The sequence below is a fragment of the Lutjanus erythropterus genome, chromosome 16 (genome assembly GCF_056507025.1).
Source record: "Lutjanus erythropterus isolate fLutEry1 chromosome 16, fLutEry1.hap2, whole genome shotgun sequence".
In the NCBI taxonomy this organism is placed as follows: Eukaryota; Metazoa; Chordata; class Actinopteri; order Lutjaniformes; family Lutjanidae; genus Lutjanus; species Lutjanus erythropterus.
The window spans coordinates 37,557,735-37,629,823 of NC_139332.1; the positions used below are offsets into that span (position 1 = coordinate 37,557,735).

Here is a 72,089-nt window from a genome sequence, read left to right on the forward strand (position 1 = left end):
TAAGAACAGATGAAAGAGTGAACTGTGCAGGTTGTTTTAATCAGATGGAGCTTTAAAGTTAAATTTAAAGGCACATCACTCAGTTTCTTTAAGAATTCTAGCTCAGATCTCAGATCAGTGTTTCCCAAACTTTTAACATCCAGCTGAGAACAACCTCCCCCATCAACTCTAATATATACATTCAAACATGTGTATATGATTGTCAGGCTCCTCCACACATACAGAGCATCTCTACATGAAGTCTGTGTCTGTTCATGTAGGAGCCTCAGATAATCAGAGAGCAGTGAACTCTGACCTCTGAGGCAGAATCTGAACTTCATCAACACTGAAATCATTCTGTTCCTGCCGACTGAAACAGTTCACAGAACTAAATATTTTATTATTATTAATGAGTCAATATTGTGTCTGAGACCCAGAGACCCAGTGGTGTCTGATCTTAGACATTAACTGACCTTCGTTTGACTTCCAGTCTGTTTCATGATTTTATAATTGATGGAGATATTTTAAGTTTCAGGTAAAATAGACCAGTTTGTTCCTCTAACAAGCCACAGGAGGGAAAACAAACACGAAGCTCTGTGAGCTCTGACATGCAGTCTGTAGTTTACTGGAGTCTCCAAAATCCACTGTTGATAAATTTTAAATTATTATTACTTTTATTGTTTTGTGTAACAAAGTTGATTCAGTTTCACTTTATCTTCATTTCAGACACATAATCAGTATAAAGGCAATTAAATACAAGAACAAAAACACAGAAATACAATAAGTTCAGTCCACAATAATTAAAACGTGCAGACATTTGTGCCAAAGTTTCCAAAAGTAAAATGAGGACAGTGTGTCAGTTTGACTCAGTTCAAACCACAGTGAAACGTTATGCAGCATACTGACACCAAGTATCTCACCGTGTTCACCACATCACCTGTTCACCGACCTGAAACGTTGGTACTGGACCTTCTGATGCGTTTACGAACGGCTCGGACAAACCCTCCTGACTGTACCTTTAAGTTTATGAAGGACAGGACACTTATATGATAACCTGTATGGAATTAAAAACTGTTTTTGAGTAAAAAGGAAATTCAGGTGTTAAAACTACAAACAAGGAAATTATTATTGGCCAAAAATGTCTGTTTTGAGAGTAAAGGCTGCAGACTCCTGCACCAGAGGGTTGAAAGTTTTCCTCTAAGTTCATTAAAATATCATTATTTTTCCAGAGTCTTTTTCTTTCTGACAATCATGATGAAGCACACAATCCAGAATCCTGTGTTCCTGCAGATATTTCTCTGAGAAAAGACTCCAAAAGTAAAATAAAATACCAGAAAGTTAATGACAGACAGACCAATGTTGGTCAGCCTGCAGAGTTTGTGGAAAATATTCCTCGTCTTCATCATTTTCTGAAGTTCAGACTGAACGAAGCTGCAGTGAGGAGTGTGAGTTTGTTAGTGAAGGACTCTGGAGGATTTTTATTTTAATCTGAAGGACAGTTGGACGCTGCAGGTCTTCATCAGAGGATCAGGTCAGCAGAACGTCTTTGATATGCAGATGTTTGGTTTGTTCTGCTGACGAGAGAATTCAGTCACCTTCAACTCATGAAGCTGATCAGGATCAGCGCAGATTAATAAATCAGAACCACTTCAGTCTGTTTTTATCACGTAAACACCAGATATTAGACATCAGAGTTTTACTTTTACACAGAAATGAATGAGTTGGTAATGACTTTGTTAAAGTTTTTAGTAAATTTTCCTCATTTAAAAAAAAACTTGTGATAAAAACATTTTTCTCACCCTGACGTGACTGCAAATAAAATAAATGTAATGAAGATTTAGATCAATATTACAGTAATTATAAGCTTGTACTTATCCATCTCTTGTTGAAGATCATGTCAATAATTTAGAAAAATATTAAAAACAAAGAAAAATCTTTGACCTCATTGGCTGAATATCCTTTAGTGTTTGAGATCAGATTTATTTCCTGCAGCTGAATCGGAGGCTAAATGAAAATGATTGTTCAGGGTCATCAGATTATTTTTGTCTCGTCTGTTAAATGTTGTGTTGTATCACAGAGACAGTGAGCAGATCTCAGCTGATAAATCAGAGATAAACCACATGAACAAACACAAACAGCTCAGCTCCTTATCTCCACTTTTAAATATTAAATTAGACGACAGTAACAGACAGAAACAGATTATCAGGCTGAATGTCACCGGACAGAAATATTCAGATCTCTGTTTTCTCTTTGTTTCATGAACTCATCTTCATCTTCTTCTTTTATCAGCTGTTAGTTTGTGTTTGTGTCTCTAAGACAGACAGAAAAGGAGCCGTCTCAGCTTCAACATCAATTTTTAAAAGTTATATTTAAAAGTGACTTTCAGAAAATGTTAGAACACTTTAAAGTTCTGTGTTCTTTGTTCTAATAGATGAAGATTTCACCTCCTGTGTCTTTTAATTGAACAGATTCTTCTCACTGATGAGGTGAAAAGAGGACAGCTGCCCTCTGATTGGCTGGAATCAACTTTATCACACACACACACACACACACACACACACACACACACACACACACACACACACACACACACACACCTGCCCCCCTGCATGCTAACGAAGCAGCAGCTCACAGGTGAAGCTAAATCTGGTGTTAATGAAGCTCTCCTCCTCCTCCTCCTCCTCCTCCTCCTCCTCCTCCTCCTCCTCACATTAACTCTCTCTGTCAGATGATCATCAGTGATGAAGATCGGCCTCATTTCTCTCCTGCCGTCCTCAGTGATCACTCGTTCAGTCTGCACAGCAACAGACAGTGTGTGTGTTCATGGAGCAGTGGTGTGTGTGTGTGTGTGTGTGAGTACATGCATGTGTGTGTGTGTTCTCAGCTTGGAAACCTTCCTTCTGGTCAAAAAGAAGAGTGTGAAGATCTTATCAGCTGTGGAGGACAGATGTTTACTGTCAGTCGTCTCTCTGTGTGGACACTGGACTGACTGTGTGGACACTGGACTGTCTCTCTGTGGACACTGGACTGTCTCTGTGTGGACACTGGACTGACTGTGTGGACACTGGACTGTCTCTGTGTGGACACTGGACTGACTGTGTGGACACTGGACTGTCTCTGTGTGGACACTGGATTATCTCTCTGTGGACACTGGACTGACTGTGTGGACACTGGGCTGTCTCTGTGTGGACACTGGACTGACTGTGTGGACACTGGACTGACTGTGTGGACACTGGACTGTCTCTGTGTGGACATTGGACTGACTGTGTGGACACTGGACTGTCTCTCTGTGGACACTGGATATCTCTCTGTGGACACTGGACTGACTGTGTGGACACTGGACTGTCTCTATGTGGACACTGGATTATCTCTCTGTGGACACTGGACTGTCTCTGTGTGGACACTGGACTGACTGTGTGGACACTGGACTGTCTCTGTGTGGACACTGAATTATCTCTCTGTGGACACTGGACTGACTGTGTGGACACTGGACTGTCTCTCTGTGGACACTGGAGTATCTCTCTGTGGACACTGGACTGTCTCTCTGTGTGGACACTGGATTATCTCTGTGTGGACACTGGACTGACTGTGTGGACACTGGATTATCTCTCTGTGGACACTGGACTGTCTCTGTGGACACTGGACTGTCTCTGTGTGGACACTGGACTGTCTCTGTGTGGACACTGGACTGTCTCTGTGTGGACACTGGACTGTCTCTGTGAGCTGTAGATAACTTATTTACTCAAGTGTGTTTCAGACAAAATGGGGTTTGGTTTAGGAAAATGTGGTTAAGTGTCCTCTGAAGTGGCCTTCTAGTGGACAAAATGTGGAAAGTGACCTTTTGAGTGTCTCTCCAGTGGACAAAGTGTAATAAAATGCCCTTCCAGTGGAGAAAAAGTGCTGAAGTGTCCTCTGGAGTGGCCAAGTGTCCAAGACAAATGATGAAGCACCCTGTATGGTGTCCTTCCTGTAGACAAAGGTCAACTTTAAGCTGTTATCAAGCTGCTAATGTAAAAGACATGTTGGCTCAGAGTGTAACACAGAGACAGAGACAGAGACAGAGACAGAGACAGAGACACTGCAGGGGCTCTGAATCATTTTTTATCAGTTACAGCTCCAGTTATTGTTAATGCTTGATAATAATTGTGGTGTGGACGTGTGCAAACTGTGTTTGGCTTCTGAAGGAGGACAGAAACAGTTCTGGAGCCGCTGCTCCAACATCAGTCAGTCTTTATTTGTGTGAACGTGACCCCTGCTGACCCGTCTGTTAGGGTTTCACCGACCCCTCTGGACCCTGAACTCTGAGTCCTGATGGGAAAACAGGACTTCTTCAAACTCCAGCTGTTGATCCTCTGCAGCTGCTGGAGGTCAGTTTGTTCTTCTGTCATCCAGAGTTCACACACGAACCAAACGTCCACTCAGTCTGTTTCTGTAGAACAAGTTCAGAGACGCCCAAATAAACTGTCAACTGTTTCCACTATCATGTTTTTATGAACAGTTTGAAGAATCACAGGTTGATTGAAATTACATAAAAACTTCCTTAACTTTGCTAAAAAAAGTTTTAAAGTTTTTTTTTCTTTCTCTAAAAAGAGTTGATGGTCTTAATGGGAGATCAGATCAGTTTTTAACTAATGGAGGAGACTCAGATCTTAATAATTATAGACTGATCTCAGTTATTTGTACAATAGTTAAAATATTCGAGAAGCAACTGTTTTATTATATATTAATGATCTAAATATTTTATCCCTGCTGCAGTCTCTTCCAGTTTTTCCATTACTGCTGCTCTTGTAAAATTTTCTAATGATGTGTTCTCATCTTTTGATAAAAGTCAGTCTGGTCTGATCTTTATTGATTATCTTCTTCTTGATAAACTGTATTCTATTAGTGTTTGTTATGTGTCTAATTCTCACCTTCATAACTGTCGTCACTGAGTTTCTTTCATCACAATCAATCAGATTATTTAACTGCTGAAAACTCTTTACCACACAGATCTATTTTAGAGACGTTACTTTTCTTGATTTGCCTTTAATTTGTTCTGATCAGTAATATGATGATGTCACAGTCATTTACACCTCAGATTATGATAATATGAAAACTCAGAACTCTGCAGCTCCAATGTTCTCATATTAAACAAACTGAAGTCTTGCAGAACGTTGTTTAGTTCTGGGTATAATCATAATAATTCATCACCTGTCTGCAAAAGAAAACAAAGTCCAGTTTTAGAACATCATATCATTCAAATAATTAATTTATTCTCCAAATAAGAGACCAGATTGTTCAACAGCTTTTATTTCCTGTTATTGATTATGTTGATATTATAAACCAGAACAGCTCTGAAACATGTGTTCACTCTTCAGTCCTCGCTGGATAATTTAATTTATCATTTCTATCATTTATGTATTATGTATTAGTTTTTTATTAAATGTTTGTTGATGCTCACATTTTGTTCTTTGAAAATGAGATGCTGCGTCTTGAGAGGTTTATTCTCTCATTAAAGTAATGAAATGATCTAAAGTTTCACACCTTCCCTCTCAGCTATAGAATTTATGAAAATGACTTGTGATCTGGATCAGGTGACTATGATTCCTCCTGACTCTGACTGGACTGTTCTTCTGATTATTTGTAGAATATTTAGGCTTCATGTGAGACTCAGACTAAAGACAGGCTTTAGGTCAGTAACAGAACTTTATACTTCCTCTAACAAGAAGAGAATTGGTCAGTTTTGTTGTGTGATGTAATTCAGATTCAGTGATGGACTCTTTTCTCTGCACATCAAACTCAGTTTTATAATCAAGTTTTTGCAGATTTGTGACCTAGAAACAACATGATCTGTGGTTCGATGTTTTCCCGTCTGTGTTGATCTCTCTGTTTACTGACTGATTCCCTCCCGTCTCACCCCGACACCTCTGACCCTGTCAAATCCCTCCGATCCGGCTGCTGGAAGTGTTTATATCTTTGGTTCTCAGGGAAGTGGATGTGGGTGTTGGCAGACGGCCACGACCTTTTTTCCCTCTAAGTTGTTTGTTTGTTCTCAGAGGAGGAATTTAACTGTCGACACGATGAGCCGATCTGAAAACGCAACTGAGAAAAGTTTCCAAACAGATAAAAAACTCAACTGAACCTCTTTTATCATAAAGAATAAAATGAGAACGCTGTGATACATCCAGATATTTAGAAATACACTTTATCTGAGCAGTGAAGAGGCTACAGCTTTGTTCAACAATGTCATACAGTCACCCTGACTTTCTAGATACATCCTGACTTTTTCATAGAAAGTTCAAATATATGTTCCCACTTTGTAAAACTGTCCTCAGTCTCCTCACTTTTAACCAAATGTCTAAACATTCAAGACAAAAAGTCCTATACTTTCCATAAAAAAACTAAATTAATGAAAAAAAAATCCACAAATGTTTATACTTTTGAAGAATGTTCTGACTTTCCTGAGACTTCTTGTCTTTTCAAAAAAAACCAAAACTAAATCCTTGCTTTCTGAAACAGTACCCTCTTTCAAAATATGTCTTAATTCTTTCAAACAATATCTCACAGTAAGATGTTCTTAATTTTAAAAGTTGTTCCCACTTTCCAAAAAAAGCCAAAACTTCCTAAAAATTATCTTCACCTAAAATGTCTTCCTTTTCCAAACAGCTTCCAAATTTACAACAAAATTAAAACATTTAAAAAAAACATTCAAGCCTTGTTGCAGATACTGTTGTCCACAGTCTGACAGCACAGACACAGTGTGGGGTCCAAAATGTTTGTGTTTTGTTTTTCAGGTAATTGAACCAAAAATTATTTAATTAATAAACAGCAAAGACAGCTTATTATCAGCGCTGAATAATGGTTAAACAGGTTTATTGTAAATGCAGCGACAATATCCATAATACTCAGAGACTCAAGTTTACAGCAGATGATCAGTAATACATCATCTAACCCACTTTTTCTGTTTGCATATCAAATATGCTAATGTTAAGCTAAACATTTAGCCATGCTTATACTAAGTACAGTGATTAGCTGCTAAGCTAGGTAGTGGGGAGCTTGTCATATCTGCAGATGGCTGAAACGGGTGTTTATGAAAAGGTAAGTTATGCTACATTAATATTAAGTTAGCAGTGAATTATCACGGTGCTTCTTAATGATTTATTTTCTTGTTAGTAACAGAAGTAGTTTCATTTTCAAACAGTTAAAAGAGTAAATGCTAGCAAGGTAAAGTTAGCTAATTAATTGTCTAACAGTGTGGTAGCTGCTGCGGGAACCTTAAAAACAGTGGTTGGACAGTTTGGTTTGACAGAGTGAGACAGGGACGCTTGTTTATTTGAGCTGAGGGTTTGTGGCCTGAAGTGATGTGAGGGACAAGAAACAAAACCAGGTATTAGATGGGTAATTTGTTTAAGATTGTAGTATTGATAAGCTCGGACATTACTGTTCCGCCACGTTTTTAAGGATTAAATAGTAGAGAATAATTTAGAGTAACATCAGACTGTAACTGTGATCATTTGTTAGTAATATGAAGATGAGTGACAGATTGTGAGGGACATATGAAGCTCAGTGTCCCGCCTGTTACACACAGCTGACCCGTGTCTCACAGTCAGTTCAAACGTCTTTTCAGCAGCAACGTTGACATCAAGCAGGAAGAACATTTGTATCAGATATTTTCATCATTAATTCCTCCTACAGCGGGCTGCTAGTGATGCACAGAGCAGGTTTTTATTTTGAAGACTTTGTCCTCTAGTTTGACCAGTCGGCCCTTTGACTCTGATCTCCTCATATTAATATTAGAATTGACACTTTAACTGTCCATCAAATCAGCCGACCAATCAACACGCAGCCTGAGACTGAACAGCTGTTTGTGTCCTCAGAGGATCCAGCTGTGGCTCCTCCCCTCCACCTGTTAAAGTGGGTGGAGCATCCTGGAGGATGGAGGAGCTCAGCTGATCTCTGGTCAGCGGCTGGACGACGGAGGAGCGACGACGGGAGGAAGCAGAATGATCGACTGGAATCAATAGTAATCAATAGTGAGTGTGTGGACTGTGTGTGAGAGTCAGCAGGAGGAGTCAGAGTGAAGAAGAAGCTGACAAAGTGTCCTCCTGTCTTCATCCGTCCTCCATCAGCTCCTTCATCTTCATTATCTCTCTGATCCAAAGTCAGATCAGATCAATAATCAAAGATCAAGCAACAGACCAATCAGACTGATTGATCAGCCATCAGAGGAGTTGGATCAGTGGAGCTGCTTCTGTTCCTGATGTCCACTGTTTCATCTTTGATCTGAGTTTTCTCTGCAGAGGAGACAGAGGACAGACAGAGACAACCAATCAGAGACAAGACACCAACCAATCAGAGACAAGACACCAACCAATCAGAGACAAGAGACCAACCAATCAGAGACAAGACACCAACCAATCAGAGACAAGAGACCAACCAATCAGAGACAAGAGACCAACCAGTCAGAGACAAGAGACCAACCAATCAGAGACAAGAGACCAACCAATCAGAGACAAGAGACCAACCAATCAGAGACAAACACAGCTGTATCTTCAAACTGACCTTTTACTTTGAGCTTCACTGTTTTCAGTCTCCAGATGAACCAGATGTTTCCCTCCCTGCTGGAGACGTCACACCAGTACTCTCCTGTGTCTGTCTCTTTGGGGGATTTCAGGATCAGACTGACGTCTCCAGTTCTCAGCAGGTCGTCCTTCATCTCTGTTCGGTCTCTGAAAAACTCGTCCTGTTCTTCAGGTCTGTCAGAGCCGTTCTTATACATGTGGACCATCATTACAGGTTTGGGTTCCGAGCGTTCCCACTTCACTTTAGTGTCCTCAGGCAGGTCACCTACAGTCTTGAAGGGCAGCAGGACAGACTCCTCCCCCTCGTCCACCTCCACCTGACAGACTGAGAGGACAACAAACCATCAGCTGGACAGACAGCAGCAGCAGTTTTGAATAACTTTATTGAATTGTTCCAAAGTTGTAGAGAAAGTTGAAGGACAGAAGCAGATGAGAGCAGCAGGTAACAGGGGACAGAACTACAGGAAGTAAAGCAGGTTGTCCAGGTGTTGGACATGATCAGAGTGTTGATGGAGCTGTGATGTTTCTGTCCATGTCCTGCTTCACAGTAATGTCTCATGTCAGTGTTGAGCTGCTGTGTGTCTCTTTGTCTCTTTGACATTTCTGGATGTAGAGTTGAACATTGAAGAGAAGATTTGACATGAAAACATGTTTGTTTTCATCTCTGTTCTGTAAATGAATCTCAGCTCCACACAGCATTTCAAACACATGTCCAACATCAGTCCTCAACACTTGGACACACAAACATTCATCAAACAAATGTCTCATTGTTTCTGTATCAACGTCACTGAATCCTCAGGATTCACTTCGCTCACTTCTACATTTCTGTCAACGTTGATCTGTTGGACAAATAAAGTTCATCTGTTCATCTACAGCACTGACCTTTGACCCAGAGCTCCACTCGTTTCTTCATCAGTGTCCGTCCCTCCCTGCTGCAGACGGTGCAGGTGAAGATGCCTCTGTCTATGTCTGTGGGGTATTTCAGGGTCAGACTGACGTCTCCAGTTCTCAGGTTTCTCTTCATCTCTGTTCGACCTCTGAAATCACAGTACTGTTCTTCAGGCTGATCAGAACTGTTCTGATACACGTGGACCTTCTCTCCGTATCTGTCCGTCCACTTCACTGAGACGTCCTCAGGCAGGTGAACTGTGGTTTTGCAGGGCAGCTGGACAGACTCCACCCCTGAATCCACCTCCACCCTGTAGACTGAGAGGACAACAAACCACAACATCAGCTGGACAGACAGGAGCAACTCTGATGGAAACAAGACCTCACTGTCCTGATTAAAGATGATAACCATTGGCATGATGGGTAGTGTAGTAGTAGTGACGTACCTGACATGAAATACTGACGAAAATGAAACAAAAGACCCCCAGAAACAACAAGAACAACAACCAGAAGAACCAGGAGAACCAGGAGAACTTTGGCCCAGTACGGAAATCGTTCTGTGGGAACAGAAACATAAAGAACATGACCTCTGACCTCTGACCTTTGACCTGTATCTACAGTAGGTTTTAGTGTTTGTTTCTGACCTTTGACCTGCAGCTGGACGTCTCTCACTGTCCGTTGTCTCCATCCAAACACTCTGACGGTGCAGGTGTAGGTGCCGCTGTCAGAGAGGCGGAGTTTCGTCAGATTGAGGCTGAGGTCTCCAGTTTCCAGAGCGTCAGTCATCATGGATGTTCGGCCGCTGTAAAGCTGGTTTTGGTCTTTAAGTTCATCACCTTCCTGCTGACGCTGGTGGACGGTTGAAGGACGGAGATCATCTCGTCTCCACACCACTGTGGGGTCGTCCATGTCAAAGGTGGGAAACTCACAGGGCAGCAGGACAAACTCCTCCCCCTCATACAGCTCCACAGCTGAGGCATGCTGGGAAACTGTGAGGTCACACAGACAGAGGGGTTCAGTCACAGCAGCTTTATTTCATGACTTTAGATCAGAAAATGATCCAAACATTTTGTCTTTTATTTTCAGCATTAATGTCCTGAAAATGAGTTGAGAATGAAGTGAGTTCCAGTTGATTTTGTAGTGAAGTCTGCGTCTCTCATTAGTTTACTAGCAGACCTTGAAGGCTCGAATATGGCGACTGCACAGACACAGAGAGATCGTGGTGAAGAGAACAAAACAGGGATTTATTGATCTGCTCTGGTGTCCAACTTTAGTGGATCACAACATATCAGCTGTGGAATTAATCTGCAGATGCTCCGCTTTAAGATGAGGACAAACTTTTCTATGGATGTCAGTTTTTGAGCCACAACAAAGACCAAAATGTGTCCTTCAACAGACGAGCTGCTCCTTGTTTTTAGCCTAGCAGTTGTTGAGGACTTGTGGCTCCGAGCGGCCGGTTAAGAGGAGCGAGGAGTCGCTCTAAAACAGAGCAGGAGATAAAACAGGTTCTCAAGGATTTTTCTTTTTAAATTGTGAATCAACCATGAGAGCTCCTCCAGCATACAGTCAGAAATGTGCAGAAAAAATACTGTAGATCAGCTGCAGGCGGCTTCTGATTGGCTGGAACTTGTTGCTGTGGTTTGGGTTGTTAGGTTGAGACATGAAGAGTGATTGGTTAGAGTTAGAGTAAGAATATCAGGGTCAGCCAATCAGAGACAGAGTAGGCGGGTCATGTCTTTGGTATCTGTAGCTCTATGTGAAACAGCCGTAGTTCAGTGTCTAATAAATGTCTTTTTTCCACATCAAAGGTCCTTTTATTGTGATCAGTCCAAACACACCTGATCAATAATCCCGCTGTTCAATCAGCGTCTCTATAGGCCACACCTGTCAGGTGGGCGGAGCATCTTGGCAAAGGAGAAGTGCTCACTAACACAGATTTGAAGACATTTGACAGAAATAAACAGAAGAAGTCTGAGATCTTTGACTTTAACTCATGAAAAATGGGAGCAAAAACAAAAGAGTTGATATTTTTGTAGAGTGTAAATAACAGGTGAGACATTTTGAAGCATTTGAAAGTGTAAATGTTCCATATTGTAGCTGTAAGACTTGAGATGATAAATGTGTGTAAAACGTCCCCTGAAGAGCAGAACTGAGGACAGTCTGACTGGACAGTCTTCTACATTCATCATGATTTACAGAAAGATTGAAAATATGTTCTTCATGTTTGTATGTGAAGAAAACATGGTGATGGAGCTTCAACAGACTGGTGGAGTTAAGAAGACAGAAATACAGATTAAAGACATGATGATGGACTGAGGTGATGATCAGATCAGAGGGAGGAAGGTCATCTTACCGTGCAGGAGGATCACAGACACCAGCAACATCTTCATCTTCCTGTAAAAACTACAACAACCACAAAGTCACTCAACAAACACTGACAGACGCTCTGAGGACGTCAGTTCACAGCCTCCTGATCGGACAGACACTCGGACAAAACTTCACTGGAATCAGTTTCACTTTAAACTAAAGCAACTGTTGGAATGTAGAGAAACAGGCTGAACAGTTTGACACAGACGTGACTGAGACACATGTGTTTGTCTGCTGAACTAACCGCTAACATGCTGCTGTTACACAAACTAAATCTGACACCAACACAGTCGTCTTGTGTCCGTTTGTGTGTTTTGGTCCTTCATGGCTGCTGTAGTGGACAAACACAGGGGACAGAAGGACGAGGGAGCAGCTCTGACGTGGAACAGTCTGCCAACACTCATCTGAGACTGAGACACAGATCATTCATTTAAAATACATTTAAAATCATCTTTAAAAGACAATCAAGTGTGAGACCAGACTCTGTCTCTTCCTCCAATCATCTGAAGCTTTGTTTCATCTTTCATGTTCTCTTGTTCTCATGTTCTTGTTCTAAGCACCTCATGTGTTCTTGTGTGGAGTGTTCTGCTCTTCATGGGAACACTGTCTGTGTTCTTGTGTGTTCTGCTGCTGTATGTGTCGTATCCTTGTTCCTGTTTGAATGTATTTGATGTTTCTTTGTGTCTCTCATTCCACCTGATCAGGAACTAAAGTGTCTCATTTACACAGATGTTCATTAATGTTCACTGTCCCTGTAACTTTAAACTTTATCAATCAAATCAATACAGATGTGGAGTCATGATGCTCTGATCTCCATCTCTGACAAATCATCATCATCATCATCATCATCATCATCATCATCATCATCATCATCATCACATCAGCCTCATCATCGTCACCACCGTCATCACCGTCATCATCATCACCATCATCATCATCATCATCATCATCATCATCATCATCACCATCATCACCATCATCACCATCATCATCATGTTTGGGAGTTTCCTTCAGGATCAGTGGTTGTCTGTTTCCATGGTAACAGTGTAAACAGGAAGTGACAGCAGCTGATGAAACAAGACTTTTCAAGATGAAAATTCACCAACATGCAAACAAACAGAGTCTCAAATCAACAGGCTCAGGTGAAGCCCACAGCTGACTCACTGTCTCCATGGCAACATTATATTTCCTGCTGACACGCCTCAAAGCATGATGGGAGGTGAAGTTCCAAAGAAGAGCAGGATGATCCCAAACAGAAGAAGAAAAGTGATGAAGTGTTTTTCAGCATCAGGACATATTTTTGAATCACTGAGACTCAGAATGTCTCATCAACATGGTTCTTATATTCCTGCAACACTGACACTGTCCTCTGTCCAATCAGAGACACAGATTTACTGTGTGGTGAAAACCTGCTGACACACAGGTCAAAACATCACAATGATTCTAATAAAAACTCTCCTAGAACATGTAGAACACCACTGACACACCAGATGATGTTCTGTTCTCATAGTAAGAAGAACAGATGAGAACCTTTGAGGACTCTTTGTGTCAAAGTGTGTGAGTTGATGAGGACACAGGGTGCTGGACCTGCTCCAAGTCAAACACTTCAGGACATGTTAAGTTGTGAGGACAGACACAGAGAGAGAAACTGTCACCTGACACTGGGTGTGTTTGTTTTTCATACCTGTTCATCCAGTTTTTATCAGCATGAATCAGACCTTTGCTTCTAAAACCTCCTCACTTATAAAACTATTCATTCCACCTTTTCACCTGAAAATCATCAAACTCTCACTGAAGCGTTTTACACACCGGGGTCGTCCAATCACAGCGCAGCTTCTATATTTGGTTTAACAGTTTTGTATCCTGAGACTTTTAGTTCTGTGAGAACAGACAGAACAGACGGCAGCAGATTTATTCTCCTGAAACAAGTTGATTTAGAATCAATTCTACAAAAAAGACAACTTTATTTGTCTTTGTTGTTTCCAGCTGCTGCCACAGTTTCACTGTAAAAACATGTGAATGTTTCAGAAAAACTGCAGTGAAATCAAACATTTTAGTCCCAGAAACAAGCAGAGACGTCCTGAAGGGACAGAAAATAACTTCACATGTTAAATCAACATCAGACCTGCTGATCTGTCTCATGTCTGCATGTCGTCCCTCCTCAGGTGTGTCCACTCACCTGTCTGTCTGTGTGTGTGTCTCTGTGTGTGTGTGTCCATTGGAGTCCATTTACCTGTCTGTCTGTCTGTGTGTCTGTTGGACAGCAGCTGAGGTGTGTGTCCACTCCTGTCCTTGAGTCTCATTAATGTTTGATGTCTTCCTGCAGGTCAAAGTCCATCAATAAAAACTTTATGGTTCAGTCACATGTTCACAGTCGACAGATTTAATTGAAAACTGGATCACCAGATAAAAACAAACACCTGAAGCTGTTCCATCACACACATGCACACACACACACACACACACACACACTCTTTTCGTCACTAATTTCCTCTCTTGTTTGAGTCTGACTGCTGCCAAACAATAACAACAGGTGGAAAATGTGTGTGTGTGTGTGCGCGTGTGTGTGTGTGTGTGTGTGTGTGTGTGTGTGTGTGTGTGTGTGTGTGTGTGTGTGTGTGTGCGTGCGTGCGTGTGTGTGTGTTTGTCAGTCTGGGTCCTGAGAACCAGCAGGTCTGGAGCTCCAGGGTCAGCAGGGGGCAGTCTGCTTAGCTCTGCCCAGGGGACAGAGCAGCTCAGTGGGCTGACAGAGGAGCGGGACCCCCTGACACCACATGGAGCTCCAATTATCTCAACAAAGAACATTTTCTGAAACAAAGCTGCCTGGCTTCAGGGCACTTCAGCAGCTTCTCATACTGAATTCAAAGCGTCATCACAATCCTCATCCACCTTTCACCAACTCTACAATCTGTCTGACCTTCCTGCTCTGCTGCTTCTTGACCTTTGACTTCCTCCTGGCTGTGAAAAAGAGGAAACAGAATTTCCTCAAAGGCACAAGAAGAAGAGAAAAAGAACCCCTCCCCTCTGCTGTCATCAGTCCTCGTTCAGCTCAGAACAGTTTTTTTCTGTCAGCGTTTTTCTCTAATTTATTTCTTTTCGTGCAGATGAGCTCATGGCGTTCTCTGCGGGGGAACACCGCTCTGAAAAGAGAATTAAACACCAGTGTTTCCCTGCAGGGACCAGCAGAGGTACACATGGTATTATTAGAAATTATTCAGTACAATATGTGAATTCACACACTCAGTTTCTACAGTATATAATCTACTTTCAGGCAGTGGGAGGAAACGCCCGGAGAGACCAGAGGCTCCAAACTAACAAAGTGAAGAAGAACAACTTCTGTACTGAAACTCTGAGCAGCATTTAGAGCTTAAATGTGACCCAAAAATGGAAGAAATAGTTTTACTAAGAGAATTCGATCTTTTTACTCCGTGTTCCTCAGCAGAACTGCTGCCTCTGCTGAACATTTTTAGAAAATCTGCAGGAGTCTGACATGTCAGAGCTGGAAAAAAGATCTTCAGCCTGAATCAAACCAGGAAATCTTTACTGACTGACTTAGCTTGCAAAATATTTGGGGTGGGAATCTCTTAGCACCTCACACATTGATTAAAGTCTACTTCAGAGGGCTGTGATGTGATAATATGATGATTAAACCTCTAAACCAGAGGATGTCAGTCAGATTGTCTCCATCCAGCTGCTCACACCTAGTTTAGAAAGTGCATGTTTACCTCTGTTATGTTTCATGATCCAACTGACCCTTTGCTAAGCCCCGCCCTCCTGAGTTAATGTTGCAAAGTCTGTCAAACTTTCTGTTCTCACACTGCATTTATGCAGCTTACAGTGATAACAGCGGCAGATTTAACATAGAAATTGTGAGTAATTGTTGAAACACGAGGTCTGTGATTCCTTAGAGACATAAACAAAAGCAGATTCTCATTTCCAGCTGATGACGGTGGATTTTCTCGGCTAAAACTCTCCCTAACAGATTTCATAAGTGTAGCTGGCTGATGTAAGCTAATGCTAATGCTAACTCCTTGAGTCAGCTGAGAAGTTTTAATGTTTCCATCTGACATGATTTAAAACAAGAACCCTGTGAAAGTGTTTATGTAAAGTTAGCTAACAGCTGCATACATGATATAACATTAATGTACAAATTACAGCAGGTATATCTACATGATAGATGACAAAAATACACTCATTATTGTGGGAAAATGAAAAGCAGGGACTCGATTAGTGCAGCGGACCTTGAGACGGGTCACCCAGCCAGACCAGCTGGACCACAATCACCACAGGAAGACAGCTGGGATAAGAGCTAAGCTAACCTGACTTAGACCTGAGACAGCGAGACAGAGAGAGATGCATCTTTGATTCTTCATCAGTCCACATCCTCCTCCTCAAACCCCCACAGAACAAATGCAGATGCAGTGGATCTAACAAGTTTGACTGGAGGTAAAGTTACTGCAGCTAGTAAGCTAGTGTTAGTTAGCCAGACATGCTAACATTTGCAGCTTTTGAAGCAGATGAAGACAGAGTTTAATCCACTCATCATACGTGTGCTCCTGTGGTTCACATTTTTGAGAGACAACAAAAAAACCCCACCACTGTCCAGACTCATGACTCACAGAGTATCTCTCTCCTCAGAACCTCCTGCACACCTTCAGCCTGCAGCACCTGTCTCAGTTTCTCAGGTGTGATTGGACAGTTGCTGTTTGGAGTTGAGGTTTAGTGGAGGGTCGATTAATTCAGGAACGTATCACTAGAATGTTACAGGTGATTTTAATGTTGAGAACTGGGTTTTCTGATTATTGACTTTCCTGCACTGATTCATAATCTTTCATGAGAGAATTGTGATGCATCTATCGTGTTTTTCATGTTCTCAACATTTTGAAATTGTGTCTGCATGAAATATTTCCACTTTTCAAAATGTCATCACTTTCCAAATAAAATAAAACATTGTAAAAACTAGACAGGCTGCCCTGGTAGGAAAATTGTATTATCTAATATTTGTACTTGAAAACTTTTAATTTAAATCTGAATCAAATAATAAAACAGTTATATTGTTTATTCCATCAAACCAGCATTTGAAACAGTTTTTTTAATTAATGCATCACAACTTCCTGCACACTGACGTTTGCCTGCGTCGCCTGCAGCTGGTATCCTTTTTATTTGCAAAGAGCCTGAAGCTCCAACACTGACTGACGACCAGTGAAGAGGCTCAAACACGACTGATGTGATCTGGTCTAAAACAGCTGCTGCTGTGTTTTATACTAACTGAAGGCCGCAGCTTGTTTTGTGTTTTTTTTTTTTTGTTTTTTGTGTGTAAATCCTGCAAACAGTGAATTATAATAATTTAACAGAGATGATATAAAAGCATGAATGAGCTTCAGACTGGATTTTAAAGAATCTCCTCAGCTGATAAAAATATTACTGAAAGATTTTTCTAACTGGAAAGTTACTGTGGAATATTAAACCCTGGATTCTGTCTACATGCATGGATGGATGGATGGAGTATAGATCTTCTGATAGAGACAAAGACTTTCTTCTTTTTGTCACAATTTGAAATAATAATAAAAAAAAAATGCTAAAAAGCTGCTGCTTTTCAAGTCCCTCGACAGCTCCAAACCTGTAACATAAATTTGGTCAAATGCAATGTCTTTTGTCCAAATGGGCAGTTACACAACTTTTTTCAAATTTGGACAAAGTTCTTGCTCATTTTGTACAAATTTACCATTTTTTGAAGTTTATTTTAAAAGCTATTTTTTCCCAAGAAGCAGCAGCTTCTGTCTCCTTTGTTTTATTTATTAAGTTTGAAATAAAAACACTCAACTTCAGATTAAATCTCATCAACAGCAGAACATTTCAAGCACACGGCCTGATGCAGAACGTGGTGCAATCCTCCTTTAAATAAACATCTTTTTTTTAACATTTAGTCTCTGAGGACATGATTTATATTTGAGCTTTTTATTTATTTTCTAATGAAATCTCAAAGGAACCACAAGAAGAGATGGTGATGTCACCAGCTCTAAAGTCAACTGTCCAATCAGCATGCAGCGTTTAATATCTGGACATCAGTGAGACAAACGACCGCTGCCACAAGGAGACAATGTGTGTGTGTCCTTTTGTCTGAGCAAATGTGTGTGTGTGTGTTTGTGTCCGTCCTGCAACCAGCAGCACGCTGTGGAGGAGACAAACAGTGCCAAGTGTTGAGATGTAATTAAACTGAGCTCTGTGTGTGTGTGTGTGTGTGTGTGTGTGTGTGTGTGTGTGTGTGTGTTTTGAGTGTCTGCTCTTGTGCAATTATGTTGACACCTCCAGCTACTGCTGTCATGTCTCTGTGAATTCACTGAACAGCAGAATATTGGCTGTGTGTGTGTGTGTGTGTGTGTGTGTGTGTGTGTGTGTGTGTGTGTGTGTGTGTGTGTGTGTGTGTGTGTGTGTGTGTTCAGGCTCAAACACACACAACAAAGCATGGTGGTGAAGTTAGTTTGACTCATGTTGCTTGTTTTGTTCAGAGCTGCTGGTTGTTTTCTGTCCTCAGACAGTTTGATAAAGTTTTTAAAGCTACAGTTGGTTCTTCAAACACTCTGTGAGTGTGTGTGTGTGTGTGTGTGTGTGTGTGTGAGTGTGTTTGAGTGTGTGTGAGTGTGTGTGAGTGTGTGTTACAACAGTTTGCTAATGTTGCTCTTGTTGTTTAGTATTCAAACAGCTGAATTTGGCCTTTATGAAAAAGTTTTGCTGTTGATGAATTTAAAGTTCAAGATTTCAAAGTTTTTTTTACGTCTGTTATCAAAGTTTTAAAAGGTCCACGATCTTGTCAGTTGAAAAATAGATTCAAACACCTGTTTTCACATGTTTGGACCTATTTTTCAACTAGAGATCAATCTGGCAATAATTTTCCCACTAACTGATTAATTATTTGGTCAATAAAATGTCAGAAAAAATGTCCTTAAATGTCTTGTTTTAGAAAATATTGAATATAAACTTTATTTGTATAAAAACAGGTCAGTTTCCCGTCATTTCTTGGCCAACAGTCAAACCTCCTCTCTTTCCTCCTGTTGATCAACACTCTCTTCTTCTCCTCCTTCATTTCCCACGTTCCCCCTCTCCACTGTATCATGACCTCTGACCCCTGAGATGTTTGGGATATTTGCTCGGTGACCTCGTCCCCCCCGATGGCACGATGGAAAGAGAAACCAGACGATAGAAGAGATTAAAGATAAAGACGATGTTTTGTTGTGAACGGACGAGACATCGACGTCATGAAAGTCAAATAAACATCCCGTTTCCAGGAGAATGAAGCTGATTGGCTGCTTTGGTAAGTCATGAGCTTTGTGTCACTGGACTGTGTGTTTTCTCACAGAACTTTGACCAGTGATTTAAAGACAGTAGAAAGACACTTAATGAACAATACAGGCGTTATAGTAACATCATTATTTTACATGTTGTTCAGATATTAAATAAATAATTTTATTCTTGAGGCTTTGAACACAAAGTCTGTATTTGTTTGTCTGAAACTGAACACGTTTAAAAATAAAAAGAACCTCACATTTCACTCTCATCTGTCCTTAAAGTTTCCAGAACAGGTTCAGTTGTCTGGTGGATGATGATGATGACCTGAGGAGGAGGAGGAGGAGGATGAAATACAGGAAGAGGACAGCATGCAGCCGTCCTCCCACACAGACAGAGGGACAGCTCGGCCTCTTCAGGGAGCCGCCGTGCCGAAAGCAGGACGCCGACAGAGAGAGGCGACTGCCTGAGGAGGACCTCGAGTGGAAAGAAGCAGGGAAGGAAATGAGACAGAAGAAATGAGACACAGAGGGACAGCAGCGTCAGACCCTGCAGGACCTGCAGACAGATGAGGTGTCCACCTTTCTCAACTCAACTCAACTCTGCTTTATTTAGACAGAACCTCTCATACACACATGAAGCCAAAGTGCTTCACACAGCAGAAATAAAACGTAGGAAACAAAGAAAAACAAGCAAAGGCTGATAAAAATACAAATAAATCAAATAAAATTACAGCAATAAAATGAAAGTCAGGAGAATTGAAAAGGAACAGTGAGAAATAATATAAAAACCAATGACTGAAGCTTTAAACATGGTCACCATTTATCCTCATTAAGAGTTGTGCTTTGTCAGCATAAAACTGACCGATGACACAGCGATGACTGATGATGTTAAATATTCTCTCAGCTCATCCTCCAGAAGTGAGAGCGAGGACCACACACGCCTGATGACATCACATCACCTAAAAGTGAGTCCAGAACATCTGGATGTCCCCCTGGTGGCTGGCTGCAGTACAGGTTGGTTGTTGGCAGACGGGACGTTGACCAACCCGAAACATCAAAGAACTCATCAAACAAACGTTTCTGTCATTATTATCACCTTGATGTTTGTTCATTTCTCTCATCTGGTTTTAATTCGTTCTTCAATGATATGAAAAGGAAGTTTCACATCATGATTGACAGCTGAGCCACTGTGTGGGCGGGACCTTGATACTGCAGCTCTGGTCTCTCCACAGCAGCCAGAGCTGGAGAAAAGTCAGACACGTGCTGCTGTAGACCCCGCCTCGTTTGCATTTCTTTAAACCAATCACAGTTGTCTTGGGCGGAGCCAAACCCAGGATGCAGCGACGGTGCTGCTGCAAAATAGTGTTGAGGGAGAACTTGTTGTTGTCTGCAGCTCCGAGACCGTCCAGAGAGGGCGCTGCAGGACAGAGGAGAGGAGGAAAGGAAGCATGTTAGGGAGACATGATAAGGACCCGAGGAAGGAGAGGAAGGAGAGGAGGAGGAGGAGGGGGGGGGGGGGGGGGGGGGGGTGTTGAGGATGAATACTGCTAATTAGAACAGAAAGGCTGTAATTGCAGTTGGCTCATTACTGAAACCTGAAACTGTTCCATCACACACACACACACACACACACACACACACACTCTCTCTCTCTCTCTCTCTCTCTCTCTCTCTCTCTCTCTCTCTCTCTCTCTCTCTCTCTCTCAATAATTTCCTCTCTTGTTTGAGTCTGACTGCTGCCAAACAACAACAACAACAACAGGTGGAAATTGTGTGTGTGTGTGTGTGTGTGTGTGTGTGTGTGTGTGTGTGTGTGTGTGTGAGAGAGAGAGAGAGAGAGATTGACATGTAAAGGACTATAATCAGCTGGTTTTAAACAGTTTGTTTTTTTTTGTTTAAAAAAAAAAGAAGAGACCAACTTGATGGTTTTTATGTTAATTGCTCGTTAAAGAGAAACAGATTCTCCTTCCTGGATGTTCAACTGTCCGTCCTCATTATCTGAAAGAAGAATTCTGCACTTTTAGCTTTTTATTTTACCAGAATGAAAATGTGGTGTAACCTCACAGGATGGAAATGATTGTTCCAGATATTAGTCAGACCCTCAGCAGAGTTACTGCTGGAGAAAAACTCAAGATTTTGATCCTGCAACATGCATGAAAACATAAACGAATAAATGAATTATTGGCAGATTGATCACTAGTTGAAAATTAGATCCAGACATGTGAAAACATGTTTGGATCTCTTTTTCATTTGATAAGATTGTGACACTGAAATGTTGACATAATTTTACTTGTAGACGTGTAAAACTGAGGCTCATCTTTATTTTCTCCTGATTACTTTCCTCTTGACGGTCACCTGTCCTCTGAGGAATGAATGTGACCTGTGAAATCCTCTCAGGTGTTGAGCTGAACTCGGGGTCTCAGGTCTCTCCTCCTGCTGAGAACTCGTCCTCAGTCAAAGATAATTATCTGAAGTGTCAGCTGAAGCTCTGCGGGTCTTTAATTAGTGCTGGAGTTCTTCATGGAACCACACTGGGTCCTCGACACTTTGAGGAGCTGCTTTCGCTCCCCGTCTTTCATCTTTTGTCGTCCAAATGCCACCAGGTCAACAGTCCTTCTTTTATCCCTCATTTCCATCCCTCCCTCTGTGACTTTTACTCCTCGTCTTAGAGTCGATCCTTCTTCCGTTCTGGATCTTTATTTCTTTTTTTGCGACTCTTTTCTCTCCCTCTGCACACAGATTTTGTGTCTAAGTTCTTTCTGAAGTCTGAACCAACGTTCCTGCTTTAGTTGATTTAGTTGTCTTCCTTTTTCTCATTCTGATAAGAGCCTGACAGAACTTCCTGTTCACACCTTTATTTAAACAGTGCAAGTTATAGACTGAATTTAACTTGAAGATATTGTGGTCAACAGTGACAAATACTGAACTCAGAGTTTTCAAAAAGAAATAGAAGCAATAAGAAAATAATTCAGCTTTTAAAAAAGTTAATTTCTCTGAAGTTGTACCAAAAAACAGGAGGTTTAAAATTGGTCTAAAATAGCTGAAAACAGATAAAGAGTAAAGGTTGTTTTTTTGTTCAGTTTCACTACAGTTGTCTTCCTGGAAATGAGGTTGGACGAAAACCTGGATCTCATCTGATAAACAGTTAAATTGTTTGGTGTTTAAAAAGTGGTGAGGATGAGATCAGGAGGGCGAGTGGAAGTTTTCATCTGAGCTTCTATCTTCATGAACATTTCAGTGTCGACCAGAGAAAAAGACTCATATCAAAGGAGTCACTCCACGTGATCATCTTCATCCTGGACAGACTGAGAAACTCTGAGTCTAACCAGGTTCAGCTTAGAAATGACTAAAACTGAAAGTCAGTTTTTGTTGCCTGAGAATCCAGAAACACTTTTTTGTGTCAGTCTGACTTTGACTTTTATTTTCCACGAGCTGTTTGATCCAAACACTGGAAGTGTTTGCAGCCCTGTTCCTGTGGACACGCTGTCCTGCATGTTTTAAACGTTCTCCTCCTCCAACACACCTGAGTTCAGTGATCAGCTCGTCATCGAGCCTCTGCAGGAACCTGATAACCATCTGAATCAGGTGTGTAGAAGAGAAACCTCTGAAACATGCAGGGCAGCTGGGATTGAAGACTGCAGTGGGATTCAGTTTCCACTTGAACCAAAGTTTAAACCACAGGATCTGAACTGTGTGAAAAATCAGATCTTCTTGTTTCTTTCATCATTCAAGCTTCATTCAGTCTTTATTTTTTTTTAATATGGACTTGAATGTTGGTTGATTACATGTAAAAATCATTTTTTTCATATTTTGAATTAGATCAAATTTCAGTTAGTTGTTCCTTCCTGGTTGTGATTCAGTTTTACAGCCACTTCTTTCTTTGACTGACTCTGAAGTCTGTTTCTCTTCCTGGAGGCTCAGTTCCACCAAAACAAGTCGCTGCGTCCTGGACTTAGCTCCGCCCACAATGACTGTGATTGGTTTAAAGACATACAAAGAAACCAGAGTGTTTTATTTTTCTCCTGTAGCAGAATAATACTGTCACCATTAACAAACACCGGACTCTTTTATTTTGTTTCCTTCTATTAACTCTCATCTTTAATTTTATCAGTATTTTCTTCTTTTCTTTATTTATGAATTCTCACAAATATTCTTTTTTTCTGTCTTCCATCTTTACTTTTTATCAGCCTGTTATTTTCTTCTTGTTTCTGCACGTCCATGTTTTCATGTTTTCTCCTCCATCTTTGTTTCTTTCATCATCTTTGTTCATTTTCTCCTTCTGCACTTCAGGGTTTTCAAGGGTTTTCTGTCAGAAACACTCTACCTCTGCTCCATCGCGTCTTTTATTTCTTTAATCCACATCTTTGACCTTTCTCCTTCATCACTTTGCTCTTTTTTTATTGAATTTCTCTCCCTCCTCCTCCTCTCCTCCATGCTGCGACCTCCATCTCCTCCTCTCTGCAGTCGGGCAGCGATTTCATGTTCAAAGTCAAGGTCAGGAGGCGACGGGGCTGCCGGAGATGAGCAGAAGGGCTACTGGAGGGTTTGCACCTCCCAGAGAGAAGAAGAGGAGGAGGAGGAGGAGGAGGAGGAGGAGGAGGAGGAGGAAGCAGCACAGAGGGATGTAGAAACAGAGCAGGTGATGGAGAGAAATTTTTCTAAAATAACATGTTGTGTAGTTTACAGAGGGTTGGAACATGGCTGCCGCCGCCGCCGCTGCTGCTGCTGGAGGTGGAAGCTTTTTTTTGTCAGAAAACTGTGTTTAACCTCCTGAACTCCACTGATGTTCCTCTTCCTCCTCCTCCTCCTCCTCCTCAGCACCTCAGCTGGCTCTGACTTCACAGATTTGCAGGAGTGGAATGTGTTTCCTCCAGTAACTGTTGTGTTGTGTGAAGTGAAACAAAAAGAGGAAAAAATCAATAAAAGCAAGATCACAAAGGAAGGAGACGCACATCTGTAGAGGAGCAGAATAAATATGGAGGAAGGATTGTTGGTGTAAGACTGCTGTGTGAAATCTGTAATAAAGAATATATTATGTGGAGGTTTGTGGCATTGATTTAACTGCTTCTAAAGCTGATTTTAGAAATGATGGAATTTAATTCCAGCTCTGACTGAACCAGTGAATCGTCTGTGATGTGAAGCCAAAATATCACAATATATGTTCTCACAGAAAATATTATTTAGTTTTTATTATTGATGATTCTGTTCTACAGGCAGAAAGTCAGTATCTTCATGAGTTATGATCATGTTTGTGACATTAAAGACATCCTTTGTCATGTGGACAAATGTCTTCTCTCACTAGTGTTTAATTTTGGAGAAAACGGGGTCAAACTAACAGAAACTGCAAAAAGCTTCAGAGAAACCAGTTACTGTGTTCAAACAGTTAAACTGAAGAGATCTGAATCATTTTCAGATGCACTTTTCTGTTATTTCACAAGAAGAAACTCCAAACGAATATCGATGGGAGAAAAAATATTGAGAGAGATGTTTCTGGTTTTTAATTTATTTGGTTCAAACTGTTTGACTGTTAAATTACATTAAATTAACGTTTTTAAATGTGATCCTGTTATTAAAATGATCAAAGTCCCCAAAACACCTCCTGCACTGGATCAGGTACCTGCAGGTCGCCCACATTAAAGTTGTGTAAAAAATATATTTACTTTAATTCGTAAGTAGGTATGAGAAACGTGTCTGGACTTTACTTCCTGTCTTTGTCCTTTTCAGGTCCTTTTTGATTGGTACTAACTCCGCCTGTGTCTGTTTAATCATTTGTCCTTTCGTTTCTCTCCTGTGTGTTTCAGACCTTTGTTGCATCTGTTGGACTTTAGATTTTGTGTCTTTGTCTTCCTCATTTTCACTGGATCTGAGTTCTTCTTCACGCCGACATAAAAAGGGCCGTTTGTTGCGTCATGTGACTCTTCTTACACACAAAGTGAAGCAATCATGAGCTGCTTTTTATTAATTTCACAGCTCTTCATTATAACAACTTGATCATTTTGACTGAAGCAGGCGTCTCACGATCGCTTCACTTTGTGTGTGTGTTAAACGTTGTGCTGCAGGAACGTCCCGTCCTGCACATCGTATCTTTACAGACTGAAGAGAACAGCAATGCAATATCAGTCAAAATAATCATAATTAGATATTTTTTATTAGTGTTACACACTTTGGCATATACTTGAACAGTTCAACAAAAAACCTGTGGCAAAAGGAGCAAATGAAACTATTCTGATTAGATTTACTGCAGTCTGTTTAATCCTGACACAAATGATAAATGATGGAAAATTTAAATAAACAAATACATTTATGAAGAATTATGATTTATGACTATAAAAAAATATCATGCAACATTTCCTTTTAGCTGTGAGGCTCTGAACACACATGTTGCTGTTTTTCTTCTTCTTGTCCTTCAGGCCAGAGTTCATCTCAGACTCCGTTCAGGATTTTTTCTTCCTCAGGATGAAGTTCATTCTCTCCTGGTCTGCTGAAGCTTCCACTGCTGCAGTAAAAAGGATTTTATCAGTGAACGTCTGCTGCAGTCAGCAGGTCGACTCACATCCGATCACTTCACCGTCCAACACAAACACAAGAAGAGACGGACAGGAGGACGTCTTCATGTCAGAGGAAGCTTCCTTTGACAGAGGTGAACATTATTTACAGGCTTTAAAGTAGCTGGATTTTTAGCTGGTTTCAAACATCTTTTCTCCACAAACTGAAGTCAGACAAAAGAACTGAACTGATTTCTACCTCTTTTTCCTTTTGTTTTCTTTCCTTCCTTCTTCTTTTCTCTTCTACTTTTCCTCTTTCCTCAGACTTTTGATACTGTATGTAACAATATAACATATATTTCATTCTGTATATTGTATGTAAGAAACCTGAAAGGCTCAGTTACAACCTGAGAATCAATAAAAGTCCTCATGTTGACATCTGTCCTCCGTGTGCTGCTGTTCTGTCTGTCTGCTGCAGTTTTATTTTATTGGATTATTTGGATTATTCAGCAGGTGGTGGCAGCAGCTGGAGCTTCAGTCTCCTTCATTCGGAGGAAGTGAAAACACGGCGAGCAGCTGCTGTCGGCCGCCGTCACACTGAGACACTCACGGCTTTTCCGTTCACTCGGCGACAAACACAAAATCAATGTCTGTCATGAAGAAAACTGAGGAAAAAAAACAGGTTTCACTCAGAAGAAATCTGAGTGAGTGCAGGTCTCTGATTGGACGTGCAGAGGTCAGAGGTCATCATCATACAGCAGGAATTTAAAAACTAAATAATTCTAATAATAATAACAATAATAGTAAATATTCATAGCACTTTTGACAAAACTGCAAAGAAAACAAACAATGAGGAAGATGAGAATAATTACATATTCACATCTTCATCAGCAGATGGAGTTTGTTCAGTTGTCATGGAAACGGATGTGTTGTGAGTATGTCATGATTTTATACAAAAAGAAAACACTTTCAGGACTTCTCATCCATGTTGGATTAAAATGAAGAATGAAAGTGCTGTGGAGGTTTCAGCCACATTAAAGCTGCTATAATCAATATTTTGAGTATCAGGCAGTAATTAAACCTGAGATTATAAATCCTGACATGATCCTAAACTCATCAAAATCCCACACAAACAGGTCAGAGCTGTTTTTTTTTATTTACCATTCCCATTCCAACAACATACCAAAAAAAAAAAAAAACGTGCACATATTTTTATTTAAAGTAGATCAGACAACTGCAGAGCTTTTTGTACCGATCCACCAAAACAGTCCAAACCAAAACCTACAAGAACTCTGCTGCAGGCTTTTAACTAAAACAAAACAGGCCAACACACACTGCGATTAAAGCTTCTGTGGTTCACTGCAGGCTTCAGATTTAAAATTCAAAGAGGAGAAAAATCCTCTCCTGTATTCAGCTCAGTCTGTTTAATGATGAAACAGTGTTTTTGTATTAATGCAGCAGGATCATTTCCATCAGTGAGGATGTTTTAAACACAGCAGACAGTAAACTGCACACAGACACACCGAGGAGATGAAGAGGAGAGACACAGTCTGGACTCTTCATCATGTTTTGTGGAGGAGACGAGTGTCTGTCTGTTGTTACAGACACAGATGTTTTAGTCTGCAGTGTATAAACCACTGAACTGTACAGTAACATCTGGATTCATGATCAAAAATGTTTTTATATCAAACCAGCACATCTGTCCATGTTCACACGCTCTCTCCCTCCCTCTCTGCTGCCTGTGGGTTTTCTTTCTTTCACCTGTTTTCAGGTGGAGCTGCAGCTCCATCAGCAGTCGCTCCTCACATCTGTACCTTTTTCATTCCATTTAGTTCTTCCTGAACACGAACTGCAGCTGCAGAAAAAAACTCTGTTCATGTGACATTTGTTATTGTTACTCATAATGTAAACAACATTAAAGGTTTATCAAAACATTTTTTCTTATTATACCTGAATATTTACTTAAAGAGTATTTAAAGGATCAGACATTTTATGTATTTATTTGATTTACTGACCATCAATTTTGTAAACCATCAGTTTAACAAAACTGATGAATATTCAGACAAAAAGTGTTTGATGCAAATTCTAAAACATCAACCGATGATTACATCACCAATCAGCAAAAAATATATATATATATACATATATATTGCTAGAAAGGTTTAAAATAAATAAATAAAAATACTGGTCACACCAGTGAAGTAATGTAACACCACTGACATTTATGACATTCAATTTTTCATTCAACCCTTGTGTCTGTGATTTTGTTTTAAATATATGAAGCTTTTAATTCTCATCTCATAGGAAATCTGACTGTTCACATGCTTTTGTCCACTGCTCATCCTCTAATGACGATGATGAGCTCAAGAAAATTCTGTCCACTGATTGTCATTTTAGAACTGCTGACTTATGTTGTTTTAACAGTGCAAAGAGACAAAAGGACAACATCTGCACAAAATTACGTCACCGTTTTGGTTCACTGTACTGTTTATCAGCTGTTTGTTCATCAGTTTACCAGTCATTGTTATGCTTTTGAATATAATATGAAATATCCATTAAATATGTCTTTGTTTCAGGGATATTCTTCTGTGCAGCGTCTCTCCTCCAACCTGCAAACTGTTGGTTTGTTCAGAGGACGGATCTGACTGTCAGCAGGAAGAGGACATGTCACAAACTGCAGTGAAACACTCAACTGAGACACAGATTGGACACATCTGTATGCAGCTCAGTCACAAAGAACGTTCCTAAAACCTGAATAATATCTGCAAATCCCACATGTTAATGAGAAAATGGTAAATTCACAATAAAGCCTAATTCAGAATATGCAAACAGAATCTGCTGTTTACAAACGACCCAAATCAAATTCAGAATATTGTCGTATTCTGAATGATACTGGAAAATGAGCGTGCATGTAAACAGTCATTCAGAGTATTTTCTCCTCTTTCAGGGAGCAGCATCACGAGCCTTCTGAGACTGAATCAAGTTTATTTTCAGCTGGAATCGTTCCAGAATAGTCTGACCTCCTCTGGTGACATGAGACGATGAAGGTGAGGAGGAGGAGGAGGGAGGAGGGAGGCGTGCAGCAGTGGGACTCTCTCAATCATTTCCTCAGAGGAAACTCATTAGCTCCATTCAGATTTGTGAGCAGGACCTCCACATTTCCATCCTGCTCTCATAAAAGGAGGTTTGATTAGCTGCTGCTCTCAGGCTCTGCAGAACGCAGAACGAGGCTCAGGTGTTCCGAGAGGAACCTGAAGACGTTAATCTGCACACTGATGAATGTGCAGGAATCTCCGGATTGAGGACACACGTGGCTCACACACTGTTTGTGCTGCAGAAATCATCTTTCAGGACACTAAAACACTGCAGACCAGAGTTACTCTGTAATTCAGAAACAGATGGAAATAAAATAAATGATCTGAATGTTGTTTCCTGCATTTAAACCTCAATATTGACAAAATATTGTTTACCCTGTATGAGACATAACAGGTCAAACTTTGTATCAAAATAGACAAAAACTAGAAATATTTTTATTACAGTGAACTTCACCTTGTAGACCGACCCCAGGCTGTGAAAAACATTACATATGAAACTGGAGTGTATTATTTCCTACTGTTAGTCTCTGATTAGATTTTATTAGGAGCTAATTAGTGTCTTACCCACTTGCCCAAAGCCAGGTTTTATTGGCCCCTGCACAAATTGTTTTATTTATTAGCAATTATCAAATAACATCAAAGATTAAAGTTAATTATCAGGTTTAAGTCTGTAACATTTAGAAAATGTTAGAAAATATTGAAAACATTTGCCGGCATCCAAGGTGACTTTTAAAACATCTCATTTTGTCTAAAACTCCAAATTATTCCGTTTATTAATGAAGAAAAGTGGAAAATCACCATTTGAGAGGCTGAAAACAACATTTCCTGACATTTTGCATGAGAAATAACAATAGTTTTCTTTAATTTTTAAAGAATTATAATATATTTATATACCAGATTTACTTGCCCAACATACCATTTTACTTGCCCCAGGCAAACAGGTAATCCTTACTGTTAAGATGAGATGAGATGAGATTAGCCTTTGTCTCGTTTAGGTGAAATCTGTGTCTGACATTCGAGAGAACACAGGCGACACAAACACACACGTACATGGATGTATGGATCAGACTGTGTGTTACCTGCAGACACTGCAGAGTGTCACATGATGCCTTCAATCACAGTAGATACACAAAAGTCCTTGTAGCCGTCTCACTACCTCTGTGAGTCTGTTCTGTTGCATTTATGAATTATTTTGATTTTGTTTCAAAAGTTAACATGAGTCCATCATGTGACAGATTTATCCACACAGACTAATTTTCACCTGCAGGTTGATGGCATATAAAAATATTACACATTAGCATTTCCTCATTTTCTCACTGTTGGTGTTCTGAAGTCATGTGACTCTGTAAGACTGTTCATCATATCAGAAATAAGGAACCCCAGAGTTCATGCTAAGCTAATGCTAATCAGCCCCTGACTCCATATAGCTATCAGGCTGCTTTTATTCTACATTTCCTTCTTGACAACAAACGTCATCAGTCTGTTCATCAGCCTCACATCACTTTCTGACTTCCTGTTTCCTGACTCACTGTTTCCTACTGAAGATGTAAATCTTAAAAAAAATACTTTCAAAATATGTAGTTTCATTTTTAAAAATGTTGAGTGATTTACTAAAACAGCTGCTCAACAAGGACTTGGCTACAGTTTTCTGAGCTGCTGCTCCTACTTTATTCCTAAAGTTTGACCAAATTAAATTGTGTGTGTGTGTGTGTGTGTGTGTGTGTGTGTGTGTGTGTGTGTGTGTGTGTGTGTGTGTGTGTGTGTGTGTGTGTGTGTTCATGGTGATGAAGGAACATGTCAGGCAGCGCAACAGTGTGACTCACTGATGTGTTTTTAATGAAGATGTATCAGTCTGTGATACATACATACACACACACACACACACACACACACACACACACACACACACACACACACACACACACACACACACAGTATTCAGTTTTGTTTTGAGTCCGAGCTTCAGATTTGATGATAATCATAACAAACTGTGTTCACCAGTTTTACTTTCGTTGCACTGTCAGTCTTCTTCTCTCAGAAAGGAAGAAAATCAGTGAATTCTTAATCAGCTGTTCTTAGTTTTTATGAGTAATTAGTGTCTATTTTTCATGAATTTCTCCTGAACAGACAGTCTGTTTCCACGTCTCGTATATTTCTGCAGTAAATCAGTCACAGATGTCAACCTGTCAGCCTGTTGGACTGAAAACATCACGTTCATCGGTGGATTGAGATGCAGGTTTGATATTTTCAGGTGTTTACTCCACGTTGATGAAGCTGTAGGAGGAAACGCTCGTCGCCTCCTCCTCCTCCTCCTCCTCGTCCTGATGTGACCTGCAGACAGAGACACAACGAGCACTAATCCTGCTGGATAATTGTGTTTGTTCAGACTGACATCTGGCAAACAGCCGCCTGCAACAACCTCTAACCTGCAATTTAATCACACAACGAGGAAGCAGAGACAGAGAGAGACACTGTTCAGTGTGTGTGTGTTGAGACTGATTTAAATCTCCTGCAAATAAAACAAAATGAAATGGAAAACATTTTAATGAAAGTGTGGATGTAAGAAGATGTAGATTATAGAGACAGACTTCATGACTTCCATCACCTCGTTAGTTACACAAAGGTTATGATTGGCTGCATTTACTCTGAACAATAACAGTTCTTAGCTTCTAGCTAACTGACTTTAGCATGTTCACTGTTGGTTAGCTAAGCTCAGCATGTGGCTATTTATTCTACTACTTAGCATCAGCATCTGGTTAGCTATTGTTGGTTCCTGGAACATTACTGTTAGCATCTAGCTAATGATTGTGAGTGCCCTGCTAGCTAACACTGACTTGTGGATAATAACTGTCAGCTCCTGGCTAGTTAGGCTACTTTTATATCATATTTCATATCATATTCATAGTTGCTGTTGGCCCCTGGTTAGTTTAGCAACTGTTAACTGTTACTAGCATCTGGCTAGCTAACTTTGACTCCTGGCTATTTAATTAAATGATTGGCTACTGTAGGTGGTGGGCAGTTATTTTTAGTGGTTAGTTCATGAACAGAGAAGATGTTTGGAGAAAACAGAATCAAAGAGGCTGAAATAGAAAGGAACATTCAAAGAACATGAAGATAAACCAGAGAACAGTAACAGTTAGAGAACTTTTCTCTCTGCTCTGCTCTCGTTCAGACACTGAAATCAACCTGTTGGGTGAAAAATCTGGCGTTTCATCTTTTGCATAGGTCAAGATGTTTTACAGCAGACGGGCTCATAAATCTGATAAAGCAGAGAGCAGCAGATCCAGTGACCCCATACATCACTGAAAGGTCAGCAGCATGACGGCGTGGAAGCTATCTGTCTTCTCACCGTGGAACGCAAAAACCTACAGCGGCGACATGACGGAGGAACGTGAGTAATGAAAGAAACACCTGCAGACGGGAGGAGACGCATTAGTATGGACGAGGGACGAGCAGAGACCTTTACACCAGAACTTCCCTGGTGATACCAAGGTTGTTGAAGGTCTTAAAAGTTCTCTGCAAACTTTTTAAGAACATAAAGATTTGAGAAGAATTGAGAGATGAGAGAGAGAAAAGTTGTTTCTGTCGCCACATTCCTTCTGTTTTCTTTAGACACAACCAGAAACAGAGAAACAGAAAAACACAAAAAATCTAAAACTGTGAATCACAGAGGACCTTCAGCACACGGTCATGAATGTGTACTGATCGGTCGAGTAGTCTGAGAGGAGCTCCGGACACGATGTAGGGCCGCTGATCACACACGCTGTCACACACACACGCTGTCACACACACACGCTGTCACACACACACGCTGTCACGCACACGCGCTGTCATGCACACACACACTCACGTTCTCATGCACACACAGATGTGACCACAGGATGACCTGTCAGGAACAACTAGAACAAAAAGAACAAGACTACGAGTAGGGAATCTTTTCTTCAGTAAAACACAACAGCAGAGCTTTTATACACTTTATAAATTCATATGGAAGTATGAAGCTCAGGGGAAAGTCTCACAGCACTTAAGATACTTTATACACAAACAATATTTTATATACAGAGCAGCTGAGAACTGAGAAGGATGAGGCTCGTGGGACAGACAATGTCTGACTCACACACACACAAACACACACACAGGGGCAGAGACACAAAAGACACACTCATAAAAAATAAAATAAAACAAAAAGCAATTAATGCAGAGTTGGTAAGTGTGTCACACACAAAACTCTCACCCTCCTGAGCAGAAAAAACAAACTCAGCAGACACTGAACTTAACAAACCAGCTACAACTAGTCAGATACTTCAAATAACTAGTCTGGGACTGTTTGCACCACAGGACTAAGGACTGGTCTTAAGCTTAGTTGGTCTTAACTTTACAGTCACAGTCTAACCACAGTAGCTACAGCAGGTGCACCATCTGGACTTCAGCCTCCTTCCTGCAAAGACCAGGTGTAAATCTTACAGCCGGTCAGGAGGAGCTGTAAAGTCAAACTCTTGGCTGATTAATGTTGTTATGCAGCCTCTAGTCACAGATACCTTATGTTCTGTGTTATGAACACTCAGTGAGATGTTACTCAACAGAACTGAATGATTATTTAATGAGATATAACAGGAATTAAATTCCATTTACAGAATTTACAAGAAGGCCCAAACAAGTAAGTTTTTTAAGACAAAGTTTAAGTTTCTCCTCGCTCAGAAACTCTCAAAATAACCCAGTTTTTTTTAAGGAAGTCCTGAAATCAGTTTAACATCTGCTTTTTCTAAACAATTTATGTCTTTAATTATTCCTTCAGGTCGACTGCTTTTTATTTTTTGACGGCTCAGTAGTAAAGCTCTCGTCATTTTCTTAAATGAGAGATGACAGTTTATTCTTTATGTTTGATCGTCTATAATGTTGCTGCAAATTAGAAATGATCAGCTACAAATCTCAAAACCGACGACTATTTACTATGAACAAGGTATCCTAGAAAGGCATGTTGCTAGGCAACAGCCACAGTCTCCTGGACATTCACATGAACCCACATTACAAAGACCAGGTGCAGTAAAGACCAGGCTTAGGTCTGGTTGGTTCAACTAATTTAAAGTCCCTTGTAGAAGCTGGTCTTAACAAATACTGAATGAACGGTTTGGGCCAGGCTTAGCTGAGACCAGTTTGTTACAACTCAGTCCAGATTCTTAAACCAACTAGAGTTCTACAGTAACTTGTTGGTTGTTGGTTGATGGTCCATTATTCCAAAACACCAGTAGTCTGAAAAATGTCAGTAAAACTTGTTTTGGCCTGTAGTTTATTCTTCTCACCATCACTCCTCACGCTCCTCTCACTCCTCTCGCTCCTCTCGCTCCTCTCGCTCCTCACGCTCCTCTCACTCCTCTCACTCCTCACGCTCCTCACGCTCCTCACGCTCCTCACACTCCTCTCACTCCTCACGCTCCTCTCGCTCCTCTCGCTCCTCTCACTCCTCTGACTCCTCTGACTCCTCTCGCTCCTCTCACTCCTCACGCTCCTCACGCTCCTCTCACTCCTCTCACTCCTCTGACTCCTCTGACTCCTCTGACTCCTCTCGCTCCTCTCGCTCCTCTGACTCCTCTCGCTCCTCTCACTCCTCTGACTCCTCTGACTCCTCTGACTCCTCTCGCTCCTCTCGCTCCTCTCACTCCTCTCACTCCTCTGACTCCTCTGACTCCTCTCGCTCCTCTCGCTCCTCTGACTCCTCTCGCTCCTCTCACTCCTCTGACTCCTCTCGCTCCTCTCACTCCTCTGACTCCTCTCGCTCCTCACGCTCCTCTCACTCCTCTCACTCCTCTGACTCCTCTGACTCCTCTCGCTCCTCACGCTCCTCTCACTCCTCTCACTCCTCTGACTCCTCTGACTCCTCTCGCTCCTCACGCTCCTCACGCTCCTCTCGCTCCTCTCACTCCTCTCACTCCTCTGACTCCTCTGACTCCTCTGACTCCTCTCGCTCCTCACGCTCCTCTCGCTCCTCTCACTCCTCTCACTCCTCTGACTCCTCTCGCTCCTCACGCTCCTCTCGCTCCTCTCGCTCCTCTCACTCCTCTCACTCCTCTCACTCCTCTGACTCCTCTGACTCCTCTCGCTCCTCACGCTCCTCACGCTCCTCTCGCTCCTCTCACTCCTCTGACTCCTCTGACTCCTCTCGCTCCTCACGCTCCTCTCGCTCCTCTCACTCCTCTCACTCCTCTGACTCCTCTGACTCCTCTCGCTCCTCACGCTCCTCACGCTCCTCTCACTCCTCTCACTCCTCTCACTCCTCTGACTCCTCTGACTCCTCTGACTCCTCTCGCTCCTCACGCTCCTCTCGCTCCTCTCACTCCTCTCACTCCTCTGACTCCTCTGACTCCTCTCGCTCCTCACGCTCCTCTCACTCCTCTCACTCCTCTGACTCCTCTCGCTCCTCACGCTCCTCTCGCTCCTCTCACTCCTCTCACTCCTCTGACTCCTCTGACTCCTCTGACTCCTCTCACTCCTCTGACTCCTCTGACTCCTCTCACTCCTCTCACTCCTCTCACTCCTCTCACTCCTCTGACTCCTCTGACTCCTCTGACTCCTCTCACTCCTCTGACTCCTCTGACTCCTCTGACTCCTCTCACTCCTCTCACTCCTCTCACTCCTCTGACTCCTCTGACTCCTCTCACTCCTCTCACTCCTCTGACTCCTCTGACTCCTCTCGCTCCTCTCACTCCTCTCACTCCTCTCGCTCCTCACGCTCCTCACGCTCCTCTCGCTCCTCTCACTCCTCTCACTCCTCTCACTCCTCACGCTCCTCTCACTCCTCACGCTCCTCTCACTCCTCTCGCTCCTCTCACTCCTCACGCTCCTCTCACTCCTCTCACTCCTCACACTCCTCTCACTCCTCACGCTCCTCTCACTCCTCTCGCTCCTCTCACTCCTCTCGCTCCTCTCACTCCTCTCACTCCTCACGCTCCTCTCACTCCTCTCACTCCTCTCACTCCTCTCACTCCTCACGCTCCTCACGCTCCTCTCGCTCCTCTCGCTCCTCTCGCTCCTCTCACTCCTCTCACTCCTCACGCTCACTCTGCCTGCTGTCACTGGTTGGGGACGTCCGTCGTCTTTCAGCTGGTCACTTCTATAAAAAAAAATACAGCGTCACACCTTCATCTTGCTGCTGTCTTTTTAAATGCTCCCCTCTGTGCCTGTGGTCCTTCCTGTGCGTCCCTCACCGTCCCAGCACCGTCCAGTCCTCACAGATTCATCATCTGTCCCAGAGTCATCAGCTCCTCCACCACCGCTGTCTGTCTCTGAGGACAGAGTCAAAGCAACAAAGACTTTCTGTCAAGACTAATCATCACACAATGTGTATAATAAAACTGATCTTTACTTCAGTCACTCGTCTCTGATTGAAATGTCCACTGGTCTCCCTGCAGTAGTTAGTTCTGTGACTGTTGTCTCTGTCCACGGTGCTGAAGTTCACGTGTCTAGAAGGGAACCCCAGATCTGCAGAGCTCTCCTGAGCGATCATTTTAACCAGAGACATGGTCTTTCCACAACCGTCACCGAGTCCCTAAACCCAACCCAGATTTTAATCACAGTGTTGTCACGTCGTAAAACCGAATTAGTTTGTGCACAATGAAGAAACAACTCGGATAAATGTCACAAGTGTTTTAAAACTCAAGTGTTTCTTCTAGACACACCTGGTGGTTTGTCTTTAATGGACCAAATGACATTTCAAGCAGTTTTACTGTTGCAGAGTTACTGAAGGGTTAACTTGAACCTAATCTTAACCCACCTGCAGGGAGTGTGTGTGTGTGTGTGTGTGTGTGTGTGTGTGTGTGTGTGTGTGTGTGTGTGTGTGTGTGTGTGTGTGTGTGTGTGTGTGTGTGTGTGTGTGCAGACTGTAAAGCCCCCTGAGGTGCATTGTGATTTGTGATATTGGCTTATTTAAATAACATTTAACTTGATTCAATGGGACCTTTGGAGCGATGGGTGTTTGATTTTGGGATAACTGGCTGCTTAAATGTTTGCATTCATCTCTGCTGTAAATGTCACAAACAATAACAGATTTAATTCATTACAGCCAATAAATGTATTAGTCTTCATATGATGCTCACAGATGAAAGATCCTTTTAAGTCTTTGATCAGCTGAAGTCACTGAATGTAGATTGATTAGAATATAGCTGTAATTAAATCTATGAAAGTATTAATATATCAACCAGGAAGTCAGTCAGCTGTGATCTAACCCGACTCTATTTGACGTTTTAATCTGACTTCCATTTTTATCTGCTCCTGTCACTTTTTTTTCCAGAGGTTTTTCTCATTTCTCACCTCATGCTGCTCTGATTTGTCACTGTGAACTTCTCTCTGATGTGAGTTTGAGTTTTTACTCAACAGTTTGACTCCTCAGTTCTCCCACGCTGATGCCGACTGCAGGTTTACATATATTTCCCAGCAGCCTCAGCGTCACTGTGTCCATCGATTCGGTCCGGGTGGAGACGCTCCCTCGGCCCACCGCCGGCCCGAGGCCAACAGAGGGGGGAAGAGAGAGAGGGGAACAATTTCAGAGAAGAAGAAAAGTGACGTCCTGCTGATGTGTCCTCGAGCAAAAGACCAGACCTTCTTTACTGCGAGGGACCAGAAAGTCCACAGACAGAGACACAAAACTTTCAGTGTTCATGACAAACAAAACAGCTTCAGTCATATGAACACATTTATAAAGTGTGGAAGTATGTGAAAGTGACAGTTATACTGTTTAAAATGTGTAAAGTGAACATAAATGAACCTTCAGGGGTGAAGATGACACTTCTGAGTTTCTCTACAGACACATAGTAGCAGCTTTTCAAAGATGCACCATGAATTCAAATATTTTTCACAAGTGCAATATCAAACTCAAAGGAGCTGCAATTTTAGATAAAGAAAAAACTAAACAGCCTCAGAATGAAGTCCTGTGTGTGAAGACGTCCTGACCTGCAAATCTTTTTCTGCAGATGTAAGAAAACATGTTTGTTTGGTTCAGATTCCAACAAACCTCACATCATCATCATTTTAATGTTTTTTTTCCAGTGAAAATGAAAACTGTCATGCAGAAATGATCATTTATTCTTATCAGGAATCATATTGCAATATCTGTCAAAATAATCACAATATGATTTTTGTGCAGCCCTCGAACAGATCCTGCAAAAATGACACCATAATCATTTTTAGATGTTTTTGAATAAAAATGGTAATAATGATGTGAAGGCCTTCATTCTGTCTGTCGTTCTCTGACGGTTACATCTTTTGTCTCACAAACGGGGGTCATGGGTTTGTGTTCCAGTCTGGATGTTTCTGTTCCTCCTGAGTTTCTCTCATACTTCATGGCCATCAGCCGGATTTCTAATCCTGTAATTTTTAATCTGTCAGTTTTGTGTGTTTGTCTGACACAGGCCTGGTTCAAGGTGCACAAACACACGTTACACCTTCAGTTCAAATTTCACTGATCAGTGCCTGCATGATGTGGTTGGTCTGGTGCACAGACTGTGTCTCCATGTGAACCTCTGAAAGCTTAACAAGTCACAGTTAAAAGAAAGAACGAGCTCAGCAAACAGAAAGATTTACCTCTGGACAATTCAAAGAGCCACAATGTGAACCACATCAACACAAATCTGCACCCAAACACACAGGAGTCTGATTTTCCATCAGGTTCATCAAGAATTAAAAATAAAAAATAAAGAAATGGATTTGGTGATGATCACATCAGGTCGATGGTATTTTAGCTGTAATTCTGATGTGTCTCACTTTGCATGGTTTAGTAAACACTGTTCCACAGCAGCGTTTCCACTGCGATGTGTTTAAAGGATATAAAGAAAGACGTCTCCTTCATAACTAACTGAGCAGTGTGCTGCGTGCAGAGGTGTGTGTGGTTATACTGCAGCAGCCTGGTGTGTTTTCAGCTGATTTAATGAACACAAACACAGTGAGCAGCCATAAATAACACCCCTGTGCTTCTCAGAATCTCTTGGCTCCAGCTGTAGGCCTTCACAGCATGAATATGTTAAAATGATATATGTTGCTTTATGCTCAGCCAGGCTTAGTTGGTTTCCAGTTTTGGAAAACACCACTAGCATGTCCTTATTCTCTAAAAACAAAAAGGAGAAAAGATATAAACATGATGATTTAGACAAAGATGATGCATAATATCTGTCTGAGGACTGGAAGGAACCAGATTTAATGGCATTTGTGTTGCATGACTTCACTGTAGATGTAAGATGGTGATTATGTTGCTTTGGACGTGTGATGTTCTCCTTCTTCTCCTCACTTCATCAGCCTTTTCAGAAAACTCCAAACTGCCCATGTTTGGTCGTATTTTGAATAGTTTCCTTTGTGATGTAATGACAGAACAACAGTGGTACAAAACTTGCCGTTGTCACTGTAAACCGTCTGTTGTGTTGCCTTCAGTGCTCAGTGTGACCGTAGGAAAAGAGAGCTCTATGTGGTCTGAATTTTACCTCTGCAACCGTTTGTGGAGCTTCACAGCTGTAGAAACATTAGACCACTTTTCAGTTCATGAAAAGGGAATTTAGTGATAAAATAACCCACAAACTTTGTAGAAAAAAACTTTCTGATGACCTGACTGGTTGTTGTTATGATTCCAGTGCTTTGCATCATGGGATACAGCAGCAAGATCGGACGCATACAGGAGATTTTTCCCGTATCAGTATGTGCAGCAGATGTTGCTTTTGTTTGCACACTTCAAACTATCTATATGGTACATTATTGTCAAATCAGTACATAGTGCTGGTATAGAAGATGGTCTCACAGTGTGTTTCCACCTTTAAACAGTCTGCACACGTCAGTGTTCCTGAGAACAATCAGCACCAAGGTTCATCATCCAAACTGGGAAACAATATCGTCCTTCAACATTATTACTGCAGAGAGAGCCGAGAGTTCAAACAGGAATATTACATAAATCATTTATGAGCTGCTGTTAGAGAGCCAGACCCAGGCCGCTGTGTGTGTGTGTGTGTGTGTGTGTGTGTGTGTGTGTGTGTGTGTGTGTGTGTGTGTGTGTGTTTGTAATAAGCTCCAGTTGCCCTTCAAGCTATATTGTTTCTGTCTCTCTTCTCTCTTGCAGTCGTTTCCAAACAAAGAAGGAAAGTGTGTATTCAGTGAGCGTGTCGAGGAGGACGGAGCCTCTGGGAGCTGCTGCCACCCAGAGACAGATGAGGATGAAGGGATGAAAATACAAAGAAAGAAGGAAAGAAAGAGAGAGAAGTGGAACTTTACAGACATGCTGCCGGAACCACTGAACTCTGTGAAAACTGTCTGGATTATTCAGACAAACACGTCGGTCTGCTCTCTGTGTACAAATATAACAGATTTAGACTCGTCTGAAACTGCGTCTAGTCCAGATGAGATATGTAATCCCTCCAGTGAGTTCTGGGTCAACCCCAGGGTCTCCTCCCAGTTGTACACCATCTCACCTGGTTCCTTTCAGGCCTCCTCACCCAGTGTCTCAGGCTGAGCCCAGACACCATATAGAGGAAACTCATTTCAGCCGCTTGTATCTGTGATCTGTGGTTTTTCAGTCTCGACTCGAAGCTCATGACCACTTTGACTACAGCTGAGATAGTCACACTTCAGACTGAAGTCTAAATTCATCTGTTGCACAAAGCAGGGCTGTGGCACAATGAATTCTGGGTAAATGAAGACCTTTTTTAAAATTAAAAAAATGGTCAACTGAATGACCGCATCCACTGACAGTTTCCTCGGGCAGATGACTGATGATGTCCTCGCTGCTGTATATTTCCAGTTGTTTACTGCAGCCTCTAAACTCTTTCCCTTCTCGTTGCTCTCTGCATTTCAGTGTTAGCAAAACATAAATGATCAGCCATATTTTCTTTTTTTCTTTTTTTTTTTGTTGCTGGTTGCTCCTGATCAGTTGGTGGCACTGCTTGTTACCATGGTAACATGGGTCTTAACTCTGAGTCACCCTGGGGGTAAGGTGTCTAATTTTTTTGGCTTACAGTTTGTGTGACATGGTCAAACTTGCGACAGACTAATCTATGAGCAAAATTAAGCCTAGTGTAAAATATCTTTGTGGACTCGGCCCCTGGTTGAGGGTTGGGATGTAGATTGACCTAGACTGATCTAAACCTTTGACCTTCTGGCTCAGCTCCCTCTTCACCACAGCGATCCACTACTGCTGACGCTGCACCGACCCACCTGTTGACCCCACGCAGGCAGAAAGAGTTAGATTTTCATTTATAAAGTGTGTGGTGGCGTCCGTATCTGCAGAGACCTGACTCTCTGCCTGTATTTTCTCATATTTTGTGTTTTGTGTTCAGGACATGTGTCCAATGGGGCTTTTCCATTTGAGTCATTTACCACTTTTATTGTGCTGAGTTGCACTTGAGATGGATCTACTCTGGAGTGGAGCCAAAGCGAGCCCAAACCTCCTCCAAGTGGAATGTGGTGACGTCTCACCGGTCGTGGCCAACCGAGTGTTGTGACACTCAGCTCATGTGTGTGCAGGACAGCAGAGAGGAAGACATGTCTTAAAGTCTCTTTCTGTTCAGCTCTCAGTACTTTTGTAGCTTCTAACAGAATCTTTATGTTTTGAAATGCAGTTTCTCTCCTGTGTTTATTTCTGAATGAAAACATTTCCTGTTTGTGCTGCTTCATAATAATAACAAAGGACTTTTATTGTGAAGAATTTAAGGAAACACTGTTTATCCCAGAGACGTGTTTGAACAGCCACTCAACTTGAGCCTCCTTGAGCTCGTCACCAGGTAAAAGACACACCTTCAAGCGGGTAGCCCTGTTGTCATGGAAACAGAAACCCCCGCCGTGCTGGGCTGATGGGCCGAGCCAAACCGCCAGGTCAGCCATGAGATGCCATTCTAACTCTCACCAAAAGATTGATTAATGTTACTGAAATGGTCTATAAATGATTGCCAAATGCTGCCAAATTCCCCCTGTTGTTTTTTTCAAAGATAATTTTTTCTAGTATTTCACTTCATCCCTCAGATTGTGTTGTAATTTATATCATCTGTCCTGTTTTCCTGTCAGCTCTGACTGCAAACTGATTCCTGGATGGAGAGTTTACTCATTTGTATAAAGCAGTGGATAAATCCAGAACAACTGCAGCTCACAGAGACAAACCACTGCTGGTCACATGACCGTTGTTGTGCACGTTCCACTGCTACAGTAAAGCCTCCCTCAGTGACAACACACACACACACACACACACACACACACACACACACACACACACACACACACACACAGTGATCAGTTCATCCATCGTCTCTCTCTCACTGATTTCCTCGTCTAATCTTCATTCTTCTTCTTCCTCTCGAGGCTCGAGGACACAGCCAATGAGAGACATTTATTCTGCCTGCGTGTGTGTGTGTGTGTGTGTGTGTGTGTGTGTGTGTGTGTGTGTGTGCTGTTGCCTGCAGTGGTGTGTGTTGGTGGATCAGCATTTGGTTGACTGATCTTAATAACTTTGCTCTCGAACAGAAGCACAGAGATCACACACAACTATCCATCACACACAGCAGGGAGTGTGTGTGTGTGTGTGTGTGTGTGTGTGTGTGTGTGTGTGTGTGTGTGTGTGTGTGTGTGTGTGTGTGTGTGTGTGTGTGTGGATACACATCATTTGTCTACTCTATAGGGAGTTCTCTGTTCTTGTGGGGACGCTGTTTGCCCGTGAAATCATACAAACATACATCAAGTTCTCACACACACACACACACACACACACACACACACACACACACACACACACACACACACACACACACACACACCTCGCCTGTTGTGGATGTTTCAGTTGGAGAATTGATCAACAGTCAGGTAAAAGTCATTTTAAAATCTGCAGGGAAATCTGGTGGTGGTTGCAGCTGTGCAGCAGAGCAAGAAGCAAAAACCTTCAGTGTAAAAATGATAGAAATATAATAAATAACTTATTTAAGAAAATCAGGAGCTCTGTGTGTTTAAAATCGGGGTTGAGGCAAAGATTAGGCTCATAAACAACTGTAAAAGTTTTTAGGAAATCCCAAAGGAGGACAGCTGGGATAAGACTTATTCTCACCCAACTTGGGCTGAAGGCTGCAGTCAGGAAAAAAAACAAACGAAATGGAACTCAGTCGGGACAAACAATGAGAAACCAGAGACTGTTGTACATTCGTCTTACAGTCCTGCTCCACCTCTTACAGAGACCAGAGACCACCGTACAGATTACAGTAGACTTGACTTGAACCTGGCCTTTGCTTCAGACTTGACTTGACACTCTGAGTGCAAGTCCAAGTCAGTTCTCGAGTAATTTGAGACCTGTCCAAGTCTCACATCTGTCAAAGTCTTCAAACCAGCTCTGGTCATTATTAGAGTTCTGAGTTGCTGTCCGGCGTTTGAATCCTTTAGTTTGAAAAATAAAAGCTTGAGGAAAATGTTTCATCTCAGTGACTCGCTGCCTCTCAGTATTTTTTCGACTTCCCTCCTGAGCAGCGGGGCTTCACTCTGATCATCTTCAGATAGTTTTTTAAATTGTTTCTTTTTCATCCTAAAAGCAGCAGAAGAGTCGAGTTCACAGCAGTCGCACAAACATCAAACACGCTGACACAAAAATGGATGCTTCATACGGTCGACTGTGAGGTATGTTCACACACACACAAACAAAAAACCATCTGGATATTCTGTCTGAAGTTTGACTTATCAAAGTGAGAAACAGTCAGTGTGTTCACTCTGTTCACTTTTACACCTGACAGACACAAAACATGCAAACACACACAAAACACCACCATCAACTGAAAACATCTTTCTGAATGTTGACTTTCAGCTGCTGAAAGCAAATTCTCAGATGTCGGAGTGAGCTTGAATGCATCAGAAAATAGATTTTTAACTTCAGACAGTCTTGGATGTATTTAACAGAAGTTTGATGACTTTAAACTTGACAGAATCATAAAAGACTTGCAACTTGACTTGGACTTTAATACCAATGACTTGTGACTAAACCTGAACTTGAGCCTTTTGACTTGAAAATACTTGAAGCCTTCCCCCAAGTTTTAAAGATTCAAAAGTTCCCAGTTGGAAATTTCAGCTGTACCCGGCGCCAAAGTCAGATTTCCATGATGTGATGTCATTTCGAGCTCCACATGTCGAGGTAAGCATGTGATCATTCACAAGTGTTCTTTTTATTACAAGTAGATGGTAATTAACATTTCAAATATTTGAATTTTCTTTGAAATTAACTGCAAATGTCTCCCAAAGTTCCTGGTAAATATGGTACCTTAACTGAAGATCATTATAAATTATCCCACAACACTATTTACCATGAAACTTTAAGTAATTTGTGCATAATTTTGAAGAAATTTCAAATATGTTACTTTGTTACCTATTCACCTGGAAACTGAAGCGCTGCCGATACTGAAGCTGCAGCAGAAGTAGAAAAAAAAAACATAAAAGCAGCGACTTCTCTCAGTGAAATTCCATCTTTGATGTGAAGGCTGGACAGAGGTTTGAAAAATAAGAATGAATGAAAGTCACTGTTACATTATGACTTGTTCTGGACGTGTCAAAGTTTACGACTCACTTGTGACTTTAAAAAAACAAAGACTTGTTCCTACAAGGTCGGCATGATTTGGTAAAAAAAAAAAAAAAAAGTCATGATTATTTTGACATGACATCACAATTTTCATGTTCACTGCAAAGAAAAACTTAAGATTGTGACTGTGATCTTTATTGAACTGAACATGTTTTCTTTCATGTGAAGAATAAGATTTTTAGCTCAGATCGTCTCTTCAGTTCTTCAGAAACTCATTATTATGATGTTTTATGAAAACATTATGATTTGGTTCTGAGTTTTGGATATTGCGCTTGCCCTTTTTTTTGCAACTGCAATGAATTGTGCAGCTCCAGCTCCTACCTCTGGTATATTTATCCTAAATTATTGGCTGGTGTCACAAATTTTTTCATTTCCATCAAATGAATGCAGAGAGACAACGGAGCAAACACCCATAATCCCCCTTGTTTTGTCTCTGAGGTAAAGGCGAGTCTTTGGGACGTGAAAATCTTTTATTGAAAAATAAAAAAATGGTTTCAGAGATGATCTGAAATATGTAAAAGAAAAGAAAAAAAGAAAGCAGTAATGATGAGGTTAAATGAACCTGGTGTGAAACGTCTCCTGAGTGGATTTTCACATTAAAATGTTTGTTTCTGTAACTTCAACAAAAAAAATCTGATAAAAGCTCTCAGATCATTAATATTACATGAGACAAGAAAGAGTGTGTTTGTGTCTGAGTGTGAATCTACAGAACAGAAACAGGAAAAAGCAAAATAAAATCCTGCAGCTGGAAAATTAATGTTTGTATCAATAATTCAGAGACTGAAGGAAGAAAGGTTTTTGTTTCGTTTCTAAAATTCATGATCTGAGTTTTTATCGTAGGAAAGCTTTCAGAGGGTCAAAGTCAGCGAGCATTTCTACTACTGTACAACACACACACACACACACACACACACACACTTACAGCTGTAGTTTCAGTGGTCTAACATCCCTGCAGCAGAGTGACTCAGTGCTGGAGAGCTGCAACCAACCAGCAAACACACACACACACACACACACACACACACACACACACACACACTCCATCCACAATGAGAGCAGATTAAATTGATCGCCCTCAGGGAACAAAACATGAGTCACCGTTATTCATGAGAGCCCCTGTGATCTGTGTGTGTGTGTGTGTGTGTGTGTGTGTGTGTGTGTGTGTGTGTGTGTGTGTGTGTGTGTCTATAGAAAGGTGAAGTCTGACACACGTGAACTGAAGCTGAAATCATGTTTTTGTCATAAATAAATGATGACACACATCAATGATCACCGTGATGTTCCCTCCATCTTTCCAGCCTCTTGAAGCGTCTCCCTGTTGCTCGGCAACATGATTACTTACAGTGAGACGAGATATTTATCAGGAGGAGCTGCTGAAAGTTCAGGAGATCACAGACACACATCAGTTATCTTACATTACATCTTACATTTATAGTTGTTAGATTTTCTATCTTTTCAGTTTCAGAGTTAAGACATTCATGACGAACGACTAAATTTAGTTTGTTAAAGAATTTTTTTTTTTTCCCTGTTAAAAATAGGAACACAAAATTTTCTGGGGAAACTGTGAAGACGTGGACACATGACAAAATGAAAAAATCTGATTTCACATATTTGGTAGACAAAGTTCAGTTTTTGTAAAAATTTTAAAAATTAAATATCACAGACACTGAATAAAACCACGTTATTGTTAGGTTGTGTTGAATCCTGTGATACCAAACATTTGATAAAATTCTTTGTAGTTTTTGAGATATTTCTGTAACATACTGCTTTTAGTCACAAACACTAAAGAAATTCAAATTTCAAGGCGACACACTGCAAACGATTTTTGAGTTTTGATCCCAACTCAAATTCTTAAAACAAACTTTAAAAAGTTTTGATGACCTTTAATTTTTAGTTAATTTACTTTCCTTCTTTAGATAAACTTGAATCTGAGTTTAAGAAACTAAATTTAAAAACAGTTTTATTTGAAAATATTAAAATTCAGTTCAATGAATTTACTCAATTTTTTAAAATATTGTTACGACCCCAAGTTGGCTAGAGGATGAGGGGTGTGACAATAAATACATTTAACCAGGAGAAAAAGGAAGGAAGGAAAACTGAGACAAAAATTGTAATCAAAGGTTCTTTTATTAACAAATTATGTCAAATTAAATTAACTAATTAGGGTTAACTTAACCTACTAACCCAAACTACAAATACACACAAGACAGAGAGGGTCATTGCTAACCAGGATGGCTGACAAAGACACATGAACAAAGACAAAGACAAAGACACATGGACAAAGACAAAGACAGCGAGTGTCCTTGTAAACTGATGAAGCTCATGAGGCACATGGCGCCCAGACGAGTATCTGATGAGGCCAGCAAGACACGTCTACACAGACGACTGACTTCAGCTGGGAGAGCTGGCAAAGCACATAACACAAACTACTCACAGTCCAGCCTGCACCTGCAGGACTAGTCTGCTGAACTGAAGACCTCCATCTGCTGAACCTGCACTCTGCAGGTTTTAAAGCACCAGGTCCTGATTGCAGAGCAGCTGCACCTGATGCCAATCACTGCAACCTGCGAGGGGGGGGGGGGGGTGCAGAACCTGGGGGGGGGGGTGCAGAACCTGGGCACCACACAGACACTGTGGCACGTAACAAAACAATATTTTGAATTTCTAAAATTCAAAGCTTTAAGTTTCTCCGAAGAAGAAAAATCAAAGATCTCAAAAAAAAAAAAAAAAAAACAGTAGTTGGTAAAACTTTTTCAAAACTTTGAGTTGGGCTCAAAAACTGCAGTCTGTTGCTACAGAAACGCAAATGAAACTGTTGGATATTAACTCAATTTGTACTCAGTACTCAATTATGATTTTAAAAGTAACTAAGTAGATTACATAGTCTAATGAATACTTATGTGTGAGTAAAAGTACAGCCTTTAAAATATACTCATAAGTAAAAGCACCCCCCCCCCAAAAAAAAAAACTACTTAATTACAGTAACTTCAGTATTAATACTAAGTTCATTCATTCATTCATAGTATCATTCCTTCACATTTAGAGAAAGAAAACAAATGAAGGTCTTCATTAGTCTGAGAAAAAGTGTCTGTTTCAGTTTTTCATCGTTTCATCTGTGTATTTGTGTTTTTCAGGAAGCCTCGAGGCAGAAAGAGAAGCAGAGACATTCAAACAACAAAATCACACAAATCATCTCTGTAAAGGTCTTTTTAATAATCTTGGAAGACACTGATCCTGTTGACGGAGACCAGAGAAACATGATGATGTTTCTGTCTCACATTCAGATCAGTGAGATTCTGTTTATCTATTTTAACTCCTGAATCATTTTGTCTGATCTTTCTGGTTAAAATAACTGAGCAAAAACACTGAGAAGACAAAACTTTAAAATGTCTTCAACGTGTGACCTTCATGAGATCCTGTCCTGCTGGGAAACAACCCTGACTGTGAAGTATCAGAGTTATTTTATGACTGAAACATTCACACACCTTTATTTATTTCACAACTAAAACTTCCCGTCATCTCAACTCATTTAAATGTTAAATGTCTTTGTGGTGTCCTCTGTGCGTCCTGTGTCTCCTGCTGCAGTTTCCTCTTCATCTGACTGAGACAAAGAGCTCTGACAGCAGCTCACCCACACACTCCTGCTGGACTCTCAGGAAAAAAAAACAGAAAATAAAGCATATTTAGTTTTGAAACGGCTGCAGATGACTGGCACTGACTGCTGCTTTCTCTGCCAAACCCTGCAGCAGTCAGTCACCTCGAACAGAGGAAGAGTCCATTTCCATGACAAAACTCACGCTGAGAGGAACAGATCTGCTGTGAGCCACCGAGCACAGAAAGACTGAAAGATGGCAGGTTTTGGCTGTTAATTTACTGATTTAATAAAATATTCCTGCTGAAATCATCATGTTAAATTAATAATAAAACTGTTCCAGGGTTACTGCCATTTCATTTAATCTGTTTATTGTCTGTGTGTTTTCTTTTTACACCGAATGAGGATTTTAATTAAAACTCCACAGAGAGTCAGGCTTTACAAACTCAAACTATAAATTTAACTTTCTGTCTGCAGGTTGACCCACAACAAGTCAACAATTCTGTTTTTTTTTTTTATTAATGATGATTCTGGGAGCATTAAAGAGAAATTCCAGTTTGTTTAAACCTGCTGTGTTTCTTATACTGATACTTTTGTGGGTCTGTGCTCACTTTGCACTCATCACCTCTGTTGTAGAGATTTGGGGGAACAAGGACTCAAACATCGCAGCCTCTGCGTTTACTTTTCCACAAAAGTTTGCTGAATTTCAACCGTTTCATTTTCAGGCTTAGGATATGATTTAATTTGAATATTATCTGTTGTTTCACCGACACAATCGCTCATGCAAAAGAAAAAACTCTTTTAATATCTGAAATGAAACAATCCTGTCATCAGATCCGTCAATCACAGCTGATAACACCTCGGCTGATCATTCACTCTGGAAATAAGCGAGCATTAATGTAGGAAAGTAGGAATGAAGACAAGCAGGGATTTTTGTTTCCAGGACTCTGAGTTTTACTGGTGTCTCACACAGAGAACAAAAAGTCTCACACGTCTCACCAAACATGCAGCAGACTGCAGGAGGACAAAGGAGTCACACAGGTGCAGCAGATCAGAGGAGACACTGAACCCCCCCCCCCCCCCCCCATCTCACACCTGCACTCATCCTGGTCTTTTTACCCAGAGTCTCCTCCCACACCAGTGAAACCACTGAGACACTCCCACAGTAACTTGAAGACATCTATTCACAGGTTAACATGACGGACACAAACACACACGATGCAGGTGACTGAAGCAGAGATTAAAGAGAAGCTTGTCTCCTCTCTGATCACTAAACTCAGACTAACAGCTGCTGGAGTCCTGTGTCTCCATGAAGACACGCCCCCAGAAGTCGACCTCGAAGAGAGAGGACTTAGTAAGGGTTTTCAAAATAAAATGCACCACATAACCAAAATAAACTTCCTGTATGAGTCTGTGCTGTCAGACTTTACAGTAAATATACATGTATGTGTTTCTTTTTCACAGAGGGAATTTCTCTCCACCTGCCTCACAGTTAAATAATCATCATCAGAACATGTGATCAAACATGTGATCAAACATGTGAACAACTGGTAGTTATAATTTAATAAGTTTCATTCACAGTAACAATTTAGAGGCTTAGAAATGTCTGGTTTAAACTGAAAAAAACAATTACATTGTTGAAAAATGCCATTTTCTTTCAGGTTAAATGTTTATATCAGTGCAGATGCAGCCAATCAGAACAGGACAGGACATATGATGCAGAAATATCACAGGAGGAAAGTTTTCAACATCTACTACTAATGCTACGTCACCTGATATTTTTTATCTCTACAACAAAATGACACGGCGTCTCTGCACAAGTCAGGTCAGACTAAATGAAAAAAGGCGTAGTGATAAAACATGAAACACAAACTTCTGAACAAAATCAAAGAAAAGAGAAACTAACAAACTTCCTCAAGTGTTGCAAACAAGTGATGGTATTTTTTTTGCTTACAATTTCAAGTAAAATCAGTAAATTGCAGTAAGGAGGCAGTGGATGTTTTTTTATTCGGCCTGTCAGCAGGAACAGTGACTCTGAGAGAAAGACGGAGGATGAGCACAGATACAGAAACAGATTTCTTCCTGTCAGCAGAAGCTAACTGGATATTTTTAGGCAGCTGTTATTTTGTGCGACTGTAACACCTGACTGTGTTCTACCTGTGATGTCTCAGTCAGTTCCTGTACCTGCAGCTCAGTGGACAGATGAGATTATAAACCACAGACACGTTCACAGACTGCTGGCAGGATGTTTCCTCCCCCGAGGGAATAAAAATAATTATTGTCCAAAATCACTTCCTGTTTTGTGTCTCTGCTGCTGAATTTGCAAAAGTTTTGAGTGAAAAAATAAAATCAGCTGAAGTAATAAAAACAAAATGTACAAACTGGAGGTTTGGAGTCTGAAAGGAGGCGGAGTTCAGGCAGTCAGGGTCGATGAGAAGAGCAAGTCATATGAAATTCTGATGACCATCTCCAGTTTCCACATTTATATAAGTTAAAGGACCGTGGTCGAAATCAAGTCAAACATAGCTGAAACATTAACTTTGTAGTCAATAAGTGAGTAAAAAAGACACATTAACTTTACTTTTCTTTCTGGTTTTGTGCTGACAGATGAAGTTGAAGGTCATGACACTGATTTTTGAGCTGCAGAACTTGTTGTTACTATCATCGCAAAATAAACCTCAAATCCAATTTGATTATTTCTGGACTGACCGCGTCAGCGTTGGCCTCTGCTGGTCTGCAGAGTTGCCAAGTTTGAATGGATCACACCTGAAATCACCCAATCAAGTTTCAAAAACAAGACAAGCTTCTCAATATCTAGAAAAAATAAAATTTCTAATTAAAAAGTCAAGTCCTTTCAAGTCATCTGGCTCAAGTCTAAGTCAACGTCGAGTCGAGTCTTCTCTCAGTCGTGGGATTCAAGCAGGGCTGCATGATTTGGTAAAAAAAAAAAAAAAACATATTGTGATTATTTTGACTGAAAGTGTGTTATGTGATACAGTTAGTGGAAATGATCAGTTTTGCATCACAGTTTTCATGTTGAAGAGATATTTATTGAGGTCTGAACCAAACAAAATTGTGATTTGGTTCTGGTTCTGTGATTTGGATCTTGCATTTAGCCTTATTGCAGTTTTATTGAAGTGGAAATGAACTGTGCAGCCTGAGACTCAAGACTCCCACCTCTGCCTGAACCAGATGTGCTGGTGATCATCCTGTAGTTGTTGAACTGACCAGTAAAAATCAGTGCTTTAGTGGTGAGAAGTTTGTTTTCATGAGTTTTTCTCCATCAGAACATAAAGACAAAGTCCTGTGAGAAGACAGTGAGCAGTTATTACCATAAACACGAACCAGAACGTATAAAGCTACACAGACACATATGAAGCTTTATGTAGCCTACAGACTCACAGTGATGAAGCTTTGAAGTGTGTTTCTGTTCTGTTTCTGCTGCACATTAAAGCAGCAGCAGAGAGAAGTGTGTTCCATCTGTTCTGCCCTGACAAACACTAAACTGTCTGTTTACTGTGGTTATTGTTGTTGATGAGAGGCTGTCATGAAGTGACTCACTGAACTCCACTCTTTATTTTCTACTGATTCTGCTTTAAATTTACAGCTGGAAGATTTTCCTCTGAAACAAACGTTGACTCGTTTCCATCTGACAGTTTCTCTGCTAGCTGCTAATTGCTAACTGTCTGTTATCTGACTGTCAGCTGGAGAAACCTAAATACAGTGTAAATATTAGCCACTCCTGGCATTGCAGCAGAAAATTCCCCTTCATGTGTGCAGACACCAGTTTATTGAGGCATTCGTGAGCGAACATGAACTGAAAGACATCAAGTGTGTGAAATAAAGAAGATACCTGAAAGTACAAGTAGTGACAGAGGAGAGAAACTACATTTTAAAACACAAAGGTTTAGTTAGAAGCTACTGAAGTACTGAGAGCTGAACATGACGTAACTTTAAGCCAGTATCAGAGCGACTCTGGTATTTTTCCTCCAGAAGCTCCACTCTGCCACCAACCCTCTCCTGCAGAGCTCCCAGAGTCTGAACTGCTGTCTGTCGGCTCTGTGTCTCAGCTCCGCCTGGTCCTCTCAGCCCCATGATAGACTATAGTCTGTTTGATTCAGGGTTACACCGAGGGAACGTGAATTATTTCTCAATGATACCAAAACTATGTTGCCTACCTGAGCTTTAAGTAGTAAAGACAAACACACCTTATCATAAGAGGTTCTATGCAACCAGGTTCTCACCCTAATTACCATGTAGTTCTACAAGTTTGTGTAATATGACCCTTGAAAAATAAACCTTAAATATCTCAACTTTTGGATCGATAACTCACCATTTGGCCCTCGGAGCATCAGTCTAATGATTTTCATGCAGTTAAAGGTGAGTGAGGTCAGTCTTTGCCTCTGGATATCAACGCTGCATTAAATCAGATTCTCCACTGATTGATATAAAATTGGCCTTGAAACACGTTTGGGGAATCTGAAATCATTTTTATCTTTAACTCTTAAACTAAGTGGTTCCATCCCCGAGCCTCGGGTGGCGTTCGAGAGAACTCAATCTGAGTCCACATGAAGTGAAGGTGGGTGGAGCAGCAGATCTGGAGGCCGGTTCAGCTCGGTGTTGGTGGAGCTTTTCGCAGCTGCAGACTTGCCTCCCAGTTATCAATTAGAGCCGAGCTGTTTGTATAAATTGACTCTGAGCGCGCTCAGATGGAGCCTGATGGCCTGCAGCTCCACAGGAGAGGAGAGGAGAGGAGAGGAGAGGAGAGGAGAGGAGAGGAGAGGAGAGGAGAGGAGAGGAGAGGAGAGGAGAGGAGAGTCTGCTTGGCTGCGACACAAAGAGACGGCGTGTGGAAACATGATTCTCCTCCACTCGTCTCCTCACACTCCTCCTCTTCCCTACAGCCTCCTCTCCTCTTCATCCCGCCTCACTGACTCTTCTTAATGGAAGTTTTTTTTTCTGGTTTAGAGCCACTGGGGACACACACACACACACACACACACACACACACACACACACACACACACACACACACACACACACACACACACAGTGGGTGAAGAAGTGTTCAAATGATTTATTTAAAGGACCAGTGTGTCAGATTTAGGAGAATCTATCTGCAGAACATAAGAAAAATGGAACATCATACAAACCCTGATTCCAAAAAGATGGTATGTTGAAGTAAAACATGATAAAAAAAGAAGATTTGGAAATACTTTTCAACTTGTATTCAACTGAATATGGTGCAAAGAGAAAATATTTAATATTTAAACTGATACAAAAACAGAGAGAATTGTTTTCATTAATCATGGACGTCATGTCCTCCAGGTTAAAGAGGAAAAGGACCAGATTGTTCCCATCACTAACTTCAACAGACAGCAGCTGTGATGGTATGGAGGTGTGTTGGTGCCCATGGCATCATGGGTAACTGTCACATCTGTGAAGGCCCCATTAATGCTGAAAATGACTTTCCATCTCAGCCAAAACCTGTTTGTACCTAAGAGTTATCAGGTATCTGTAGTTTACTTCAGTATTTCATTTTCAAACAGTTTTTTTCTTTTTGAAATTGAGCACAAATATCTGTACGTTCTACTCCTGACGTTTTCAAAACAAACTTGTTATCTTAGTTTTAATGCAAGATGAAAACATCATAAAAAGGCGTAACAAGATGAAAACAACATGAGACAAAAACAAGATAAAAGTAGTAACAGTTCAACATTTGTTGAACTAATGAACTAATTCTTAGCAACTTTATAGATTTTGATCAGGGATTGTTCATTAACTAGTGGTTAACTAACATGTTAGTTCTTCATTTATTCCTCATTCATACTCATAAATTTGTCCTGAAGGAGGTGATAGCTAACCTGACACACCGGATGGTTTGTTCCACAGAACCATCTAAGAAGTCGTCCACAGAAACTGTTTGGAGGGACTTTCAAGAAGATCTCTGGAAAATGATTGGATGAACCATCTGTCATGGCTAAAATGGACTAAATTCAACCAATCAGTTCACTGAAACTGGCAGGAAGAAGAGCTTCTGGCCAGTTTCAAAGGAACTGATGCTATCACTTTATATATGCTAACCTCTTCCCTCTATTGTTTGTTCAAGACGAGTCATTTCCATGAACGCTGTCGGCGTACCTAAAACCACGCCCTCAGCTGCCAGTAGTCCATCCGAAGACGCTGATTGTGTGGACACAAATCAAATAGCTTGGAGCCTGGTAAGATGGATTCTCTCGTGACCTCACAAATCCAGCTGCCTCGTGAGGACAGCTGTGAGCAGAAACATCAGTCTTTCCTCAAAATCATTATTATTTAATTTGTTGGGAGAATGAAGACTCAGTAAATGTCTCAGTAATCTGTCCAGTGTTTTAGAAGATACACTGTAAAGGTGAAAAGTGGACAGTCTTTCCATGTAGTGAAGTGTTGGACAGAAGAAGATCACCTGTCCGTCTCCTCGTCTCTGCTGAGACAAAAACATCAGCTGACTCACAGCTGTGACTCTTCTTCTGTTTCTTTGTGATGAAGGTTTGAAGTGTTTACAGAGAAAACTCCTGTTTTTCACTCTGTCTTTTCCCTTCACACCTCTTTCACCTCTTCATCCTCCTGTTACAGCAGCGTATCCTTTGGATCATCCCTCTGTCTGTCTCCGTCTCTGTGTGTCTGTGAACTTCCCCCCCGGTCTCCTCTGTCCGTCCAGCAGGACGGCAGGAGTCAAACCGGACCACAATCAAAGGCAGGAACAGAATGAATAAGAGATGAAAGGAGGTGGAGGGAGGATGGAATGATGAAATGACAGGAGAGAAAGGAGAAGAGGAGGATTTGTTTTTTATCTTCAGTTAAAAGAATCGATCCAATATTCTTTTATCTAAAGATACATTTTATTACTGAGTAAATGATGAATATCAGTTTTCAGTGAGTTTATCAGTCTTCATACAGCCTCAGCACTGTGATTGGACGCTGTATATATGATGAATTCTCATTATTTAAAATTTATTTACATTTTCTATTTTACCTGATTGTTTCTTATCTTATAGTTAAAAAAGTTATTTATATGCTGAATATGTTACAACTTTAAAACATTTTTGAAACATGTCAGTGTCCTGCAGCCATGAACATAAATGAACTAAAACATTGTGTTTGTTTGTGTATTATATAATATACAGGCATTTAAACTGATATTGATATTTTAGGTGTCTAAAATACATGTTGCTGCTGACCCTGTCCACAGCTTCCTACATCGGTTCTCCTGCTGCTTCTCCAAACTGGAGGCGTGTTGACCTCCATCTTCTGTAGGTAATATAATTAATAATATAATAAACTAAAATAAAATGTCTTGCTCCTGAACCTGACCAGCAGGGGGCGTCCTTGCCTCCTCCTGCAGGTGTGTGATGATGTGTGTCAGATATCTGTTGGTAATAACTGTCCTTTCACCTGCGCAGCAGCTCGGCAGCTCTGCTCCGTGTGATAAACTGGTTTGTGTGCAGACTGACAGAGGCTCCGTGTGTGAGAGGATTCAGAGAAATGATTTTTATTAGTGTCAGCAGACGGAGGGCAGACTGCTGACAGGGCGAGGAGGCTGCAATGTGCTCCTCAATGACAGCTGATAACCAGCGACACACAGCAAATACAGAAATCACAGTGTATTAAAGTGAGAGTGTATTTCTGCTCTGTGTGTGTTTGAAACTGAAACGTGTGTGTGTGCGTGTGTGTGTGTGTGTTTAGAGGACATTAAAAAGAGGGATTAAGGGCAAAGGGGAATAAAAATGGAGGATATATGTGCCTGGGTGGACAAATATAGTGAAGGTTAATTTAAACTCTGTCTGGGAGAGACAGACACAAAAAGAGGACAGCTGGTGATCTCGTCACATTTCCAAACAAATTTAACTCAAATTTTGACCAAACCTCCAGAAAACAGTCAAAGAAAGTGTTAGTTTTCATTATGTGTGTGAATATGAGTTCACTGGTTGATGGAAATCAGCAGCTGGTGAAGGTAACTCTCCAGCCGGTGCCATGTGACACGGCGAGACATTAAATTTGACGTTGTGCCACAGCCACGCCCTTCAATGATAGCTAAATGATAACTGTTGATCATAAACTAGTCTAGATGGCAAACACACCGATTTTAAGTTGTTGTGATGAATCTTGTAGGAGGAGTTTGTTGAACACAACCAGACCAGGACCAACAGGCAAAACGGTACTAAAGTCATTTACAGAATTTCCCGGTGACTTAGGAGGAAAAACCACCTTGGTAGCGTGTTTCATGTCATTAAACATAGGAGGGAAACTACAGCTGCTTTGCTGTTAGTTCTACAAATCAAATGTATGTCATAGACACAACCAAAGATCCCAATAAAACATCCTTAATGCTTCACTCAGAACTGTCAACTCTTACTTCTCCAGAATTAATGTTTCCCAGTACTCAAAACTGTGATAAACAAGGCAATACATCAAGTTTATTTGACACATGTAATCATATAAGGTACAATGACAATGAAATATGACATATACATGGTTTAACAGTAACTTGTCTTGTTTTCACTTGCCCAGTCAGACATGTGGGTCAGAAAATACTTGCCCAAAGTCAATTTTTACTTTTCCCTGTACGAACTGATCGTCAGGTTTAATCTAAAGTTGCAATGTTTATAAAATGTCAGAAAAAAATGAAAATTGTCCATCCCACTTCCTTTAAGTTCTTGGTGATTTCTTGAAATGTCTTGTTTTGTCAGTTCAAAACCAAAAGATATTCAGTTTAACATGATAAAGAGAAAAGCTGGAAATCTCATAATTGAGAGGCTGAAAACTGCATTGTTCCCATTTTTGCATGAAAAGTTATTTAAATGATAAAGTGATAATCAAAATAGCTCTTTTTTATGACTTGCTCAGTTGGCAAGTTAGTCGCTAAATTTACAAGCCCACCATGGTATTTTACTTGCCCCAGACAAGTGGGCAATCCTTATTGCTGAGCTCTACATTCAATCATCTCATGTGCACAAAAAATCTAAACCTCAACAGCATTTTGAGCACTTGATGCAGTAAAACACAGCCACAATGGGAGTAGCTCCATAGGAGTACATCAAAGTAGAAATAAACTGTTATTGGGTGGTAAATGTAGTAACTTAATTTAAAATCATATTGTAAAACAACAAATGTTGACCACAGTGCTGTACATGACATAAGATAATTTCAGTACATTTTAAATCAATGAATATACTAAGATCACAATTCCCAGAAATCTACAAATTAATGTTGACTTGAAAAAACACGACTTCATCTTCATTCACATAAAAGATGAAGCATGATTTACTTTAGAGTCTGTATCAGTTTTGAGCTGATCACTGTTTAAGAAATTAAGTCAACAAGCATCTTCATTATTTCTGCTGCTCTCATCAACACACTTGTGTTTTCTGAATTGACCACGCCGAGTGAAACTTTTATCACAAATGCTGCAATTAAATGGTTTCTCACCTGTATGACCAGTCAAGTGTCGCTTCAGAGTTCCATGTTGAGCGAATCTTTGACCACAAAATGAACAACTAAATGGTTTCTCCCCTGTGTGGCCAGTCATGTGTAGTCTCAGAGCTCCATTTTGTGTGAATCTTTTACCACAAACTGAACAACCAAATGGTTTCTCCCCTGTGTGGACAGTCAAGTGTCGTCTCAGAGTTCCATGTTGTGCAAATCCTTGACCACAAAAGGAACAGCTAAATGGTTTCTCTCCAGTATGAGTTCTCATGTGTCTGGACAAAGCAGTACTGCCGCTGAAACTTGCTTTACAAACTGAGCATGTGAAAGGTTTTTCTCCTGTATGAATTCTTAAGTGTATGGTTAAAGCTGATCTTCGTGTAAACCCTTTACCACAAACAGAGCAACTGAAGGGTTTCTCCCCTGTGTGGACAGTCAAATGTAGTTTCAGAGCTCCATGTTGTGCAAATTTTTTACCACAATCTGGACAACTAAAGGTTTTCTCCCCTGTGTGGGTAGTCAAGTGCCGTTTTAGAGTTCCATCTTGAGCAAATCTTTGACCACAAACAGAACAACTAAATGGTTTCTCCCCAGTATGCGTTCTCATGTGTCTAGACAAAGCACTACTGCCACCAAAGCTTGCTTTACAAACTGAGCATGTAAAAGGTTTTTCTCCTGTATGAATTCTTGAGTGTGTGTTCAAAGCTGACCTTCTAGCAAATCCTTTACCACAGACAGAGCAACTGAAAGGTTTCTCACCTGTGTGAACAGTCAGGTGTAGTCGCATAGCTACATGTGTTGTGAATCTTTTATTACAAACTGAACAACTAAATGGTTTCTCCCCAGTGTGAATCCTCATGTGTCTGTTCAAAGGGCCTTTGTCACTGAAACTTGCCTTACAAACTGAGCAGGTGAAAGGTTTTTCACCTGTATGAATTCTTGAGTGTGAGGTCAAAGCTGAGCTTTGTGCAAATCCTTTGCCACAGACAGAGCAACGGAAGGGTTTCTCCCCTGTGTGGAATCTCATGTGCAACACAACATTTGCTTGGCAATGAAAAGTTTTTTTACAAACTGAGCAGCTGAAAGGTTTTCCTACTGAGTGACGTCTCATATGAGTTGTAAAGGAGCTCTTCAGGTGGTATCTTTTCCCACAAACTGAGCAACTAAATGGTTCCTCCACAGTGTGGATTCTCATGTGTCTGGTCAAAGCGCTACTGTCAGTGAAACTTGTGTTACAAACTGAGCAGACGTTAGGTTTTCCTTCTGACTGATGCCTCTTTTGTTTGATGCCTGTTTGGCTACCATCATGTTCCTGTCCCTCATGGCCTTGTGTCTTTCCTGTACTACATTCTTTATCTTTTACAGGTACTTCATTGTTTTGCAGAGATTTTAAACCTGACTCAGATTCTCTTATTTCCTCCCAATCAAAACTATTGTCAGTGTCATCAGTCTCTGGTTCAGAGGAGTGTGACGTCTTGTCATGAGTGGCTGACAGTAAATCACTATCCACATTGAAGTTCCTGGCTGGTTCTGATCCTCCAGACTCCCCTTGATCAGCCTCTGTTTTCAAATGTTCTACATCTCTATTCTCTTCAGTTTGGCTTTGATGAATCTGTGAGGACTGAGGCTTCTCTTCTTCACTCTTCACAGGGACTAAAGTGAATAAAGACTGAGGTTTCTCTTCATCATTGTCTTCACTCTTCACAGGGACAGAAATGAATGAGGACTGAAATTTCTCTTCATCTTCTTCACCCTTTACAGGCACAGGAGTGAATGTGAACTTGGTGGCATCAGCCTCCTCTGGCTCTCGAAGTTGCTGGCCCTCCTGACTGGTCCAGAGTTCCTCCTGTTCCTCTTTAATGTGTGGCAGCTCTGGTGGAACCTCTTCTTTGCTCATCAGTGGCTGCTGGATATCTGTGGAGAATAATGAAATAATTGTATTTTCCTGTTAACATTTAAACCTTTTACACCACTACTTTCTTGAACATGTGGAGAAATGTTGCACATTTTGTTTAACATATTTGGAAGTCATTCCCAATTAAACAAACTACAAGCACTTTACATTTTGTCAAAGCAAAAATACCATAAAATGACTGATCAAGGCCGCTGTGATTCCATGTTCATGTTATATGCACACGTAACCCCCACTAGTCCTGAGTTAAAATAAACTTCTCAGCGGAAGGATTTCACTAAGAACCTGAAGAAGGCATTCTGCTGCTTGTACTTCTTGTTTCGTTATGAAATCAATTGAGTGCGGGAAGATCCGGCAGATTATATCTATTCTCATAATGTTCAGTCATGGTGACTTGAGATCTCAATAGACGATCCAAGATCTGTCAATGAAGAACATGAAGACGACTACTTTATTTGCACACGTGATTTAACCATCCACCAGAGGCTGCAAAATTGTCTCTAGTTGGAGTGAACTCTTCGTGGATGAATAAATACAGTCCTAACCTATCTTTTTTTTATTTTACTTTACTAATAATAACATGCTTATTAATAGTAATAGTATATCTACTTATTTTTTTATTAGGTGTCTGTTTTAGGTCCTATTGTAATACAAGGAATTTTCATTCTTTTCATAATTCACATTTTTTAAGGGCTAAAGGGGCTTGAGAGCTCATGAAACTCTCGACATGCATCAGAAGTGTTGAACATTTACATCTGATGTCGTACTTTATTATCCAATCAATTTAAGACATTTCATCGCTACAAAAATCACATCATTTTCTCAGTTTAATTTTTATTTAAACATTTCTAGCAGCACAGTTATGTGAAGATTTATGAGGCACAAACAATTTAAACAGAGACATAAAGAAATAAGGTTCTTGCTCCAGACGGCTGCTCTTTTCTGTCTATCCTTATTCAACAAATGGCTCCACCAAACAATGACAAACGAGGTGCAATTACTGCCATTTTAGACTAAGAACAGGAGAATTCAACTGTGTTAAAATCTGTGAGCTCTAGAGAAATGCCACACAGAACACACATTGTTGGCCAATAAATGTTTAATGTGTTAAATTCTAAATGACAATTAATCATTACCATCCCTAATCTCTGCAGCCTCATTTACTTCTGCTCACACCAACACACTTTTACCACAACCTGAACAACTAACTGGTTTCTCCCTACTGTGGCTTCTCCTGTGTCTGGACAAAGCGCTGCAGTCAGTGAAACTAATTTTACAAACTGAGTATGTGAAAGGTTTTTCTCCTGTATGAATTCTTAAGTGTGGGGTCAAAGCTGAGCTTTGTTTGAAACCTTTACCACAGAAAGAACAAATGAATGGTTTCTCCCCTGTATGGACTCAAGTGTTTCACAAGCAATCTTCTAACCAGAAAAATTTTATTACAAACCGAGCAGATGTGCAGATGTTGGAACTACATTTCTTTTGTTTTACTTGTTTCTCCTTTGAAAGAGACTTTCTGGTCACGTCCCAATCAAAACTACTGTCAGTGTCATCAGTCTCTTAGAGCAGGTTGAAGTCTTGCCATGAGTATTTGTTTGTAAGTTAAAGTCCCTGGCCGGTTCTAATCCTCCACAGTCCTCTCCATCAGCTTCTGTCTTCAAATGTTCTGCATCTGTGTTCTCTTCACTTCCGTTGTGATGAAGCTGCAAGGGCTGAGGATGCTCTTCATCACCTTCTTCACTCTTCACAGAGACAGGACTGAATGTGTCTTCTTTAGTCGTCAACAACTGCTGGACGTCTGTGGAAAATAATGAAAGAACTGCATTTCCCGCAGTGCAAACACTATTGCCAAAATCTCTTGACTCACAAGTCAGTCTCTCTCAGTAGAGAGTGAGGACAATTTTCAAGCTTTTGTTTGGAAACTGGGTGGAAACAAGTAGAGTTTAAAAAACTGCAGTACAGAACCAATGCAGTCTCCATCTTTAGGCCCTTCATATTGGGGAGGTGACATGCACAACTTGTGTGCCCACCTATGAGGAGAGGTGGGGAAGCATAATTTCCAGGAAAAATTTTGAGAAGCATACATTTATTAGTGGCAGTTCTTGCTAAGGTTCAAGCAACTATTTGCATTTAAAAATCCACAAATAATGTGTAAGCTGTGAGATCTCCGATCGTCTGGTATTGCAAGACTAACAAATCTTTACCAGTGGACACATTTATACTGTTACACAGTATATACACTCATACCATTCTGTCCTGATTAGCAGTATCATGACTGAGCAGGAAATGGGGCTGGGCTTCCTTCAAAGTCATTCATAAACAAGGATGAGGCAAGATTCACTGCAACATAACTGTATATAAAGGATATCATTACAAAAAAGACAACATTGTCCATTTTATTAAGTTTGTTTTTTATTTATGTTTTAGACAGCGTCTGCACTGGTTTTACTACTACACATCCTCCCAAAGACACGGTGAAGCCACTAACCAGCTGTTGGGGTGGACATCCATAAGATTTTATCATTATCTTATCCATACTCTTATTGGTCTGAATGTTTATCAACATTCTTACTGGTTGGTTTTAATAATTAAGAACCCGAGTTTTAACTTTTTTAAAAAAAGAATAAATCTGGTGCAGAAATTCAAACTGGTTTCTATTTTAAACATAACTAAAAATTGCTTCTAGAGCAGCAACAATTTATTAGAACAGCAAAGTCACTCTACACTTACTATCTCACTGGAAATAAATCTTTAGGTTGGGCTGCCTCTGACAGAAGATTTTCCTGGGTGACTAGTAGTTGTTAGCTCAGGCTATTAGTTTACTAGTCATCACACATTTATGATGTTAATTTAAGATTTTAAATTCTGGTGCGTGACGCAAAACGCTAAAATTTCTGAATCTGTCTAAACAACCAGCAAGGAAACTGAACATTTTGTTAATCTATATGTTAATTTATTTCAACAGAATATAACCTGACCAGTCCCATTCAAAACACAGGAATAATTATCTTCACAAAAACAAATACTGGCAGACTTCTCAACACTATGGATGATGTACTCTTAAATGTTAACTTGCAACTAACTCACTGCACAACTGATTCATGCCTCCTGTTCCCACCTAAACCTGCCATGTCTTCACTGACCTGGAGTCAGAGTCCTGGTTGGAGCAGCTGTAATCACCTCGGTACTGTCTTACTTGTCAAACTGGTGAGGGTCTCAGAGGCTGTGTCCCAGACTAATAGGACCTCTAACTGAGCTAAATAGATAATGGCAGCTAAGGTACAATTTGGAGCAGTGCGCCATGACTTCAGTGTTAAAATCTTTTCAGGAGTTGTTCCTTGTTGTTTGGCCAAGGATTGTTGCAACACAGAACTTTTTTCTTTTGAGGTGTTTTGATTTTTCTGCAACTAAACAGACAAATGAATACATGGTTGACTAAGACTCACTGACTAACGGTTTAGTTAATTATTATGGGGCCACCTTATCTAAAATGTTGATAGTAAATAGCCCAGTATTCTGCTGATGTTATTTCACTGCCTCCAGGTACTACAGAGAGGAGGGTTTGGTTTGTCTCAACCAGGAGGTAAGTGTATGACAATCTTCCAAATTTAATGTTCCGTGACAAACTAAGGTGAACAGTTAGGCTGCATATAGGCAACTTTCCTTTTAGCTTGTACTCGACAAGACACCATTAGTTTAAAAGGCATACTGTGGTTGTGTAAAATTACTGCAGGCAAAATAGGTGAAAATGTCACCAATCTACTTTTCATTCATTTTACTCGAGTTGTCAAGCATGTAGCAGCTGAACTCCACACTCAGTCAAACAGGCAGAGAAGAGGACAGAACAAGCGTTCTTTATCATGCATTCATAAAGAAAGAGGAAAACACTTGTGTATGCGCCTTGGGATTTGGATCTGCTTAAAAATATTAGAGATTCTTCCTTGAACCATGACACACCCTTCCATCAACTTTGATGAAAATCTGGCCAATAGTTTTTCCAAAATCCTGCTAACAGACAATGACACCAGAAACATAACCTCAATAAATACATGTTATCACATAAAAACAGGTCCCAGCAAATCCTATAACAATGCAGACACAAATAAACAGAACTAATGCAATCATGTGGCTTTATCTTAGCTGAAGAGGAGAAGGATGACTAATTTTGGAGTCTGTATAACAGATTAGATCAGTTTGAAGCCAAGTCTTGCTCTCAGTGTTTCAATCCTGCTGGAAAATATTGGCTCAACAAACTTCATTTACTTCTGCTGCTCTCACCAGCACACTTCTGTGTGGTTTCTTTTTTTATTTGAGCACTCTGAGAGAATCTTTTATTACAAAAACTACCAGTAAATGGTTTCTCACCTTTGTGGACAGCCATGTGTAGTTTCAGATGTTCCTTTCGTGCAAATCCTTCACCGCAAACGTTGCACGTAAATGGTTTCTCACCTGTGTGAACAGGTGTGTGTTGTTTCAGATAATCCATTCGTGCAAATCTTAAACCACAAACTGAGCAACTAAATGGTTTCTCTCCTGTGTGGATTTTCATGTGTCTTACAACATGTCCTTTCCGATGAAAAGTCTTTTGACAAACTGAGCAGCTGAAACGTTTTTCCTCTGAATGAAGTGTCATATGAGCTTTTAAGGTCTGTTTCCGGGGGAATCTTTTACCACAAACTGAGCAGCTGAATGGTTTCTCCCCAGAGTGAACAGTCGCGTGACGTCTCAGTGTGCCAAGCCGTGCAAATTGTTGACCACAAAGGGAACAACTAAATGGTTTCTCCTCAGTGTGCATTCTCATATGTTGGGACAAGTTGCTTTTGAGCCTGAAAGTTGCTTTACAAACTGAGCAGTTGAAAGGTTTTTCTCCTGTATGAACTCTTAAGTGTGTTGTCAAAGCTGAGCTTTGTGCAAATCTTAAACCACAGAAAGGACAACTGAACGGTTTCTCCCCAGTGTGGGTTCTCATGTGCCTCACAAGTTGTCCTCTCCATGGAAAGCTTTTTTTACAAACTGAGCAGCTGAAACGTTTCCCCTCTGAATGAAGTCTCATGTGAGCCATTAATGAATTCTTCAGGCGGTATTTTTTACCACAAACTGAGCAACTAAATGAATTACCTCCAGTTTGGTTGCCATCGAGTTTCTGCAGACGCCCCTCATGGCCAAAGCTTGAAACACATTCAGAGGAGCTGACTGCTGTTTCACTTGCAGGCACTTCAGTGTTTTGCAGAGGTTTTAAACATGACCTGATCTCATCCCAATCAAAACTACTGTCACTTTCATAATCAGCCTCCAGCTCAGAAAAATCTTCAGTTTTGTCATTGGTATTTGGTTGTAAAGGGCTATCAGTATTTAAGGTCTCGGCTGGTTCTGATGCTGCACAGTCCTCTCCATCAGCTTCTATTTTCAGATGTTCTACATCTCCGTTCTCTTCAGTTTGTCTTTGATGTAGCTGTAAAAATTGAGGATCAACACACTGCTGATTTTTGAGCTGGGAGCTGTCTTGTTTCTCTCTCATGTGGACTACCATGTGGCGTGTCAGATTTATCTTCTGTCTAAATCTTTTACCGCAAACTGAGCAGCTGAATGGTCTCTCTCCTGTGTGTATTCTCATGTGTGTCTTCGCATTTGACCTTTGGCTGAACTGTTTGCCACACTCAGAGCAGCTAAATGATTTCTTACCAGTATTACATTCAATGTTATTTTCCAGAAAGTTAGAACCTGACTGAGGTTCACTGCTCTCTTTCCAATCGTCACTGTCATCAGTCTCCAGGTCAGAAAAGTCTTCAGTACCTGGTTGTGAATGACTGTCTGGATTAAAGTTCCTTGGTGGTTCTGGTCCTTCACAGTAATGTCCATCAGCTTCTATTTTGATATGTTTAGTTTGTCTCTGATAACACTGTGAGGACTGCGGTTTCTCTTCATCATTATCTTCACTTTTAGCAGTATTACATTTGCTCTTATCTTTCAGAAAGTCTGGACCTGACTGAGGTTCACTGCTCTCTTTCCAATCGTCACTGTCATCAGTCTCCAGGTCAGAAAAGTCTTCAGTACCTGGTTGTGAATGACTGTCTGGATTAAAGTTCCTTGGTGGTTCTGGTCCTTCACAGTAATGTCCATCAGCTTCTATTTTGATATGTTTAGTTTGTCTCTGATAACACTGTGAGGACTGCGGTTTCTCTTCATCATTATCTTCACTTTTAGCAGTATTACATTTGCTCTTATCTTTCAGAAAGTCTGGACCTGACTGAGGTTCACCGCTCTCCTTCCAATCATCACTGTCATCAGTGTCCGCTTCAGAAAAGTCTTCAGTATCTGATTGTAAATGACTGTCTGGATTAAAGTTCCTGGCTGGTTCTGGTCCTCCACAGTCCTCTCCATCAGCTTCGGTTTTAATATGTTCAGTTTGTCTTTGATGAAGCTGTGAGGTCTGAGGTTTCCCTTCATCATCTTCTTCACTCTTTACATGGACAGGAGTGAATGTGAACGTGGTGATATCAGCCTCCTCCAGCCCTTGTAGCTGCTCTCCATCCTGACTGATCCAGAGTTCCTCCTGTTCCTCTTTAATGTGTGGAACCTCTTCTTTACTCATCATCAGCTGTGTGGAGTCTGTGGGGTGGAATGAAACATATACACATTTTAGAAAACTGCAATTTCCTGTTAATATTCATACTACTGTCACTACTACTTTCATTCAAACTACAAGAATATCATGTTTGTGTCAGAGCAGAAATTCCATGAAATGACTAGAGTGGTTTCCCTAACATTATCGTCACCAAAACCCAAGACGTAGCCTAGTTCAGAAGTAAACATGATGCATACACTACATTTAGAGGGAGGATCTTTTTGTCTGATTTGATTTAGAATCTTCTTTTGACTGAATTATTTTCAGCTCCTGTTTCTCTGAAATACAATATGAAACATAACTGGCAATTAAATGGTCTTAATTAATTAATGAATCAATCAATTCAAAGGATCTTACAGTCCTCTGCCTGTATGACAATAAACAAAATGAGGCAGAGCTCTGCTGTGTGTGGTGTTATTCATGTTGTGTCTCCATCAGTGGAGAGCAGCCTCTCAATTGTTACAGCTGATCGCTGCTCTGCAAACGTGTGGGTTAGTATAAAAAGTATTCACGTTCGTCTCACAAATTAAATTCTTTAGACACTAAATTAAAACATGATCGCAGCCGCTGCCTTTTGAGAAGATGAGGAGCTTCTTCCTGGTAGCTCCAGCGTGTGCTGTAGACGGTCCAGGTGTTGTACCGCCCTCACAGCTGAGTTCTGCCCTTTTCACTCTGTCAACTTTACGTTAACTGACATTTAGAAAATAGTTTGTGGTAATTTTGAGACTCTGTAAAGTTTACAAACTGACTTTACTGACATTAGTTTAGCAAGGCAACTATTGTAGATGAAAAACAGGATTTCACCCAGAGGACTGGGTCTCTGTGTCCTGTGTGACACTAAATGTCACTTTTAACTTTTTTAAGACTGAGTTGTCTTATTATTTTGTTTTCAGTCACACTTCGGTTAGGTTTAAGCATAAAATTACTCACATGCAAAAAAAAACCCTACATAGATAGTGGATGTCACTTTCCCTTTATATGGTTCTTATTTAAAGTGGTGGTTAAGATTTTAAGTGTGACTGAGTTAATTATCTATAGTCAGTGTTTTACCTACAGTAGATGGACGTTGACACAGTTCCAACAGTGGTTTCCAGTCAGAAAAGTCTCTCTCACAGCAAGGTAAAGTACTGAAAATATTCCAAATATAGGGTACACTTGATTAAGTCCACAGCAGGACACTGTTTAGCTTCCTACACTGGGGACTACCTCTTTAACTGCTACATCTCTGTGTATCTACATTTTCACAACTTTGCAAGCTAATTTAACATTTTAGTGTATTTTCTTATCTGACCATAACCAGTTATCATTACAAATATGCATAACAATTTCTGCACAACTTAAAGTCATTTTATCACCACTGAACACCAGCCGACCACAATATGATATATTTTCTACGCCATTTTATGTCTTGTATTCTCATTTGTGCTTGCATGATTTTCTTTCCACAATAAAATGTTAAAATCAGTCCATATAGAAATCAAAGGCAGACAACAACCTCCACGTCTACACACACAGAGACACAAAAAGAGAAGTCAAACAAAAGAAGAACACAGAGTATCAGAAACTCAAATATACAGATAATAACCTGTTTAGTTAGTGTTATAATTACAGTCCAGACAAAGTTTTTTTACAAGGATTTGACTCTTGTAGAAAATGTTTTAAAGTGCTGCATATCACAATTACTTTCACAGATTAATTGGTTGATTATTTTCTCAATTAACAGATTGGTTTGAAAAAGTTGATCAAAGTCCAAGATGACGTCCTCAAAGATATTTAGTTTAACGTCAGAGGAGTTAAGAAAAGCAACCAGAAAATATTCACATTCAAGAAGCTGAAATCAGAGAATTTTGACTTTTTTTTCTTAAAAAAACAAAAAAACCCTCAATTATCAAAATAGTTGGTGATTAATTCAATAATCGATTAATAATCACTTCATTTATTATTGCAGTTCTAATTCTGAATCTGTTTTAAACTGTCGGGTTCTTCTGAAGTTTTCTCCTGCTGTTAATATCAATCTTTCTTTCTTTCTTTAGGTTGTGGACAAAAAACATGTGAGGACATCGTCACATCATTTTGGGCCTTGTGAAACACTGATCAATAATTCTCATCATTTTCTGACATTTTATGGTCCAAAAAACTAATCAATTAACCGATAAAATAATCAACAGATTAATCAACTCTGATAATAATCATTAGTTGCAGCTCTCATATGAACCTCGTTGTTGGGAGCTGAGACCTGATAGTTTTTTATTGTCATTGATTGATTGACTGATTATTACTGAAGATGACAACAAAGATGTTGGACTGTTTTATTGGCGGCTGGTTTCTCATCAGTTTAAAGTGAAACAGTACAGACCTGCTCTGTGTAGTCTGTGATGTTCCTCCTTCTTCTCTGATTCAGACATTTTGACTTTTCCTCCAGGAACAAACACTTCAGTCTCTGATGAGTCTCTGTGTCACGTTCACATCCGTCTATTTCCAGCTAACAGCTCAGTTAGCTTCATTAGCTTCATTAGCTTCGCAGGACATCAGGAGATCATTCACATGTTAAAATGTTCAGATACAGAGTTTGTTCACACACCTCAATGTGTTAAAACACACTTTAGTCTCTGCTGAAGCAGCTCTGATCAGCGCTGAGAGGCCGAACTCCGTCTCCGTCTACTTCCTGCAACAAGCTAGGCTAACTTCCTTTAGCATACTCGGCTAACAGCAGAAGAGTCTGAGCTGAAACATCCCGGAAGTTTACGCAAAGTCCACTTCAGTACGATTGTCCACACATTCAGACTCTGCTGCTTCACTCCCATCTGATCTGATGATAACGAGCGAGATTATAACAGGAAAAGTTAACGTTAGCATGTTAGCCACGGAGAGTAAACTTCTTCTTCTTTTGTTTCACAGACCGTGTTGTCTAGAAGGGAACCCTCGATTTGCGCTACTCTCGCGAGATCTGTTTCTTGCTATGCACCTTACACAAACTAATGATGTTTTATAATATGACTGATTCCGTGATTCATATTTGTGTAGATTTAAAAACATAAAACACCTGGTTAATATTCGTGAGACATGATGGTTTTGGTTAAAATAATCATGTCTCGCGAGATCTATCCCGGATCTGGAGTTCCCTTTTAGACACGACCTTCTTCTTTTGGTTTCATGGCGCGTTAAAACCGTCATTTATAGAGTGCATACCGCCACCTGCACCACTGGAGTATGTATATATACTGTCCCTGGTCTACTTAACATCATTCGTTAAATAAATTAATAATTCAATGATAATATTAACAGAAAATAAAGAAAATCAAACAGAAAAAACAAAAAAGAAAAACAAAAGCTCATAATATTTTATAATAGAATCCTCTCCTCTTCAAATATCAACAGTTAAATCTGTCATACAGTGTCAGTAAATAAAACCATAAAGTAAATAATAATAATAATTATTATTATTATCTTTTATTTATATAGTGCCTTTCATACAGATCCTGCAGCTCAAGGTGCTTCACAGTTTGCCTGTAAAAATAATAGCATGATATTAAAAACAGGACAAAGAGCTTCATGAGTCTGTTCACATGGAGCTGATGGTCCTGAGTGACTGTCTGACCTCATCCTGCACTCCAACCCACCAATCAGCTTCTTCCAGGATGGAGACAGGAAGGAGGGAGGGCAGGTAAATGGTGAGGTGTTTGTTTAGAGACCAGATCCCTGCAGCCTCGGTTTGACTTCACTCCCTACAAACCTCCAGGTGATGGCGCTGCAGAGGCTCCGCTGGCTGATGTCAGATCTGTTACCTCATCCTTCTCAGGTGCTCCTCGATACTGTGGGCGTGTAAAGAAATAAAAATACATCATTACCAGGGGTGGAAGTAAATTATTACAAATACTCAAATTACTGTTATTAAGGTTTTTTTTGGGGGAGGGGCTTGCACTTTTATGAGTAAAGTGTCAAGTCTGTACTTTGACTCATACTTAATTATGTCTGCTGTAATCTATTTGGAGTAAAGAAGTTAATGATTAATCAATAATTGATTAGTTGCTGTTAAGAATTTCACCAATTAAAAATGTATTTCTGGATATTTAATCATGTTGTGGCAGCAATTTGTACCGAACCACTTGATGAATACAGACAATTTATCTTTGACTTAAAATGAAAAAAATAAAGAAAACAAACAAACAAACAAACAAACAAACAAACAAACAAACACATGCCTAAAAGCATCGCAACATGCTTCAATTTAAAAAACAAAAAAGCTGCAATGAAATCAGGCGTTTTAAGGCCTCAACAGTCCAAAAACAGCCTGCAAAATCCTGGAGGGACTGAAGACACTGACTGAACCATCAGTGGTCACATTGCATTGTGGGTAATGAAGGCACAAACTTTTAATGGAGTAAGAGAGACGATATTAATTTGATCCTTTTTCATGAGTCTGACTGTTTGAGGAGTGAAAAGCTAAACTGTTGCTAATTTTTCTGCTATAAATGATGACAAAACAATGAAAATAAGAATTATCCCTCAATAATGAAACAAATAACGTGTGTGAGCTGATGAAAGTGTATTTTCCCTCTTCCTCCTCCTCCTCCTCCTCTTCCTCCTGGCAGCGTTCAGCATTAAAGTTGTTCTGTGCAGAAATCCCGCCTGTGTGAGTTAACTGTGGGCTAATGGAGGTCAGATGAGGTATAATGGCAGCAGTTTGAAGGTTTCCACCGTCTCTTCTTTTCCTTCCAGTCGATGACTTTTAATGTCTCTGGCCTCCAAATGAAGAGCTGTTATCTGATGACTGGTTGCCAGGCAACCGTGTCATTTTGGACCATTAAAGTTTGGAGATGGTCGTGGAGCCGGCGGTTTAGTGTTTTCTATGAAAGCACTTTAGTAAAAATGTGTCTCTGTGGGTTTGTGTTAATATGCTTCTGGTTTTATGGTTCTGCTTTTACTTTATGAGCTTAATTTAGCCTTTAATTTTCTTTTTATGTTTTCATTTGCTCAATTGCAAAAATGTTTTCAGCTTTTATTGACTCTGGAAACTCAATTTAAGAAGAAAAAGACAGACGTGTTATTTGACATCATCAAGAGGCCAAAGTGTTACCACATAAAGGCATAACTAGAACTATAGTGTTCTTCAGCTTGTCCCCATACAACAACCCTTTGTTGTTCCTGGCAGAACCTTTTAAAAACATAAAGCATTGCACCTAGAACCATCTGCAAAATGTTTCAACCAGAACCCCTTTAGAACCGCCCAGAGGTTATAGAGGAGAACCCTTCCATGGTGTAGTAGTTCCCCCTAGAACCTTCTCTGGGGGTTCTGTCCAGAATCTTTCCAACTCCTAAGAACCCACTGAGGGGATTTCACCTTAAAAAACTCTTTCGTCATCAGTTCTCATAATATGTCACATAGTGTACAAGTGTTCTCATCTAGAACCCACCCTGGGGTTTTACTGAGAACTTCTTTTACAAGGAATTTAATAACCGTTTCTGGGGTTTTGTTCAGAATCTTCCATCTTCAAAGCGTTCTAACAAGAACAGACCCAGGTGGTTGTACCTAGAATCCTCTATATTCCAAGGGTTTTATCTAGAACTCACCCAGAACTTCCAAGAACCCTTCTATATTCAAATGGTTTTATCTATTACCCATCCAGGTAGTTCTACCAAAATTCCTTTTATATTCCAAAGACCTTGTGTAGAACCCACCCAGGGGATCTAGCAGGAACCCTTTTATACACCAGTGGTTTCATCTAGAACCCATCCAGGATTTTACTGAGAACACTTTTGGTACAAAGAACTGTTGACAAATGGAACTTCAAGAAATTCAACAACCATTTCTGGGGTTTGGTCCAGCATCCAGCACCCAGAGAGTTCCCCCAAGAACTCTTTTATGTTGTGGTACAGAGAACTCTTGCTTCTTCCAAAATGGGTTCTGGAGGGTTCAGACTTGTGGCTACAGAGAGGCAGTGGACCAAACCAATGTGAGGTAAAAGGAGGGGAGCACACAAACTGTCAAAACTTAAAAATATTTTATTTTTTTTACTTCTTTTTTTTTTGTAGATAACCAGCACAGGTGGTCCAAATACTGAATCTCATCAACTAACATTGACCAGACACTTATATGTTATATTTAAATTTTTTAATCAAAATTATCTCTAGGAACAATTCTGTGATCCCTGGATACTGTTGGGAACATGTCCCTACCATCCCCACCCACTTTTACACTCCTTGTATATCCAGATAAAGAGCTTCTGTTATTTAGTCATTCAGTCAAATCAGTTCTCATGAAGAAAAGTGAA

The 72,089-nt window shown here is 40.6% G+C and overlaps 2 protein-coding genes across 7 annotated transcripts; both read right to left on the minus strand.

The window, feature by feature from the left end:
* Positions 1–7,002: 7,002 nt before the first annotated feature.
* On the minus strand, positions 7,003–11,929 carry LOC146313627 (CD276 antigen-like). 2 transcript variants are annotated; one of them, XM_084739616.1, is made up of 6 exons: positions 11,782–11,929; positions 10,073–10,417; positions 9,875–9,985; positions 9,423–9,746; positions 8,521–8,865; positions 7,003–8,252 (listed from the first exon to the last, which is right to left on the minus strand). In XM_084739616.1, the coding sequence occupies exons 1-6, from the start codon at positions 11,816–11,818 to the stop codon at positions 8,161–8,163; spliced, it is 1,254 nt and encodes a 417-aa protein (XP_084595742.1). In that variant the 5' UTR covers positions 11,819–11,929; the 3' UTR covers positions 7,003–8,160. The 2 variants fall into 2 exon arrangements, with proteins under 2 accessions (XP_084595742.1, XP_084595743.1); XM_084739617.1 differs by having other exon boundaries at positions 10,073–11,691; positions 11,782–11,908.
* A 44,315-nt stretch (positions 11,930–56,244) lies between these two features.
* LOC146313628 (uncharacterized) lies at positions 56,245–68,722 on the minus strand. 5 transcript variants are annotated; one of them, XM_084739552.1, is made up of 3 exons: positions 68,174–68,722; positions 63,558–65,801; positions 56,245–59,194 (listed from the first exon to the last, which is right to left on the minus strand). In XM_084739552.1, exons 1-3 carry the CDS (start codon positions 68,220–68,222, stop codon positions 57,171–57,173), a joined length of 4,317 nt encoding a protein of 1,438 aa, XP_084595678.1. In that variant the 5' UTR covers positions 68,223–68,722; the 3' UTR covers positions 56,245–57,170. The 5 variants fall into 5 exon arrangements, with proteins under 5 accessions (XP_084595678.1, XP_084595682.1, XP_084595681.1 ...); XM_084739556.1 differs by lacking the exon at positions 56,245–59,194 and adding an exon at positions 60,393–60,990 and having other exon boundaries at positions 64,875–65,801; XM_084739555.1 differs by lacking the exon at positions 56,245–59,194 and adding an exon at positions 60,393–60,990 and having other exon boundaries at positions 64,311–65,801.
* Between the last annotated feature and the right edge of the window lie 3,367 nt (positions 68,723–72,089).

What these genes read in the sequence shown, in the direction of transcription:
- LOC146313627 (XM_084739616.1), bottom strand. Translation starts at nt 11,818, where the DNA reads ATGAAGATGTTGCTGGTGTCTGTGATCCTCCTGCACG. An exon ending in GTCTGTGATCCTCCTGCACG is followed by an intron (nt 10,418 to 11,781) that starts GTAAGATGACCT and finishes GTGACCTCACAG; the next exon opens with TTTCCCAGCATGCCTCAGCT. An exon ending in AGTGAAGCTCAAAGTAAAAG is followed by an intron (nt 8,253 to 8,520) that starts GTCAGTTTGAAG and finishes TCTCCTCTGCAG; the next exon opens with AGAAAACTCAGATCAAAGAT.
- LOC146313628 (XM_084739552.1), bottom strand. Translation starts at nt 68,222, where the DNA reads ATGTCTGAATCAGAGAAGAAGGAGGAACATCACAGACTACACAGAGCA. An exon ending in TCACAGACTACACAGAGCAG is followed by an intron (nt 65,802 to 68,173) that starts GTCTGTACTGTT and finishes TCCACCCCACAG; the next exon opens with ACTCCACACAGCTGATGATG. An exon ending in ACACATGGCTGTCCACAAAG is followed by an intron (nt 59,195 to 63,557) that starts GTGAGAAACCAT and finishes TATTCTCCACAG; the next exon opens with ATATCCAGCAGCCACTGATG.